This window comes from Pleurodeles waltl, chromosome 9 (genome assembly GCF_031143425.1).
Source record: "Pleurodeles waltl isolate 20211129_DDA chromosome 9, aPleWal1.hap1.20221129, whole genome shotgun sequence".
In the NCBI taxonomy this organism is placed as follows: Eukaryota; Metazoa; Chordata; class Amphibia; order Caudata; family Salamandridae; genus Pleurodeles; species Pleurodeles waltl.
The window spans coordinates 584,134,194-584,206,282 of NC_090448.1; positions in this window are offsets into that span (position 1 = coordinate 584,134,194).

Below are 72,089 nucleotides of genomic sequence, written 5' to 3' on the forward strand. Positions count from 1 at the left end.
GTAAGTAAAGTACCCGACCCCAGAGCCCAGGAAAGCAGGAGTAAAGTACAGCAAGTTTCCTCAGAACACACTACAAGTTGGGATGAAGAATTATACGAGATCCAAGCAAGACTGGAAGCAACCAATGATGGATTCCTGGACCTGAAGACCTGTGGAGAGAGGAGACCAAGTCCAGAAGTCGAAGAAGAGTCCAGGAAGAACAGAAGCCCCTGCCCACCTGGAAAAAGGTGCAAAAGTGGATTCTCCGGTTGGAAGAAAAGTACAGAAATGCACCAAAGAAGATAGCTGCGAGTTCCTGCTTGGTGCAAGAGATGTCCCAGGTTGAGTTGTTGGATGCAGGCTGTTTGCGTCGCTGGATTCCCCCAACAAGCCTTGCTTCACTCAAGTATGCTGTTTGCGTCAAAGAGGAGCTGCCTGGTCCCAGGAGGGACTTGGGGATCTCAATTCGGTCTGAGGAGATGGGGGAGGTGCTCTCAGCACTTCAGAGAGTCATCAGAAGCCCAGGCAGCGACCATCGGAGTCCCAGATCACAGGGACAAAGGAGTTGCAAAGTGAAATCATCTCAGCACTACACTGGAGGAGCTGCAGAAGAAGCAGTGCACAGGGGTACTGTCGCTGCACAGGGAGGCAAGCTCTTACCTCCACCAAATTTAAACAGCTGGACCTTTGGACAGTCTGGGTCACTTCGGTCCACCACCTGTGTTCCAGGGATCGCGCTCGTCGACAGGAGAGGAGTCCCGGAGTACCGATTGTCGTCGCAGAGATGTGCCTGCTGAAGCAGGGAAGTGACTCCGTAGCTCCACAGGAGATTCCTTTGGTTCTTCTGGTGAAGGGTGAAGACAGGCAGTCCTCATAGCATGCACACTTTGGAAACTGTTGCAATTGCTGTATGGAGCTGACGTTGCAGATCATAGGAGGCTTCCTGGATACTTTGTTGCAGTTACAGCGGTTCCTGGAGCAGTCAGTGGTTGATCCGATGGTCAGAAGCTGAAGCAGAGGATGCAGAGGAGTCCTGGAGGAATCTTGGAAACAGAATTTGAAGAAACACCCAGTGGAGAGAACTTAATAGCCCTGAAAAGGGAATTGGCTACCTACCCAGGTATGCACCTATCAGGAGGGGTCTCTGACATCACCTGCTGGCACTGGGTACTCAGAGGTCTCCAGAGGTTCCCCTCACCTTGGAATTTGAGATGGCTAACACCAGGGACACTCTGGAGGAGCTCTGGGCACCACCCCTGGGGTGGTGATGGACAGAGGAGTGGTCACTCCCCTTTCCTTTGCCCAGTTTCGTGCCAGAGCAGGGACTGTGGGTCCCTGAACTGGTGTAGACTGGATTATGCAAGGAGGGCACCGTTTGTGCCCTTTAAAGCATTTCCAGAGGCTCTGGGAGGGTACCCCTTCCATGCCTGTAACACCTATTTCAAATGGGAGAGGGTGTAACACACCTCTTCTAAAGGAAATGCATTGTTCTGCCTTCCTGTGATTGAGCTGCTCAATCCCCAGGAGGGCAGAAACCTGTCTGTGAGGTGGTAGCAGCTGGGGCTGCAGTGGAAATCTCAGCAAGCTGGTATGGCAGTACTGGGGGTACATGGTGGATCCCCCAGGGTGCATGGAATTAGCCCCCCCAATACCAGATTTTGATTGGGGGTTCAATTCCATAACCTTAGACACCTCACATGGCCATATACGAAGTTACGATTGTGAAGCTACATATATGTATTGACATATATGTAGTGACATATATGTAGTGCACGCTTATAATAGTGCCCCCGCAGTAACGTCCGGGGAATTGGCCCTGGAGAGTGTGGGGGCACCTTTGCTAGTGTAAGGGTGCCCTCACACACAATAACTTTGCACCTAGCCTTCAGTAAATGAAGGTTAGACATATAGGTGACTTATAAGTTACCTGGTGCAGTGAAAAATAGCTGTGAAATAGTGTGTGCACTGTTTCACTCAGGCTGCAGTGGCAGTCCTGATTAAAGGTTTGTATGAGCTCCTTATGGGTGGAAAATAAAATGCTGCAGCCCATAAGGATCTCCTGGAACCCCAATGCCCTGGATACCTAGGTACCATATACTAGGGACTTATAAGGGGGTCCAGTGTGCCAATCAGAATTGGAATATGGAGTCACTAAACTATAGTGACAAATTTGGTACACAGAGAGGGCATAAGCACTGGAGTTCTTGTTAGCAGAACTCCAGTGACACAGTCAAGCATACTGACAACACATATAGGCCACACACTATCAGCACTGGGGTCCTGACTAGCAGGATCCCAGAGAGACAGTAAAAACACACTGACAAACAGGTAGAAATTGGGGTAACATGCCAAGAAAGATGGTACTTTCCTACAATCATCTAGAATTTCTATTGCACATGACTCCTGATTTGAACTACTTGGTCTTATATAAATGTTATCAAGGTAGAATAAGATCTTATTTTGACGCTCAGTGACACACCCAGGATGTCAGGATAGACGATGTCATACATATTTATCTGAACATTTAGGGAGATTTTCACCCATAGGACTAATCATCCATCTTCCACTTGAATACCGGGATAGCAATCACAAAATATGTTTTATAGCCCAACTTGTACCGTGGTTCCATTAACCAAGTCTCCTGGAAAAGGCAGAACTGGAATTGATCAACATACACATGCCAATCAGTGTCAATTAGTTTGCTCCTTAGACCCGCCACATTCCATGAGATCACAGAAACAGTATTCCTAGCTGATGGGAACGCAGAGCTTGTTTCAGGTCCCTGGGATATTGCAAGATCATTGCTACTAGGTGTTAGCCGCTCTTTACTCCCTGGTCTAAAATTCTGTTGGTTGTTTTCACCTAGGATTTCATCTATTATTACACCTATATTCTGGCACTGGACTAATGGGTCCAATTGAGCCAGACATTCTAATGGCTCAAGGTCAGTATCTCTTCATTGCTGACAACCCAGTCCCTCTTTGGCTATTCTTCGCAACTAAGGGTTTGGGAGAAAAAGGGTTATACAATATAAATCTCATGGTGGGTTTAGGGAAAGCACTAGGTCTCAGCTCCATCGCAATGAGACCATCTATTATTCTCTTATTCCTAGCTGTCAGTGTGATAGCGTCGTATCTCTCATTGCCTCCCGACGATCTTTCTACTTTCACAATGTCTGCGCAAATAAATGATAGACATTGGTGCTTATGCCTGATCCAGTGGGTAAGTTTATTTTTAAGAGTCCTCATCTTCCCCACATGATTGATGCAATTTCAGCACATTTGTTAAATAGACTGCATATTCCTTGAGGTGCCTTGGGCTTCTCTCAGAGTATTGCATGCTTATACAGCTAGTTTCCCTCCTATCGTGGGGTATAATATGTGGTTTAGTTGGACACTCTCCTTCTCTCAGTAGTGGCCAAGGTTTAAAATGACCCTTCCAAGAGGTATTATGAACTTCCTTATGGGATGCAACTACCTGGAGTTCAATGCAACCACATGCCTGCTGTTGCAATCATTATCCCATTCTCTATTTCCATGTGATGTATAAGTAGCATTGCGCTGCTCAGAATTTTGATTGGACTGTGCAATCGGGCATGGGGGAATTGAGCGTCTGCCTGGTGAATGTGAAGGTCTGGGTGAATCTTCTATATATTCCTGTCTATTGATTCCCGTTCCCTCTAAATCCTTGGCATAATCCAGAAAGGTTTCTACTAGACACTTTAACTCCCTAACCTCTTGTGTTAAATTAACAATTAACTCATGTAAGTTTACTTTGTCCCTCATTTTCCATTTTGGGCAGTTGTCCTGGTCTTGAAGTAATAGTGCTGTTCCCTCCTTAATCAATTGTATTACAGGGCCATCTTGGGAGTAAGTGTCTATGCAATTTTTGTCAGGCACGTTGTTTGACTCATCCTCTGCCAAATCAACATATCTGTTTGAGCATATTATTTCACATCCTTGTGCTGCGCCCTTCTCTTCAATACTTTGGCTTCGACTTTGGGGCTGGCACGGGCCTGTGCAGTTTCATCATTATCTCTTTCTGTTATAGTATCGGGACTTTGGTGAATTGATTGCCGAACAGCATCCCCCCTCCCATTGGTGACTTTTGCCCTTTGCGGTTCTTTTTTGTATAGAAGGACGTGATCTTTTTGTCAGGTGCTTCCTGTGATTTGGACTTGGCACAGAGCAACGATTAAACCTCTTCTATTAGGTCATCTATGTCGGAAATAGTACAATTTTCCCCTGCATTCCTTGTTTTCTTGGGGATTTTCCCCTTACCCAGGGGAAGCTCAGCTGCCTTACATTTCCCCATAATCCTTTGTTTTAATCAGTTTGGACCTGAGCTACTCAACCCCTGATATTAGTGCCTTTTCTCATGAGGGAACCAACTTCTTATTTACTGATATTCCCCTGTTTGTCTTCCCCAAGGAAAGTAATTAACTCCACCAAATAGGGTTTTGCAGACAGTGTTACACAATTGGTTCACTGGACGGGTGATTAACTGCTTCCCCTGATGCATGTATGACCATAAATACCTTGTTTATAATAACAAAGTCCACAACAAACCAGAGGGGGGTTCAGAAGTAAGATTTGAAGAGGGGGGGCCCAGTCCAGGCTCCTCCGGGCTCTGACAGGTGTGGAAGGCCCACCCTTGTCCCAGGCTTAGCCTGGGCGTGGCCCGTGTGAGTCCCGCACTGCGGGGGAAGAGTATGCACCATAAGCGCAATGGAAGCACCTCCGCCCTCACGCAGGTGAGATAAATAATGCAGGCAGAGGAAAGCAGCAGGGCACCCTGGGACAGGTAGTCCCACCAGGGCAACAATCTCAGATAGGGAGGCAGGCACAGTGACCCTGGGACAGATGGTCCACCAGGGTAAGTGAATCGCTCCTCACAGTGTCCCTTAAACATCAAAAGTGTCCTGCACTGCGGGTGAAGAGTCTGTGCTATAAATGCAATGGAAGCACCTCCTCCCTCACGCAGGTGAGATAAATAATGCTGGCAGAGGAAAGCAGAAGGGCACCCTGGGACAGGTAGTCCCACCAGGGCAGCAATCTCAGTTGGGGAGGCAGGCACAGTGACCCTGGGACAGACGGACCCACCAGGGTGAGTGAGTCGTCCCTCACAGTGCCTCCCAAATTTCAAGAGCGCCCCGCGCTGCGGGGGAAGAGTCTCTGCTATAAGCGCAATGGAAGCACCTCCCTCACGCAGGTGAGATAAATAATGCATGCAGAGGATGGCAGCAGGGCACCCTGAGGCAGGTAGTCCCACTAGGGCAGCCATCTCAGGTAGGAAAGCAGGCACAGTGACCCTGTATGCATTGCACCGCTTGGTAAGTATGGCGCATCAATTTTTGCCTTGTTAGTGTGACGCCAATGTGGCCCAAGGAGGCACTAGTGGCACTTAAATATGCCCCCTCACGTCTTAATCATGCATATTTGTGACTTTGAAACCCTCCTCCCCCTAAAACCATAAGAACAATAGAAACAAGGGAGCCTAACCATGTGTAAATGTGGGATGTACTAAAGGATAGCTAGTGTGTGAGAGGTGGAGGCAAATAGCAGTAATAAGGCTATGGAAATCTTGTGTGGTGTATGGTCAGGGCATCATCTGGGGCAATAAGTCCCCACAATTGAAACAGTTGGAGGGCTCTAGTATGTGTGGGACATGAAAAAAGAGGAAGTCCATGGTATATTGCTACGGGGCCCCAAATGTAGCCAAAGCTTTTCCTAAAGTCTGTAAGAATGTCAGTCATTCATTCCATAGTAAATCTCTGCCAGAGACAGGCATGCCATTGTGAACGTGAGGACCATCAGGCTGCCAGAGCCATCTTGTCTGCCCCTAGACAGAGCCACGGAACAGAGCAATCTGCAGCTGTCTGGTGTTTAAGGGTAGCATCTTACAAGCCTATGAGGACAAACTCCAGTGTGCATAGAAGAGGGTATCCCAGAATTTCCTTCATCTGCACTAAAATCACTGTCCAGTAGGGCCGTATTTGGGAGCAGTCCCACCAGATGTGGTGGACACAGAAGACAGCAACTCCGAAGACGGAAGGGCCCTAGAACCACTAGTGTCCTGTATAGATGCCTGTTGTTATAGAAGAGGGGACTTAACCAGAGGACAGAGGCCCACGTCCTCTAAGTCAAAATAGTATACAAAACAGGTGAAGTCCCACTTTAAAAGTTATTGGTTTTATTATTATGCCAAACAAGGTAGTCCCAGTTATACAGTCAGTTACTGGTTAGAAAAACATGATGTACAGTCCAAGGTCCAAACATTTTGTAATAGCCAAGGAAAACGTAGAATCAGCCAACACGTGTTTCTCCCCCTCTGGCAATATATTTGCCGGGGCTTTCTCAAGGCTGGAAATAAACAAAAGTAACAAGTTGCAGTTCAAAATTGTGCCTATAGAGAGGATGAGATGTCATTAAGACATCATCAAGAGAGTGAGCTAGAATAAGGGTGCCCGTGCATAGGTCATTAAAAGTGTGCTCAGTCCAGATATAGAGTAGTTAGAACCAAATGTTGAATAAAAAGGAAGATATGTGGGTACTAAATGGTGACTGTGATCAAACCCTGTTATATGGAAAGTCCAAAAGAGTAAAGCAGCAATCAGTGGCATTACAAGTATGTTCTCAAACGTGAAATTATGGTGGAGAAATGAACGGTGGGAAGTGGATCGAAAAGAGTCCATAATTATCTCCTAGGATCCCAAGAAAAGAAAAGAAAAAAGGAAAATATAGGTTGTCAAATAGTGGTTATCCCCTAGGTGAACTTGTGCTCAGAATTGAAAGATATAAGTGCTCGGGTGCTAAACAAAGTAAAACAAATGCAAATAAACATACCGCACGCGAAAGAGCAGACATGTATTGGTTATAAACTAGAATAGTTCTTTTCTGTAAAGTAACAAACAATCTATCTATTGGAACATTCATGGTTTAACAAACATATGTTGTACATTTTATATTCAAATGCTAAAACAGCCTGATTTGTTCAAGAGTGTTAAAACACCAGTTACATAGATTGAGTTACACTTTTTAATATGGCATAAAATAGAAACACCGTATGATTTAGAATGCAGGAAGAGCATGACACTATTCAAAGTGAAAAAACTTGTCTATGGGTTTTGAACACCGGAGTAAAGGGAAAGAAGAGTGCTCCGAGTTGTTTCATTACATGTGGCTTATTAGCCAAAATAAATAGTATTAGGTAATTAGTGTCGATCAATAAGCTTATTAAGTAAGCAAAGACCACTTCTCATTATATATATATCGTATTTCCAATACGGCAGTACGGTGGTCTCAGTATTCAGGGTCTCCTGTTATCGGTAACAGAATTATAAATATCAAAAGGAACAAAGCGTTCGCTTTGAAGGGCTATTTACTCTGAGACCCTTACCTCAAGGTTGCAGAGTTAGGATGGCGTGCGAATACGGCCGAAGATCAGAGTAAGGCACGGGGAGCAGAGCGGACGCGTCCGCGTCTTGAGTCGCGTATTTTATAGCCCGTGTCAAAGGGAAATGAGTAAACAGAAAAAAGGGACTCCCATGTTACGCGCTGGGTAGCGCCATTTTGGAAGAAAAAGACATAGAAAATAAACAGTTTCAGTGAGTCAAGGAAGTACATAAATATATATATAAAGGGTTCCGTCTTGTCCGAAGCTAATAAGATGAGATCTAGTGGGTATGCATTATAAGGATGTAGCAGTAATCCGTAGTGGATAAGAAATTACATGCTCACTGCAGATTGAAAAGAACCATGGTGGTGATTCAAAAACTTACATTTACTTTTAAGCAAACTGAAAGCAGATTATTTTAAGAGGTCAAGGAGTAGGATTTTGCTATAGGGCTTAGAGAACAATATAATTACAGGTACATAAAAAGCGGGAAAACACAAGATTCAAAAAACTTTATGTTAACCAAAAATGCCATTCATAGTCTTTATTGAGTCCATTGTTAACAGTATCATATTTGATTATTAGACGGCTCTCTTCTTGACGTAGTCGCAATGGTGTGTTACCTCCTCTGGGGGAGGGGATAATGCGTCTTAAACCACAGAAGGTAAAAGTACATTGGTGTTGATGACACTTGTTAAAATGTTCTACCATCGGCGCCTGGATATCGGATTTGTGTATATTCCTGAAATGTTCCTGTATTCGAATTTTGAGGGGCCGTGTCGTACTTCCAATGTAGGTCAGGTTACAAGGGCACCAAATGGCATAAATGACAAAGGTACTGGAACAGTTGATGAAATCGGTGATCCGATGGGTACAATTGTTGATACTTATTGTTTTAGATTTGGATAGGCCTAGTTTGCAGATGGAGCATTTGCTGCAGGTATAGAACCCTGCAGGTTTGGGTGGAAGAAAGGTAGTGGAGATTTTACGTTGAAAGAAAGAAGGACACAGTTTATTACGTTGATTCGGTGCTCTCCTAAACCCTATTTGTGGGTAGCTAGAGATATATTGGTTGATCGAGGAATTATTCACCAGAAGGAACCAACATTTTTTGAGTGATTTGCGAATGTGCTTATGCCCATTATGGAAGGCCGTAATGAATCGAATGGTCGTGTTCTTGTCGTTTTGCTTTGGTGTGTTCAGCAGAGAGTTGCGATCTATGTTCCTCACTTCCTTCCGGATGGTATTAAGTGAAGCCTGGTTGTATCCCCTTGACACTAGTCTCGTAGTCATTTCTGAAGAAACTCTGTCGTAATCATTTAAGTTAGAGCAATTTAGTCTAGCACGTCGAAATTCCCCTTTAGGTATATTTCGGATGATGCTAGCCGAATGACAGCTAGTAGCATGAAGGATCGAATTGGCAGATGTCTTTTTGCGAAAGAACTTGGTCATAAGTTTGTTACCCTCAACATAAATCAATAGATCTAAGTCTTCAATGGAGGAATTGGAGATTTGATATGTTACTTCAATCTCCCAGGGATTGGGTGTTAAAGACTGAATGAATGTTTGGAGATGAGCCTCTGAGCCTTGCCAAATAAGCAAGATATCGTCTATGTACCTTCCCCAAAAGATGATATGTTTTATGAATTGATCGGAGCGGTCTGACCAGAGCCAATGGTTTTCAACAGCTCCCATCAGGATACAAGCATAAGGTGGAGCAAATTTTGCTCCCATCGCAGTTCCTTGGAGTTGTAGATAATAGTTACCATCAAAGAGAAAATAGTTGTTTTGCAAGCTGAATTTGAGAAAATCCAAGATCATTGCATTGCGTGTCAGATATTGAACTGATCTGGTAGACAAGCATTTGCTCACTGCTGTTAGCCCATCAGTGTGTTTAATAGAAGTATAAAGACTGACAACATCAATAGTCGCAAGGAAGAAATCAGATTGCCACTCAATATCTTGTAGCTTTTGTAGGATATCTTTGGTGTCGCGCACATATGATGACAGATTCGTCATAAAGGGTTGGAGCTCTTGGTCAATGAGGGATCCCAGTCTGGAACATATGGAGTTAACTCCAGAAATAATAGGTCTGCCCTTCGGAGGATGACCTGCTTTATGAATTTTAGGTAAAAGGTACAAGGTTGGAACAGTGGGGTATTGAAGAAAAAGGGCAGACTTCTCGGAACCGGAGAGAGTTTGGCAAGAGTGCCAATATTCCAATCGTTCTGACAATTTCTGTTGTATTTCTACTGTCGGGTTATATGAGAGTTTCCTGTAGCATGTCTTATCTTGGAGTTGACGATAGGCTTCAGTAAGATAGTCATCAGTGTTTAGGATGACAATATTGCCTCCTTTGTCTGCCTCCTTGATAATTATATTGTTATTAGACCTCAGCTGTTTTAGCGCCTTGGTGTGATCACCATGAGTGTTAGTGGGTAAGTATCTACGTTGATCACAATAGCGTTTATATTCATGATCTAGATCAAGAAGAACTGCCCTGGAAAACAAATCAATAGAATTGCCTGCTGGAAGCATGGGAGTAAATGTAGATTGTGGACGGAGATCAGAAGAAAAATATTGATTAGTATTAAGATTGAGTTCTTGAGCTATGGAGTGTAGAGTGGATTCTGGTTCAGTAGTATTAGAGAGGTTACACAGAACAGAAATATCGGACAGATCTTGGATTGTAATGTCCTGTGAGAGCCCTGTGGGAGGGGATGAGGTAAGAGGTGTAGGTATAGAGGCAAAAAAGGACTTGAGTTTCAAGTGTCGAGTAAATTTAAAAAGGTCAATTTTAGTTTGAGTGATGTCCCAGGTGTTGGTGGGACTGAAAGACAGACCGTGATTAAGGATTGATTGATCTGTGAGGGATAGTTCATGATTGGAAAGATTCACAATTAGGTTGTCTAAGTTTAGGGTTGAACCGTTTTGCTTCGAGCTCTGGTTTGTATGCCTGAAGTATTTGGTGTAACTGGAGTAATATCGGGTGGTTTGACTCTTGTGTCTTTTAGAGTTCCCAAGCGATGGCGTCTTGCCTCTTCTAAAAAATTAACTTGTGGTCTAGTCAGAGTACAGCTTGCAGAATCGTCTACTGATTCAACCTCTGATGAGGAAGGAGTTTCATGATTGGTTGGTGTATCTAGAGAGAGATTTGAGTCCTTGATGTTGTCGTATTTTCTGCTGAAGGTATATACTCTCCCATGTTGGTACCAACATGTGTCTTACCAACATGGGAGAGTATATACCTTCAGCAGAAAATACGACAACATCAAGGACTCAAATCTCTCTCTAGATACACCAACCAATCATGAAACTCCTTCCTCATCAGAGGTTGAATCAGTAGACGATTCTGCAAGCTGTACTCTGACTAGACCACAAGTTAATTTTTTAGAAGAGGCAAGACGCCATCGCTTGGGAACTCTAAAAGACACAAGAGTCAAACCACCCGATATTACTCCAGTTACACCAAATACTTCAGGCATACAAACCAGAGCTCGAAGCAAAACGGTTCAACCCTAAACTTAGACAACCTAATTGTGAATCTTTCCAATCATGAACTATCCCCCACAGATCAATCAATCCTTAATCACGGTCTGTCTTTCAGTCCCACCAACACCTGGGACATCACTCAAACTAAAATTGACCTTTTTAAATTTACTCGACACTTGAAACTCAAGTCCTTTTTTGCCTCTATACCTACACCTCTTACCTCATCCCCTCCCACAGGGCTCTCACAGGACATTACAATCCAAGATCTGTCCGATATTTCTGTTCTGTGTAACCTCTCTAATACTACTGAACCAGAATCCACTCTACACTCCATAGCTCAAGAACTCAATCTTAATACTAATCAATATTTTTCTTCTGATCTCCGTCCACAATCTACATTTACTCCCATGCTTCCAGCAGGCAATTCTATTGATTTGTTTTCCAGGGCAGTTCTTCTTGATCTAGATCATGAATATAAACGCTATTGTGATCAACGTAGATACTTACCCACTAACACTCATGGTGATCACACCAAGGCGCTAAAACAGCTGAGGTCTAATAACAATATAATTATCAAGGAGGCAGACAAAGGAGGCAATATTGTCATCCTAAACACTGATGACTATCTTACTGAAGCCTATCGTCAACTCCAAGATAAGACATGCTACAGGAAACTCTCATATAACCCGACAGTAGAAATACAACAGAAATTGTCAGAACGATTGGAATATTGGCACTCTTGCCAAACTCTCTCCGGTTCCGAGAAGTCTGCCCTTTTTCTTCAATACCCCACTGTTCCAACCTTGTACCTTTTACCTAAAATTCATAAAGCAGGTCATCCTCCGAAGGGCAGACCTATTATTTCTGGAGTTAACTCCATATGTTCCAGACTGGGATCCCTCATTGACCAAGAGCTCCAACCCTTTATGACGAATCTGTCATCATATGTGCGCGACACCAAAGATATCCTACAAAAGCTACAAGATATTGAGTGGCAATCTGATTTCTTCCTTGCGACTATTGATGTTGTCAGTCTTTATACTTCTATTAAACACACTGATGGGCTAACAGCAGTGAGCAAATGCTTGTCTACCAGATCAGTTCAATATCTGACACGCAATGCAATGATCTTGGATTTTCTCAAATTCAGCTTGCAAAACAACTATTTTCTCTTTGATGGTAACTATTATCTACAACTCCAAGGAACTGCGATGGGAGCAAAATTTGCTCCACCTTATGCTTGTATCCTGATGGGAGCTGTTGAAAACCATTGGCTCTGGTCAGACCGCTCCGATCAATTCATAAAACATATCATCTTTTGGGGAAGGTACATAGACGATATCTTGCTTATTTGGCAAGGCTCAGAGGCTCATCTCCAAACATTCATTCAGTCTTTAACACCCAATCCCTGGGAGATTGAAGTAACATATCAAATCTCCAATTCCTCCATTGAAGACTTAGATCTATTGATTTATGTTGAGGGTAACAAACTTATGACCAAGTTCTTTCGCAAAAAGACATCTGCCAATTCGATCCTTCATGCTACTAGCTGTCATTCGGCTAGCATCATCCGAAATATACCTAAAGGGGAATTTCGACGTGCTAGACTAAATTGCTCTAACTTAAATGATTACGACAGAGTTTCTTCAGAAATGACTACGAGACTAGTGTCAAGGGGATACAACCAGGCTTCACTTAATACCATCCGGAAGGAAGTGAGGAACATAGATCGCAACTCTCTGCTGAACACACCAAAGCAAAACGACAAGAACACGACCATTCGATTCATTACGGCCTTCCATAATGGGCATAAGCACATTCGCAAATCACTCAAAAAATGTTGGTTCCTTCTGGTGAATAATTCCTCGATCAACCAATATATCTCTAGCTACCCACAAATAGGGTTTAGGAGAGCACCGAATCAACGTAATAAACTGTGTCCTTCTTTCTTTCAACGTAAAATCTCCACTACCTTTCTTCCACCCAAACCTGCAGGGTTCTATACCTGCAGCAAATGCTCCATCTGCAAACTAGGCCTATCCAAATCTAAAACAATAAGTATCAACAATTGTACCCATCGGATCACCGATTTCATCAACTGTTCCAGTACCTTTGTCATTTATGCCATTTGGTGCCCTTGTAACCTGACCTACATTGGAAGTACGACACGGCCCCTCAAAATTCGAATACAGGAACATTTCAGGAATATACACAAATCCGATATCCAGGCGCCGATGGTAGAACATTTTAACAAGTGTCATCAACACCAATGTACTTTTACCTTCTGTGGTTTAAGACGCATTATCCCCTCCCCCAGAGGAGGTAACACACCATTGCGACTACGTCAAGAAGAGAGCCGTCTAATAATCAAATATGATACTGTTAACAATGGACTCAATAAAGACTATGAATGGCATTTTTGGTTAACATAAAGTTTTTTGAATCTTGTGTTTTCCCGCTTTTTATGTACCTGTAATTATATTGTTCTCTAAGCCCTATAGCAAAATCCTACTCCTTGACCTCTTAAAATAATCTGCTTTCAGTTTGCTTAAAAGTAAATGTAAGTTTTTGAATCACCACCATGGTTCTTTTCAATCTGCAGTGAGCATGTAATTTCTTATCCACTACGGATTACTGCTACATCCTTATAATGCATACCCACTAGATCTCATCTTATTAGCTTCGGACAAGACGGAACCCTTTATATATATATTTATGTACTTCCTTGACTCACTGAAACTGTTTATTTTCTATGTCTTTTTCTTCCAAAATGGCGCTACCCAGCGCGTAACATGGGAGTCCCTTTTTTCTGTTTACTCATTTCCCTTTGACACGGGCTATAAAATACGCGACTCAAGACGCGGACGCGTCCGCTCTGCTCCCCGTGCCTTACTCTGATCTTCGGCCGTATTCGCACGGCATCCTAACTCTGCAACCTTGAGGTAAGGGTCTCAGAGTAAATAGCCCTTCAAAGCGAACGCTTTGTTCCTTTTGATATTTATAATTCTGTTACCGATAACAGGAGACCCTGAATACTGAGACCACCGTACTGCCGTATTGGAAATACGATATATATATAATGAGAAGTGGTCTTTGCTTACTTAATAAGCTTATTGATCGACACTAATTACCTAATACTATTTATATTGGCTAATAAGCCACATGTAATGAAACAACTCGGAGCACTCTTCTTTCCCTTTACTCCGGTGTTCAAAACCCATAGACGAGTTTTTTCACTTTGAATAGTGTCATGCTCTTCCTGCATTCTAAATCATACGGTGTTTCTATTTTATGCCATATTAAAAAGTGTAACTCAATCTATGTAACTGGTGTTTTAACACTCTTGAACAAATCAGGCTGTTTTAGCATTTGAATATAAAATGTACAACATATGTTTGTTAAACCATGAATGTTCCAATAGATAGATTGTTTGTTACTTTACAGAAAAGAACTATTCTAGGTTATAACCAATACATGTCTGCTCTTTCGCGTGCGGTATGTTTATTTGCATTTGTTTTACTTTGTTTAGCACCCGAGCACTTATATCTTTCAATTCTGAGCACAAGTTCACCTAGGGGATAACCACTATTTGACAACCTATATTTTCCTTTTTTCTTTTCTTTTCTTGGGATCCTAGGAGATAATTATGGACTCTTTTCTATCCACTTCCCACCGTTCATTTCTCCACCATAATTTCACGTTTGAGAACATACTTGTAATGCCACTGATTGCTGCTTTACTCTTTTGGACTTTCCATATAACAGGGTTTGATCACAGTCACCATTTAGTACCCACATATCTTCCTTTTTATTCAACATTTGGTTCTAACTACTCTATATCTGGACTGAGCACACTTTTAATGACCTATGCACGGGCACCCTTATTCTAGCTCACTCTCTTGATGATGTCTTAATGACATCTCATCCTCTCTATAGGTACAATTTTGAACTGCAACTTGTTACTTTTGTTTATTTCCAGCCTTGAGAAAGCCCCGGCAAATGTATTGCCAGAGGGGGCGAAACACGTGTTGGCTGATTCTCCGTTTTCCTTGGCTATTACAAAATGTTTGGACCTTGGACTGTACAGCATGTTTTTCTAACCAGTAACTGACTGTATAACTGGGACTACCTTGTTTGGCATAATAATAAAACCAATAACTTTTAAAGTGGGACTTCACCTGTTTTGTATACTATTTTGACTTAGAGGACGTGGGCCTCTGTCCTCTGGTTAAGTCCCCTCTTCTATAACAACAGGCATCTATACAGGACACTAGTGGTTCTAGGGCCCTTCCGTCTTCGGAGTTGCTGTCTTCAACGTTCATGTTCCACTACTATTGTAGTGTGGTCAGTTTTACGTATATTTTGCGCTTTAGCTTCAGGCCTTAGGCCTCTGTGCACTTTGCCCTAAATATATTTTATTCATTTGCTAACAGCTTAGAGCCTCTGTGCACTTTGCTCTAAATGCTTTCTATTAGGCTTCGTACTGTTATTTTACAGAATAGCCAGTTCTACGGTGTTGTTTTTTATTCATATCACACTGTTTTGCCTACTTCAGCACTGGAGTTCTTCATAACATATTCACTCTGTGCTTTAGTCAAGGATACAGTCTGGTACATTGCTGATAGACGTGGTAGGAGTCTAGACTTGCCATTCCTGCGTAGGAACATTTTGTGATCACGATGACATGTTAGTTATAAAAATACTTCCTTGTCCCAATACATGCAAGAGGGAGATTCCGACCAGGGAACCACAACTAGACGCTGACTGCCTCATTGCAGATGCTGAACCAGATCACAGGCCTTTGCTCAGGTATGAGTGTGTCCGTCTCCCTAGTGATACAGAAAGGCAAGCTGAAAGCTTAACATGCTGTACTCTAAACAGAACAAGCAGAGGTAGAGTAGAAACGGTTAGGAATTATGATAGCTTTATTTCTATGTTTTACTCTCCTGGTTACTATATCAATCCTACTATGTTGTATTGTTCTGGTTATTGCGGCTCACGCCTTAATATCTAAAATACAGTCGTTTTATTAAAACATTATATAAAACTTATACTGTCTTTGTCATTTGTACATGAGACCATATTGTGAATGAGAGAGTTGGTTTGGATCTGAGTGACCACGACTTCCCTGAGAAGTTCCTAAGATGTCATGCGCTCGGCTGCCCAATCATTTCTTCCCCGTGGGAGAAATGAGGCACTGCTAGTTAGCCGGAGCAACAACCGGATTTAGGGTGACAGAGTTCCTTAAACGTGGGTCAGACTCAGTCCCCCACATCGTTATCGATCCTGCTGCCTAGAAATCCAGTAGTCTCATTTAGAATAATGAGAGCCCACGCGACATGGCGCCGCCAACGTTTGGTCTGGCTCTAATGTTTGGGTCCAACTGACTCTCTCGGTCTCGTATATATTTTGACTCCTCGGTTCCGTATGCGGAGACGTCCGTGGGGCTGAGGGTTTCCGCCACCACAGGTTGGGTACATCCTATTACTTAGTGGTTGGTTGTTCAAGCTTGAACTTTGAAAGGAAATACCCCGATATTGGTGTGCCTTCTCTGTCCTAGAGCTATTATTGTTATACTAATGGCGAATCCAGTTGTAGTAGATATACCGCTTAATATGCGATTTCCGCTCACGGGTCATCTGATAGCACATGGACTGACGGTCCAGGGGGGTCCGGTCACTTTTGTGGTGGACGCCCATGCAGCCTATAGATCAGAACTTTTTTATTCTTGGGTCGTATTTCCAGCAGCTGATGGGGGTACAAATACTTTTCACGAATATACTGTTGCGAATGTCCCTGGACAATACAGGGCTTATGCATACTTAGAAATACCTTTATCTTATCAAGAACACCATAATTGGCTTGATGGCGCCCTCCCACATTCAGTAACACCAGTACGGTTAGGTCCGTTGAGTAATGATGGTCCGACCTGGCCTTTATTGGCTACATATACACCATATCCTGGAGTGGCAAATGTGGCAGTGGCTGAGGTGCGTCGTTTATATGTGGAATTAACTGCAACGTACAGACGATTAGTTCAGTTTGTGATGCAGACATTAAATACTAATGCAGCGCGTGCTGCTCCAGCTCATCCACATGCGGTGGTGCCGGGAATAAATCCGGCCACTGTACACTCTGTAATGGGCAAGGTACCGGCTAAACGTGAGGAGACTCCATTTTGGCTGGCGCAAAAAATTAATACGCTGGAAGCAGTATTTCCCCATACGGGACCTCAGGATAAGCATAGAATTTTGACGATGTGTTTGCCGTATGGGATGGTTCCTACGGTGGATCTTTGTAATACTTGGGGCACGGTGTTTGCCGCACTCTATACTACAGCACACGGTACACCGACTTTGGCTAATTTGCCGGAGGTGCTTAAACAAATTCAGGATGAATATGGGGCTGCCCCTGCCTTAGATTTAGGCATGAAATTGATGGGTAATTTTGACGCGGTTTCTCCTATTATTTTGAGTAATTTCAAGGGGGAGGCTGTAGCACTAGCAGTGCGAATGCGTCTTCGGGACGTTCCGCAGATTAATCAGGAGCGGGAACTTCCGAGAATAATAGCTGAAACATATTCTAGTATTGGTCGTGATAGCCTAGGGGCTCGACCGCAGAAACCACAATTGCAGGGTAAAAATAATAAGGATAATTCTAAGCAACAGCAACCTGAGGGTGCGAAAAAGCGCTGGGATAAGAAACAGCAAACACCTAAGAAAGATGGTGGGCAGTCTCCGCAACCGGAGACCCCACAAAATAAGTATAATCTCAGGAATAGGGATACTTTGAAGACGCCTGATAGATATCAATATACTGATACGCGCCAATCTCGTTCCTTTCAGGACTCCTCGGAGAATAGAAGTGAGAGAGGTGGGCGGTCAGAGCGGAGGACGGAGTACGTGAAACCGAGACAGGATTCACAACGCTCAGCGGAGGTTTCTATTAAACAAGAAGAGAAACCGCTGCAACAAAAACAGCAGTTTAAAAAGAAGAAAGTGGCAGCAGTCTCAGTTAGACATGCCGCTCAAGAAGAGAGTTCTCTTGACGAACAAGACATGGGCGTTAGTGCTGTTAGACAGCGCGGCAGAGGTCACAATAGTTCGCCGGAGTCTTCTAGAGCATCTGGAGGCGAAAGCAACTGATGGCTTCATACAAGTCGAGACAGCGGATATGCGAGTCTCTGATCCTGATCAAGTATATCTTGTGACTCTACGATTAGAAGGGGACATTGACCGCGTTGTACACGCCATCTTTTGGGACCATATGGTGAAATCATATGATGTCCTGTTGGCCGAACAAGATTGGCCACCTGACTTTGTTCGCGACTGTCCAGTTGGGGAGGAGGTTATTGCGCCTTCCTTTTCACCACTTGTTCAGAGAGAACTAGCGGAGTCATATGGTAAATCATGGGCTCTAGCACAAGCCCCTGCCCTATATAGAAATAATGTGGGGTGGGATAAACAATCACCTTATCATGTCATTCCCATTAAAGGAGAACCTCAGCCACAGCCGCAATATCCTATTCAATTTTAAGCAAGGACATCGGTTCGGAAAATTCTTACACAATTGGAGTACCAAGGTGTGATTGAGCCTTGTGTCTCGCCGATGAATAATCCCTTATTTCCGGTTGCTAAACCGGACCATTCCTATAGGATAGTGGTGGATTAAAGACATTTGAATAGTCGTACACGCACATATGCAATACAGAATTCACATAGCGCTGCGCTTATGAATAATATAGTGCGTAAAAAATACAAAACAACTTTGGATATCTCGAATGGATTTTTCTGCCAGAATATAGCACCCGAAAGTCGGGACTATACCGGTTTCAGTGCGTTTGGCTCTCAGAAAAAGTTTTGTCGTTTACCTCAGGGGTATAAGAATAGCCCAGGACTGTTCTCGGCTCGTGTGACTGAACTTCTGCACGAGTTGGACCCTGAGGCGTTGTCATATGTTGATGACATTTATTTGACGGACGATGAGATTCTACAACATCTCAGTAGCGTATCGCGCATTCTTGCGGGTTTTGCTGATATTGGTTATAAGTTTAATTTTAAGAAATCGAAGATTGCCTTCCTCAGTGTTATTTTCCTGGGATATGAGTTATCGAGTGAGGGCAAGAGCCTGGCGCCACATTTTTTGGAGAAATGTGCTTTACTGCAGCCTCCTAATACGGTTCGGAAGCTCCAGTCTTTGTTGGGGTTTCTGAATTTTGGCAGAACTTACATTCCTGATTATGCTACACGTATAAAACCCTTATATGAACTGATTCGCCCGAATTTTTCAAGTAGATTTTGGACGATTGAGCATACACACATACTGCGAGAGCTGCAGAATGATCTCTTAGCAGTTAAACATTTACACACGCGGGACAATAAAACTCATTTGGTCATCAGGGTGATTCCTGGGGCTCTTGGATTTACGTATGTCACCTTCAATGAAGGGGAGACAGTCCCGATAGCATACAAGTCCCACTTGTATTCTGCTGCAGAACAACGTTTTGCACAGACTGAGAAAATTCTCACTGCAGTAGAGATGGCTGTGATCAAAGAAAGACCGCTAGCCCAGGGCCAATGCATTATTGTCGTTTCCCCAATTCCAGCCTTGGAGGCTGTTACGAAAGCGAGTGTTCCTAATTCGAAAGCTTTACACCCGCGGTGGATGCAATGGGCTACGTCTTTGACGGCCACTGATGTGGATTACATATTTGACCCTAAGCTGCAGACTCAAGAATTTCTTCAATATGAAATAGAGTACCCGGTTCCTGCTGGCACATTACCTATTGACCAATATGAAGTGGTCATGTATACCGATGGCTCTGCGCAACCGGCGGTTGGGACTAAACAACAGTATTCTGCTGCTTGTGCGGTGGTGAGCGGGACTATGGAGGGGGGAGTTTTCTGCCCCCGACATACTTATACTAAAAGTTTGGGAGATTGCACGGCGCAGCTGGCTGAGCTCAAAGCTCTTTTGTTAGCGTTGGAGCATGCAGAGCCGGCAATAGTGACCTTGCTAGTCTGTGACTCCTACTACTGTGTGCAATCCTTCAATGAATATCTGCATTATTGGAAAATGAATGTGTTCAGAGATTCTAAAGGCTACACCATTAAACATAAATTGTTGTGGGGTAAGGTTGCGGGTCTGAAAGAGACGCTTCCTAAAGTCCATGTTGTACATACACTTGGACACCAGCGCGTTGGAATACACGTTGCTGGGAATACTTTGGCTGATGAGGCTGCAAAGTCGGCAGTGGCTATCGCCACTGTAGCCGCGGTAACTCGTTCGAGTTCAAAACCAGACATAGAGATTTCGGCTGCCATAAAAGCTACGGCTGATGGCACGCCATTTCCTAAAGGATTCCCTTCTAAATATAGTTACTGCTTGAGTGGTGCACTAAATGCTGTTGTTAATATTCCAGGCGTTGGTGTACGTGAGTTACCGAATAAGATTGAGAGACCTCGATTAATTTCTGCAGCGCATGAAGGGGTGGCATCTGCGCATGCTGGTGTGGCTGCCACGATTTTGCTTTTACAGGCCCGTTATTGGTGGCCTGGTCTCTATAAGGAGACAAAGCAGTATGTCCTTTGTTGTGACGTCTGTCAACAAATTAAAGCATCGTCGGCTAGACGCCCGCAGCAGACTCCTCTTCTGATATCAAATAGACCATTACAGTGTGTGTACTTGGACCATTGTGGTCCACTGACACCAGATAGTGCATACAAATACATATTGGTTGCTGTAGATTCGTGCTCCAGATTTGTGTGGGTCTGGCCACAGCGCTCGGCTGACGCTCGGACTGTTATTAAAGATTTGCGTATCTTTGTCGATACATTTGCAGTTGCGACTTTTCATTCGGACCCGGGCCCTGCTTTTGCCTCTAAGGCATTCAGGGACACCATGGCTTCGTTGGGGGTCCAACTCCAATTCTCGTCTCCATTTCATACCGAGGGAAATTCTGTCGTGGAGCGTTTAAATCGTGATTTAAAGCAATCCTTAACAGCCAGGGTTATAGGTACGGGTCGTAGTTGGCTAGCCCACCTGTATGGAGTACAGAGAGCACTTAATAACTTGCCTAGAAGGTCACTGGGGGGTCGTACTTCATATGAGTGCCTGTTCGGAACACAAATGTATGTTCCTGATCTGGATGGTCCTGGTGTGGAGGCGGCAGATACGCCCTTTGACATAAATGATCGTGTCACTGTTTTGCAGGATTTACAACATTCCGTGAAGATAACTCTTCTGCAAGTGCTGCCTCCTCTGGAATTAAGGATGAGCCAGTAACACCTACTGGTTGGATACCCAGGATTGGGGATCTAGTGCGTGAAAAGGTCGCAGTAAAAAAAGAATTTGGTCCTTCTTATCGAGCACCTGTCCCGGTGTTAGGAGTGAGCGGCACGAGAACTGTGATTTTGCCGCCGCTGCAAGGGGCCAAAGGAAATCGTTTTGTTTCCATTGATAATGTCAAGTTACAACATGTGGCCGATTCTGCACAGCAGACCAAGAGGGACACCCAGTAGTTCCGGCATCCCTCTCACTACTGGGGAAGAAGTCCCGCTGCAGGTGATTTGCACCGACCCTGTTTCCTCTCCGAGCTTGGGGAGGGTGGAAGATGATCTTGCGATTGTTCCACAGTCAACGATTGATATCGATTCTTATGCTCAAGTTGCTGTACGTTCTACTGATGTTTCTGAACATGTGATTTATAGCGTACCTAGGAGAGAACCTCCATCAGCTTCCTTGTTCACTGTTGCACCTTTTGCAAGAACTGCCTCTGGCTGCTTCAACAACGCGGATGCGGCTGTATCCAGCTCTTCGTCTTCGCTGTCTTCAATCCGAGGTCCACGTAAGCTACTCAGTTGGCTTAAACGTACATATTTTGTTATTCCTTGGAACTATTTGTGGCTTTTTATGGCTGTAATGACTCTTTTTTTATGGTTGGGTTTTGTGGTTACTTTTTTTCTAGTAATACATGGTCATTTTCTTCCTGATCGATCAGGCATTGAGCACGTGGAGACTGTGTTGAGACCACATTTTTCGTCTCATATGGTTCGAAGAGACTTATCCAATGTGAACATTTCTGCAATACCAATTCCGGATGGGATTGTGTGGGATAAAGTAATGTTTGATATATATGGTCCCACTGAATTGATTCAAATACCGTATGTCCTTAAGTTATCAATGAATGATATTGTTATTCCAGGCATTGTTTCTGATGATTGGGATGTGAAGACAGTAGATGCTATGCTAAAAGATTTGCAATATTATTCTGTCTATGACGATGAAGATGCTTACCAATTTAAAGATAATCATGGTGATATGTTTTGCTACACCTATTATGGACACCACTTTATTCACAAAGCGAGTAGCCCTAAGTCCATCTTTAATTATGTACAATGGGAACATTGCTCGACTCCTCCACAAGGGAGTTCGAAAACGTATAATGATAAATTTGCATATTTTTCTGGGCATGATCAGCGAAACGCTAAGTCTTACTATTTTAAAGTGACACCGTATTCTAATAAGCAAATTTTGTTGACTGATACTAAATTACTGTATTCTAATTCGTTTGTATCTAAACTTTCGGTCGAAGGATATGAATACTGGTTGAAGACTGTTGACTTGAAAAGTGTTTGGGGTACGAAGAATAGGCAGATGCAAGGCAGAGATACATTATTTCGAGCATGCATTATCCCTTATCTGGGTCCAGAATGGTACGCTTAACGCTTCATCGTTACATCCGGGCGGGTGGTTATTGTGGCCTGTAGACACTAATCAGTGTCATCAACGTTTTGTTACCTCTTCTGGGGCGTTCAGGACTAGTAGGGCAGACCCTCGTTACATTTCACCAGAACATGCAGATATAATAACTACATACAGTGTGGGGAAACTTTGTCAACAATGGTTGAAGTACTCCACGCTGGGTGCAGTTAAGGCACACCTCAAGTTACTGTCTAATGGTACTGATTTACAAGATTTCTTGTCAGGTCCCAAGGTGCCCCGGAGAAAAAGGTTCTTATACGAAGTGTATAATGGGTTTTGGAAACTTTCCCAGCAGGAGGCTGCAGCCCGGTTAAGACAGATTGATCAAGAAAATCTGCTGCAGACTTTGTCTGTTGTTGATAATGGCATGCATACCCTTTCTGACCGTGTTTACACGATTGACAGCATTGTCTCTTCTGCTATTGACATTATAAAATCAGACATGTCTTCTTTATATCATGGGCAGAGTCAGACACGATCTATCATGCAGCAGGGTTGGACTCTTCAGACCTTGAAGGCGGGTCGCGTTCCATGGCAGCACATTCGTGCCAGTGAGATCTTTATCTCCTTTAATTTAACTCGTCAACAACAATTGATGGCTAAGAAGGAAGCGACGTATGTTATGTTAAATATTGAAAAGTTGGAGAAACTGCCTTTTACGGTGGCTGAGATTCCGTCAGCTGAGTGGTTGATTCATGGGGTTATTAATTTGCCTATCTCCACTCTGCAATTTACTTCTTGTTTGAAGCACATTCCGGTGGGTAGATATGAACTATTGGGTGACAGTTACATACACAAGGTGTGGGAGCTTCCTTTTCAGTACAGATGTGTTAATGGTTTGCGGGAAGTTTTTCTTAGCGGTAGCGAATGCGAAGCTTCTGTTAGCCATTCCATGGTTTGTAAACAGCTGTCCTTGCACGGAGCGTGTAATGCTTCGATTGCTAACTTAGCTTGTTATCTGAAGGGAGTTCCAGTCCTGGTAATTAAAAACACTTTCCAGGTGCTTTCTAACGGCAGTTACATTGTTCTTAACAGCGAACGCTGCTGTGGCATGCGTGCCGGAATAGTTTACGTCGTTGTCGTCAACAAGGCCGTTACGTGCTGCGGGAATGTGTTGTTTCCCCCTACTGAATTTAGGGAGGTAGCGGACATCTGGCCTCATATTGCTACTTCCAAGGTTGATTTCGACAAGTTGAGTCAGCTGAAAGCTTTATTGTTTCAAAAGCATGTGGCCCTTACATCTGCTAGCGAGACCTACGCACTCCAAGTGGCAAGGTCATCAGCGGAGATACAGTCCCTTTTGAATACTAACTTTCCGAGTCACTTCGGTGAACTTGTGGGACGTATATTTAATGCATCCAGCACTGCTGGTATTGCTCATTTTTTCAAAGCCGTTGGTGTTGGTTTCGTTCACACCTTCTCTTCCATATTCGGTTTGATACCTTCGGCTATACACTCTATTTTCGGAAGCATTTTTGGGGGTTTCCCAATTACTTTGGCTTTATTGGCTGGAGTTTTGCTATTGTTGCTATTTTTTCGCAATGGCTGCCCCGCCGCAACGAGATCCTGTGTTGCTGCTCCCGTCAGCGCAGCTGTGTCGTGAACGCATGATGCAGTGTTTTGGAGCAACACTCGTGGCTCATTTGGAGTGTGACTGGTCTTTGTCGTTCCGACCGGTTTTGGATTGTGTGCAACCCGTGTTTCGATGCCTTTGGTGCTCGTTTGAACATGCACTGGCTTTCTGTCTCTCACTGCAGCGCTCTCCAGTGGTTGATCTTGATCTGTTGATGTTCCCGATTAGGGCTCATTCCCAGACTTGTGCACTGCGGTTGCGTTTGCTTCGTGAAGCGGATTATGAGATTCCCTTCCTGGAGGAAGATGGTTTTGTCTCTTTCCATGGCACTACACGGGGTGCCGCCCTGAATGGTTTTGGGGCTTTGGAACACACCTGCTCCATGGTAATTTGTGGCGTGGATCTTCCGATATTGACATATCTCGAAGTGGAGGAGCTTCTACGTTCTATTGCTTCTGTTTGACAATTGGATTTTTTTTCTCTCTCCCGACTAAATTGACACTATATTGCAATTCGCTCTATCGTCACATGTTTCCTAAATTTATGACTTTGTTGTCTTCTCATCTTGTCGAAATGTTGGGTTTAAATTTAGGTCATGTTTTTTTTTATGTTGTTGGAACCACTTGCTACCGACAAGGGGAGGGTGTAGTGTGGTCAGTTTTACGTATATTTTGCGCTTCAGCTTCAGGCCTTAGGCCTCTGTGCACTTTGCCCTAAATATATTTTATTCATTTGCTAACAGCTTAGAGCCTCTGTGCACTTTGCTCTAAATGCTTTCTATTAGGCTTCGTACTGTTATTTTACAGAATAGCCAGTTCTATGGTGTTGTTTTTTATTCATATCACACTGTTTTGCCTACTTCAGCACTGGAGTTCTTCATAACATATTCACTCTGTGCTTTAGTCAAGGATACAGTCTGGTACATTGCCGATAGACGTGGTAGGAGTCTAGACTTGCCATTCCTGCGTAGGAACATTTTGTGATCACGATGACATGTTAGTTATAAAATCACTTCCTTGTCCCAATACATGCAAGAGGGAGATTCCGACCAGGGAACCACAACTAGACGCTGACTGCCTCGTTGCAGATGCTGAACCAGATCACAGGCCTTTGCTCAGGTATGAGTGTGTCCGTCTCCCTAGTGATACAGAAAGGCAAGCTGAAAGCTTAACATGATGTGCTCTAAATAGAACAAGCAGAGGTAGAGTAGAAACGGTTAGGAATTATGATAGCTTTATTTCTATGTTTTACTCTCCTGGTTACTATATCAATCCTACTATGTTGTATTGTTCTGGTTATTGCGGCTCACGCCTTAATATCTAAAATACAGTCGTTTTATTAAAACATTATATAAAACTTATACTGTCTTTGTCATTTGTATATGAGACCATATTGTGAATGAGAGAGTTGGTTTGGATCTGAGTGACCACGACTTCCCTGAGAAGTTCCTAAGATGTCATGCGCTCGGCTGCCCAATCATTTCTTCCCCGTGGGAGAAATGAGGCACTGCTAGTTAGCCAGAGCAACAACCGGATTTAGGGTGACAGAGTTCCTTACACGTGGGTCAGACTCAGTCCCCCACATCGTTATCGATCCTGCTGCCTAGAAATCCAGTAGTCTCATTTAGAATAATGAGAGCCCACGCGACACTATATCCTGTAAATAAGCCTTAAATCTCTGGAAAAGAATGTCCTCTAATATCAATAGACGCGAACAACGTGATCACAAATTACAACAAGTCTTCAATACCACAGGGGTGGGCACCTCCAACCTCTCTTCTCCTAACTTACTGTCGGCCAGAAGTACATTTCTGGCTTTGGAAAAATCATTGAAGAAGGAAACATCCAAGTGGTGGGAAATAACTTCACTGAAAAAATACTTAGAAAACGATCGTATACCACGAGGCCTTCGTATCCTGATTTTTCCACCCATGGACACCACATCTCAGGAACACCTACAGAAATGGGAAACCAACCTTAAAATGGCTTCAATTAATATGATTAACCAATTGATTGAAATCTCCAAGGAAGAGTATGACAAACATCGCAAGGAAGTTGATAACCTCACCCAAAGCATCGAAGAAGCCAATTGGGGAGAAATTACAACTAAAAAAAAAATTATGCAATTCTCAACAGTGTTATAGACCGATATGAAGAAGATATAATACAACGTAAGAATCGAAAATTTACCAACATGGGAGAGTATATACCTTCAGCAGAAAATACGACAACATCAAGGACTCAAATCTCTCTCTAGATACACCAACCAATCATGAAACTCCTTCCTCATCAGAGGTTGAATCAGTAGACGATTCTGCAAGCTGTACTCTGACTAGACCACAAGTTAATTTTTTAGAAGAGGCAAGACGCCATCGCTTGGGAACTCTAAAAGACACAAGAGTCAAACCACCCGATATTACTCCAGTTACACCAAATACTTCAGGCATACAAACCAGAGCTCGAAGCAAAACGGTTCAACCCTAAACTTAGACAACCTAATTGTGAATCTTTCCAATCATGAACTATCCCTCACAGATCAATCAATCCTTAATCACGGTCTGTCTTTCAGTCCCACCAACACCTGGGACATCACTCAAACTAAAATTGACCTTTTTAAATTTACTCGACACTTGAAACTCAAGTCCTTTTTTGCCTCTATACCTACACCTCTTACCTCATCCCCTCCCACAGGGCTCTCACAGGACATTACAATCCAAGATCTGTCCGATATTTCTGTTCTGTGTAACCTCTCTAATACTACTGAACCAGAATCCACTCTACACTCCATAGCTCAAGAACTCAATCTTAATACTAATCAATATTTTTCTTCTGATCTCCGTCCACAATCTACATTTACTCCCATGCTTCCAGCAGGCAATTCTATTGATTTGTTTTCCAGGGCAGTTCTTCTTGATCTAGATCATGAATATAAACGCTATTGTGATCAACGTAGATACTTACCCACTAACACTCATGGTGATCACACCAAGGCGCTAAAACAGCTGAGGTCTAATAACAATATAATTATCAAGGAGGCAGACAAAGGAGGCAATATTGTCATCCTAAACACTGATGACTATCTTACTGAAGCCTATCGTCAACTCCAAGATAAGACATGCTACAGGAAACTCTCATATAACCCGACAGTAGAAATACAACAGAAATTGTCAGAACGATTGGAATATTGGCACTCTTGCCAAACTCTCTCCGGTTCCGAGAAGTCTGCCCTTTTTCTTCAATACCCCACTGTTCCAACCTTGTACCTTTTACCTAAAATTCATAAAGCAGGTCATCCTCCGAAGGGCAGACCTATTATTTCTGGAGTTAACTCCATATGTTCCAGACTGGGATCCCTCATTGACCAAGAGCTCCAACCCTTTATGACGAATCTGTCATCATATGTGCGCGACACCAAAGATATCCTACAAAAGCTACAAGATATTGAGTGGCAATCTGATTTCTTCCTTGCGACTATTGATGTTGTCAGTCTTTATACTTCTATTAAACACACTGATGGGCTAACAGCAGTGAGCAAATGCTTGTCTACCAGATCAGTTCAATATCTGACACGCAATGCAATGATCTTGGATTTTCTCAAATTCAGCTTGCAAAACAAATATTTTCTCTTTGATGGTAACTATTATCTACAACCCCAAGGAACTGCGATGGGAGCAAAATTTGCTCCACCTTATGCTTGTATCCTGATGGGAGCTGTTGAAAACCATTGGCTCTGGTCAGACCGCTCCGATCAATTCATGAAACATATCATCTTTTGGGGAAGGTACATAGACGATATCTTGCTTATTTGGCAAGGCTCAGAGGCTCATCTCCAAACATTCATTCAGTCTTTAACACCCAATCCCTGGGAGATTGAAGTAACATATCAAATCTCCAATTCCTCCATTGAATACTTAGATCTATTGATTTATGTTGAGGGTAACAAACTTATGACCAAGTTCTTTCGCAAAAAGACATCTGCCAATTCGATCCTTCATGCTACTAGCTGTCATTCGGCTAGCATCATCCGAAATATACCTAAAGGGGAATTTCGACGTGCTAGACTAAATTGCTCTAACTTAAATGATTACGACAGAGTTTCTTCAGAAATGACTACGAGACTAGTGTCAAGGGGATACAACCAGGCTTCACTTAATACCATCCGGAAGGAAGTGAGGAACATAGATCGCAACTCTCTGCTGAACACACCAAAGCAAAACGACAAGAACACGACCATTCGATTCATTACGGCCTTCCATAATGGGCATAAGCACATTCGCAAATCACTCAAAAAATTTTGGTTCCTTCTGGTGAATAATTCCTCGAACAACCAATATATCTCTAGCTACCCACAAATAGGGTTTAGGAGAGCACCGAATCTACGTAATAAACTGTGTCCTTCTTTCTTTCAACGTAAAATCTCCACTACCTTTCTTCCACCCAAACCTGCAGGGTTCTATACCTGCAGCAAATGCTCCATCTGCAAACTAGGCCTATCCAAATCTAAAACAATAAGTATCAACAATTGTACCCATCGGATCACCGATTTCATCAACTGTTCCAGTACCTTTGTCATTTATGCCATTTGGTGCCCTTGTAACCTGACCTACATTGGAAGTACGACACGGCCCCTCAAAATTCGAATACAGGAACATTTCAGGAATATACACAAATCCGATATCCAGGCGCCGATGGTAGAACATTTTAACAAGTGTCATCAACACCAATGTACTTTTACCTTCTGTGGTTTAAGACGCATTATCCCCTCCCCCAGAGGAGGTAACACACCATTGCGACTACGTCAAGAAGAGAGCCGTCTAATAATCAAATATGAGACTGTTAACAATGGACTCAATAAAGACTATGAATGGCATTTTTGGTTAACATAAAGTTTTTTTAATCTTGTGTTTTCCCGCTTTTTATGTACCTGTAATTATATTGTTCTCTAAGCCCTATAGCAAAATCCTACTCCTTGACCTCTTAAAATAATCTGCTTTCAGTTTGCTTAAAAGTAAATGTAAGTTTTTGAATCACCACCATGGTTCTTTTCAATCTGCAGTGAGCATGTAATTTCTTATCCACTACGGATTACTGCTACATCCTTATAATGCATACCCACTAGATCTCATCTTATTAGCTTCGGACAAGACGGAACCCTTTATATATATATTTATGTACTTCCTTGACTCACTGAAACTGTTTATTTTCTATGTCTTTTTCTTCCAAAATGGCGCTACCCAGCGCGTAACATGGGAGTCCCTTTTTTCTGTTTACTCATTTCCCTTTGACACGGGCTATAAAATACGCGACTCAAGACGCGGACGCGTCCGCTCTGCTCCCCGTGCCTTACTCTGATCTTCAGCCGTATTCGCACGGCATCCTAACTCTGCAACCTTGAGGTAAGGGTCTCAGAGTAAATAGCCCTTCAAAGCGAACGCTTTGTTCCTTTTGATATTTATAATTCTGTTACCGATAACAGGAGACCCTGAATACTGAGACCACCGTACTGCCGTATTGGAAATACGATATATATATAATGAGAAGTGGTCTTTGCTTACTTAATAAGCTTATTGATCGACACTAATTACCTAATACTATTTATTTTGGCTAATAAGCCACATGTAATGAAACAACTCGGAGCACTCTTCTTTCCCTTTACTCCGGTGTTCAAAACCCATAGACGAGTTTTTTCACTTTGAATAGTGTCATGCTCTTCCTGCATTCTAAATCATACGGTGTTTCTATTTTATGCCATATTAAAAAGTGTAACTCAATCTATGTAACTGGTGTTTTAACACTCTTGAACAAATCAGGCTGTTTTAGCATTTGAATATAAAATGTACAACATATGTTTGTTAAACCATGAATGTTCCAATAGATAGATTGTTTGTTACTTTACAGAAAATAACTATTCTAGTTTATAACCAATACATGTCTGCTCTTTCACGTGCGGTATGTTTATTTGCATTTATTTGCATTTGTTTTACTTTGTTTAGCACCCGAGCACTTATATCTTTCAATTCTGAGCACAAGTTCACCTAGGGGATAACCACTATTTGACAACCTATATTTTCCTTTTTTCTTTTCTTTTCTTGGGATCCTAGGAGATTATTATGGACTCTTTTCGATCCACTTCCCACCGTTCATTTCTCCACCATAATTTCACGTTTGAGAACGTACTTGTAATGCCACTGATTGCTGCTTTACTCTTTTGGACTTTCCATATAACAGGGTTTGATCACAGTCACCATTTAGTACCCACATATCTTCCTTTTTATTCAACATTTGGTTCTAACTACTCTATATCTGGACTGAGCACACTTTTAATGACCTATGCACGGGCACCCTTATTCTAGCTCACTCTCTTGATGATGTCTTAATGACATCTCATCCTCTCTATAGGTACAATTTTGAACTGCAACTTGTTACTTTTGTTTATTTCCAGCCTTGAGAAAGCCCCGGCAAATATATTGCCAGAGGGGGCGAAACACGTGTTGGCTGATTCTCCGTTTTCCTTGGCTATTACAAAATGTTTGGACCTTGGACTGTACATCATGTTTTTCTAACCAGTAACTGACTGTATAACTGGGACTACCTTGTTTGGCATAATAATAAAACCAATAACTTTTAAAGTGGGACTTCACCTGTTTTGTATACCACCAGATGTGGTGAAAAGCTCCCCAGAGCTTGCATCCCCTCTAATATCTATAAGCAGCCTTTGCGAAAATGTACTGGTATTTAGATGGATATAGATATCAATCATACAGAATCATATAGGCACTCATTACAACCCTGGCGGTCGGTGTTAAAGCAGCGGTAATACCGCCAACAGGCCGGCAGAAAAAAAATGGAATCACGACCATGGCGGAAACCGCCAACATAGACAGCCACTTTAACACTCCGACCGCCACGGCGGTAGAAACAAAGACCGTGGCAGTAACCGCCAACAGACAGGTGGAACACAAAGTTCCACCCACTGTATTACAACACGCCTATCGGCCACCTTTTCCGGGGCGATACCAATGCCATCAAAAGCACGGTGGAAACAGGACTTGGAACGAAAACCACAACCCTTTCAACACTTTACGAACAACCAGGACGCCATGGAGCCCGAACTACAGGTCCTGCCCATGCTGGCCTACCTCCTCTTGTATCAGGAGCAGCAAAGACACTGGCGACGACCACGGTGAGTACTGCACCTAGCACAAAGGGGAGGGGGGGAGGGGGGAGGGAAAAGAGAGTGACACACACATGCAACACCCAACACCCCCACCCTCACCCACAACACCATACACACAAATACATGCAGCAACATTACATATACACCCAGTCACTCCCTGGAAGAACGCAAGGACAAAAGTGTAATCAATAAAAACCAGATAGGCCAAATAAAAAAAATCATTATATACAAATATGTACACCAACTACACAAGTCCGGATATTAATTAAATCATTGTCCCTGGATCAGTGTCCCAAAATGCTGTGATGCTATTAATTGTGTTTGACCAATGACTTTGTGTTTCACCACTGCGCATATTAGTTGCTCAATGTTTACCAGTAGCACATTATGGGGGTCATGGACCGCCAGGGCCAACGACCGCGGAAGCACCGCCAACAGGCTGGTGGTGCTTCTGGGGCCATTCTGACCACGGCGGTAAAGCCGCGGTCAGAAAAGGGAAACCGGCGGTTTCCCGCCGGTTTCCCGCTGCCCCAGGGAATCCTCCACGGCGGCGCTGCAAGCAGCGCCGCCATGGGGATTCCGACCCCCTTCCCGCCATCCTGTTTCTGGCGGTTTTCACCGTCAGAAACAGGATGGCGGGAACGGGAGTCGTGGGGCCCCTGGGGGCCCCTGCAGTGCCCAGGCCACTGGCATGGGCACTGCAGGGGCCCCCTAACAGGGCCCCATTAAGATTTTCAGTGTCTGCTTGGCAGACACTGAAAATCGCGACGGTTGCAACTGCACCCGTCGCACACCAGCAACTCCGCCGGCTTCATCATTGCTGGGGCTTTCCCGCTGGGCGGGCGGGCGGCCTTTTGGCGGTCGCCCGCCAGCCCAGCGGGAAAGTCAGAATGACCGCCGCGGTCTTTTGACCGCGGTACGGTCTTCTGGCGGTTCCCGCCAGGCGGGCGGCTTCCGCCGCCCCCTATATGTTTTGTCTGCCTATAGGCTTTGACATGCTGTATTCAGTTCAGCTGCCTATTGGCTTTGACATGATATTAGACATTACATTCTGTATTCAGTTCAGCTGCCTATTGGCTTTGACATGATATTAGACATTACATTTTGTATTCAGCTTAGCTGCCTATTGGCTTTGACATGATATTAGACATTACATTTTGTATTCAGCTCAGCTGCCTATTGGCTTTGACATGATATTAGACATTACATTTTGTATTTAGGTTAGCTGCCTATTGGCTTTAACGTGGAGTTAGACATTGCAGTTGAAACATCGCAGATGTCTGTATTCTTCCAAACTGTGTTTTTCCACAAGATGAACCATGCTGTTTTCTTCACACCAGACTAGACCTGATAAGACCTGATAAGAGAGAGTACATTTGGTGTTTTCCTTTCTGCTCAGGCTTGGGAAGAGGAGAAGTCTAGGAGATCTGGCCAGTCTCCAAAGGCTTGCGTAGTTTTCCCGAGTCTGAGAGGACTTTTGTAAGGATGACTCTGGGCTACAGTGAGTTAGATTCGAATCTGCTTGACTTCAGGCTGGAACTAGGCGCCAGTTGCCAGTCTCCCGTGTGGGTAGATAATCTCTTTCTCGCAGTTGACCGGAGTCATCAACTTGCAGACCCCAGAAAGATGAAGCTGAAGATAGGTCCTACTTGCTCATACGGTGATGAATTAAAATGTTTATGCTTTGCTAATATAATCATATAAAGGTATATATATATGCTGTGTACATTGCAACTGAGAAGTACTGTGATATATTTTGTTTTCTTGCTGCGACTACTTTGTGCTTGAAATCTATTAATTTGTCTCTCAAGAACTTGTGGGAGGGAAGAATTAACAACAATAAAGGTCTTATTTGAACTCAGAAGTGCATTCCAGAGAGGTTCTGTAAGCTCCGATAGGAGATAAGTAGGAAGGCAGAACAAATGCATGGGCGAAGACCACACAAGATACCTGACTCGGAACAGAGAGAACACTGCAGGGGCATCAGATGGAAAATAAACAGGAACCTCAGGGGGAGGGGGGGCACCTCAGCCGGATGAACGCACGACGCCACTGCTCCACGAGGGGGCTCCATGCCCACTGATTGGTCCTGGGGAGTGCAAAGCCACAGTGTCACGGGGTCCTTTCCTCGGATCTGCACATCTCTGAACAAAAGGCCCACCTCCCGGCGTCATCAATTCAGAAAGCTATTATAGCACAAAGTTATGATGAAGCTAGTCAGGGGGAAGGGAATTAGGGAAGGGAACAGCAGGGAGAGAGATCTGAAAAGTTACGGTTAGAAGAAATATGCATTTACTCACTTATCGACTCTTGACTAAATGGGTCTCCAAGATATCAAGTGGAGATCTCTTCTGAAATGAGGGCAAAGCCCCTTCTTTGAAACATGGAACAAAAGTAAAACACGACCTCAGAATCAAGAGATGGCAAGAACTTTGAACTATGATTATACACAGAATATCAATCTTGTAATATCTGTGTAGTTGCAACATAAACCTATGATCATGACTTAGAAAATCTCAAAGAATTAAATATGCTTTTCACATCTTAAGCTTTTCAAAGAACAATGAAAACTATGATTTGCTTATCTCCAGAAATATCTTCACATTCATAATCATAAATGCCAAAAGGTTTTACTCATTGAACTTAAAGCGCTTTACTTACTAATACCAGGAAGCGCTTTTACTCAAGTAACTTGAATCACTTAGATTGTTATGCCAAGAACCTTTTCCTCATGTGAATTGAAGCGCTTACATCTGTGAACTGAAGCGCATGAATCATCATGCCAAAAGCGCTTTTCATCTATGAACTGAAGCGCCTGAATTATCATGCCAAGAGCGCTTTACATCTAGGAACTGAAGCGCCTGAATTGTTGTGCCAAGAGCGCTTTACATCTAAGAACAGAAACACCTTGAATTACTGTGCACCAAAGCATGTTATATCTGTGAACTGAAACGCTTTGAATTACTGTGCCAAAAGAGAGCTTTACATCTGTGAACTGAAACGCCTTAAATTACTGTGCACCAAAGAGCGTTATATCTGTGAACTGAAACGCTTTGAATTACTGTGCCAAAAGAGCGCTCTACATCTGTGAACGGAAACACCTTGAATTACTGTGCACCAAAGCGCGTTATATCTGTGAACTGAAACACTTTGAATTACTGTGCCAAAAGAGCGCTTTACATCTGTGAACGGAAACACCTTGAATTACTGTGCACCAAAGCGCATTATATCTGTGAACTGAAACACTTTGAATTACTGTGCCAAAAGAGCGCTTTACATCTGTGAACTGAAACACCTTGAATCACTGTGTACAAAGTGTGTTATATCTGTGAACTTAAACTCTTTGAATTACTGTGCCAAAAAAAGCGCTTGACATCTGTGAACTGAAACACCTTGAATTACTGTGTACAAAGCGCGTTATATCTGTGAACTGAAACGCTTTGAAGTACTGTGCCAAAAGAGTGCTTTACCTCTTGGAAGTAAGAACTTCCTCGAAACTGGGATTCAGCAAGACCCTACCGCTACGAGTATGACCTACTCATTTTTTAATGCACCAGGGACTTTGATTAGACAACAATCTGCCATTCAGGAACTCTGCTCCAGAGAACCCCCATGAGGTCTGGCTGCATCGAAGTCTTTAAAATAGTGAGCAACATGCTTGGGTGTGGCTGGGTATTTATAGGCCTGCCACACCCCAAGATGGCGGCTGCCTCTAAAAACATGGGATTTGTAGTCCCTTCATAGAATAGCATTGATAAGTGCATCTTGTCCACTAATGCCCTGTACCTACAGCTCCATGAGTTTTGCCACAGGGCAGACAACGCTGATGGTCACCTTTTGGAACAAGAGGGGATGACAAGTGGTGCGCATAAAGCGCTGCAGAGTCACGCAGCGGAATCTCGGACGAGACCTGGACCACGCCTGGCCTTATTCCTGACATTACACCCCTCTCCCAGGCGCGGTCCAGGGCCTGGTTTATCAGGATGGAGGAGGTGAAATCGTCGCACCAAACATGGTGCATGGACATGTCTTGCAGGTTCCCAAGAGTCATTTTCCGGTCTGTATCCTTTCCAGGACACCAAGTACCAAAGGAAAGACCCCCTATATTTAGAGTCTAGAATAGATCGCACCTCATACTCCCAATGACCCTGAACTAATAAAGGAGCAGGTTGTGTGACACTTGAGGGCGAAGCTGGTTTAAGAGGCGAAGTGTGAAACACTGGATGAATTTTCAAAGACGATGGTAATTTTAGCTTATATGTTACTGGGTTTACTTGTTGTATTACTTCATAGGGCCCTATGAATTTTGAATGAAACACAGTTTTATTCTTGAATACAAAGTTTTTTGTGGATAACCAAACTCTATCTTTGATTGTATACTGAGGACCAGGCTGGTGCTTTTTGTCGTATTGCATTTAATATGTTTTCTTTGCTTGACAAAGATTTTTTTGTAATTGTACATGTATCTTGTTCATGTGTGTTAGCATGTCCTTGACTGCTGGAGTGGTTTGAGTAGATGTCGGTAACGTAACTGGTAAAATGTGCGGATGATGTCCATATAAACCATAGAAACAAGTTGAGTTTATTGAAGAGTGGTGAGAGTTATTATAAGCCAGTTCTGCAAGCCATAAAATATCCAGCCAGGTTGTAGGAGACTTTGTTGCATAACATCGTAAATATTGTTTCAGAGTTTGGTTTAGTCTCTCTGTGGATGATAACTAGTAGATAGAGGCAAATCAATTTGTAGAGCCCTGCACTCTTGTTGCCAAAAACGTGCAGAAAATTGTGTCCCTCTATCAGAGAGGATAATTCCTGGAAGTCCGTGAAGCCGAACTATATTTTTTAAGATGATAGTCGCTAAGGTGTCGGAAGTTGGGAGTCCTTTACAGGCAATTGAATGGGCATATTTGGTAAGACTGTCTATTACCACTAGAATGTTTGTAAATTGTTTTATTTTCAGAAGACCAGTAATAAAGTCCACAGAGATATGTTCCCATGGATGATTGGGAACGGGTAGAGGTATCAATAGACCTTTGGGCTTGCTATGTTCGCTTTTGCATCTTGCACATACTTCACATGATTGTAGCATTTGCTTAAGGTCATGAACGAATGTAGGCCACCAAAAATACCTTTTCATGAGTTCTATTGTTTTTTGAGGACCTGGGTGACCTGCCAGAGGATGCTTGTGTAACAAATGAAAAGCTGTCTCTCTTAACTCTTCAGTAGGCAGGAATACTCGAGATTCATGTAGATGTAAGCCTTGTTAAATAGACCTCTTGGTGTCCTGCTTTAACCACTCTTGCCACTTAGTGATGTGGAAATGATTACGATGAGATTGAAAAAAATTTGAAGGTCTTATAATAGGCATGGGTTTTTGTTCAGTAGGTATGATTGACGAATCTTGTCTAGATAATGCATCGGCCTTACGGTTATCTATTCCTGGTCTAAAAATCACTATGAAATCAAATTCTGCAAAGAAGAGCATCCATCTTAGTTGTCTGGGAGTTAGTATCCTGGCAGAACTCATAAACTGTAAATTTCTATGATCAGAATATACAGTTATGGTGTGTTTCGCTCCCAACAGATAATGTCTCCATTGTTTAAAGGCATTACAAATTGCTAGTAATTCTTTTTCTGATGCGCTGATGTAATTCTGTTCTGCTTCATTCAATTTTTGTGATGCATATGCTATGGGGTGCAATTGTCCAGTTTTGCGATGACATTGAGACAGGATGGCCCCAACGGCAATAACAGATGAATCAGCTTCCATGATGAATGGTTCTTCCACATTAGGGTGAGCTAGGATGGGAGCGGTAGTAAAAGCCTTTTTTAAATCTTGAAATGCTTTTTCTGTCTCTTGGGACCAGTTGAAGACAGACTTTTTTTTTAACAACTTGGTGATTGGGGCCACCTTTTGAGAGAAGTGATGGATGAAGCATCGATAAAAATGAGCAAAACCCAAAATCATTGAATATCACGCATTTTGGTGTGGGCCATTCGGATACAGCTTGAATTTTTCTTTCAGTCATCTGCATGCTGTCAGGTATTAGAATGACTCCTAGAAATTCAACTTCTTTGGTATGGAATTCACATTTACTTAGTTTACAAAACAAATTATATTTTTGTAGAGTTTTTAACACTTTTTTAAGATGTTCTTCATGTATATCTTCAGAGTTTGAATAAATCCAAATTTCATCAATGTAAACGATGACAAAGATGTTTAGATATTCTCTCAGAACAATGTTTAGGAAATATTGAAAGGCTGCTGGGGCATTACACAGACCAAACGGCATCACTAAATATTCAAAGAGGCCATAGAGTCTTAGTCGATATTTTTTTCTAACTGTGATCTTATTTATCGCTCTAAAGTAAATACAAGGTCTCAAATCTCCATTCGCTTTAGGTACGAAAAATAGTGGAGAAGCCGCTGGAGATCGTGATGCCCGGATTAGCTTGTTGGCTAAACATTGATCAAGGTATTCTGGTAGGACTTGATTTTATTTCTCTGATTGTGCATAGATCCTATAATTTGGTATATTGGCGCCAGGTACAAGATCGATCTGACAATCATACGGCCTGTGAGGTGGTAATGAGCTTGCTTTCTTTTCACTGAAAACATCGGTGTACTCAGAATACTGTGATGGGAAATCTATTTCCTTCTCAACTGTGTCCTTGGCAGCGGTGCTGGTTGCGGTGGTGTCCTGTTCAGCGGTGCTGGTGGCAGCGGTGTCCTTGGCAGCGGTGCTGGTGGCGGCAGTGTCCTTGGCAGCTGTGCTGGTGGCGGCGGTGTGCTTGCCAGCGGTGCTGGTGGTGGCGGTGTCCTTGGCAGCGGTGCTTATGGCGGTCTTGTCTGCCGTGCAGGTTTTCCCAGACTTGCCAGTTTTACTGTGCCCCTTCCCCACCATGGATGGTGGCGCAGCTGAATCCACACTCCCACCTGTACCCCCGGGAGCAGCTTTGGTTGAAGATTTTTTTCCTCCTGCCCGCCGGGCACTGGCCAACTTTTTGTGCTTTTGAGGTGGGGGACTGTCCGTGCTCTGGCTCCTTGGCACACTGGCTGCCCTGCTGCCTGGTGCACTCCAGAAGCCGGTTACTACTGCCACCACTGTTCCCGCAGATGTTGTGGCTGAGGCGCTGGGTTGGGACCTGGAGAGGCGGACCCTAGGAGTCTGAAGGGGTGGGGGAGGTAAGGGGAAGAGGTCAAGGTTGGACAGGAAAAGTTTTTTGGACACATTGGGACGGGTAGATGGAGGGGGTTTGGGAGTGGAGGAAGAGGTAGTGGTTGTAGTAGGTGTACGTTTGTTGACTTTGGGTGAAGGTGCATGGGCTGGAGGCTGTCATGAGGTGGATGGCTGTTGGGTGGGTGTGTGGCTGCGTTTGTGTACCTTGGGAGTTGGGCTCACAGACACACTGGTAAAGGATACAGGGGATGTGTGAATGGTAGTGGGGGTGGTGACTGCACGTGAGTGGGGTGTGGTGGTGGGTGTGCTGCTGATGGAGGTAGTGGCTGAGGATGTAGTGCATGCAGGTGTGAGTGGAGATGAGACAGGGAGGGAGGAGGGAGATGAGGAGGAGGGGGACACAGTGGAGGCAGTGGCTGTTGGTAAGTCTGCATGGGTATGATGCTTGCGTGAGTGCCTGTGGGATGTGTGGTGCTTATGTTTGCCTGAGCTTCCCTTGTTGGTTGAGGTGTGTTCATGCTGGTCTGATGGTGTGCTTGGGATAGGCTGAGGTACAGGGGTTTGGGTCTGGGTGGAGGAAATTGGAGGGGGGAGGCTAGAGACAGGGACAAGGCTGCCATCAGTGCTGAGGCCAGAGTCTGAAAAGCTCGCTGATGGGCTGCCTGACCAGAATGAATGCCCTCCAGGTATGCATTGGTCTGTTGCAACTGCCTCTCTGCACCCTGGATGGCATTCAAAATGGTAGACTGCCCAACAGTGTCAATGGCCTCCTCACTGAGAGCAGCAAGGGTGACAGGGGCAGGGGCTGAGGAGCCTGGGGCGAAGGAGATGCCCACCCTCCTGGGTGAACGGCCACGGGGCAAATGGTGAGGGGCTGCTGGGAGGGCATTGCTGGTAGAGGGGGTGGCGGCTGTACCTGTAGATGCGGGGAGAACAGAGGGGCCCACCACCGCAAGGGAGCTTCCATCAGAGGAGGAGTCCGTGTTGCTGGTCTCAGCTCCTGTCCCCGCCGTGGAGCTCCCCTCACCCTCCGTCCCACTGGTGGCTTCTGTCCGTTGTCTCGCCCTCCAGGGCCAGGTGGAATGCAGCTCTCTCCTGCTCGGGTGCCACTGCTCCTCCTCCTGATGATGCTAATACACACAAGCACAGGGAGACCACAAAAAGGGGGGGGGGAACAGAAGAAAGACATGTTGAGTGCATGCAATATCGCTTCCGTTGGTGGACATTACAGACACAGAAGCCCCTTGTACTACGCTGTGCACTTGGAGTTCCCTAATCAATCCCAGGGACATGGGTTACAAGGCTATGCCCGATTGCTTCACACATGTTGTCACAGGAGCCTGACTAGGTGTAGTTGGCTCTGTACACAGGTGTGGTGGGGTGCCACAGGACTTGCCTTAAGAAGGGACCCTGCCTACTAAACTTGCCCTGGCCAAGGGGAACCCACAGCCCACCTTCCCCACCCAGACACCTCTAATGAACGCTGAATCAGCTCAATGCGAGTGTACTCACCCACTTGTGGCTGCTGTGATGCCCTCAAGCGCCCATCCAACTCGGGGTACGCCACCGACAGGATCCGGAACATCAGGGGGGTCATGGTGCGATGGGAACCCCTCCCACGTTGGGAGGCCATCCCCAGCTGGGCCCCGCCGTCTTCTTGCTCCAGCAGCGAATGTCCTCCCTTCTTTTCTGGCAGTGGGTGCTCCGTCTGTGGTAGACCCCCAGGGTCCGGACTTCCTTGGCGATGGCACGCCAAATATCCTTCTTCTGGTGGGCGCTGACCTACTGGAATAGTACAGGGGAAAAGGAGAAGATATAAGCGTCTGCACCGTCACAGTCATTGGCCCGCATCCCTACCCTTGCCATGTCGCACATGCACTCACCGTCATTTCAAGCATGCCTCATTCTCCCCCCCATCTTTCATCCACACCACTCCAAACAGCCATTGCCCATACAGCATGCTCACAGTGTACTCACCTGTTTGTCTGGAGAACCGTAGAGTAGCGTGTACTGGGGGAGGACCCGATCCACTAGTTTCTCCAACTCCTCCATGCTGAAGGCAGGGGCCCTTTCCCCAGACACACGAGCCATTGTCTCTTCCAGACTGAGGTCACATTAGCACTTGCAGTGTAGGTCCTCTCCTGTCGAAGGTCAGGTATCAAGTGATTGAACAGAGAGAAAATGGCGGTCACGTCCGTGGTGGTGCATACCGTCACCGCCGGCGTACATCGTCATTGGCTCTTTGGACCCATAGGGTCCAATGTTAACCAATGCAGGTTTGCGCCGCGGTCTTCGACCGCCTACCGCGACGGTGTACAACGCCAGCGCAGTTACCTCAAATCCCCTTGTCCCACATTACAGGTCAGGCAGACACCATTTCAGGGGGCCACATGTCATTATTTTTTACTGCGTCACACATATGTAGGCCTTTCTTATACACTAATACAGCCATATGTCGATTTTAAAACATTTTCCTATAAAGTTGTGTTTACGTACCTCAGTGTTGGTTAACTCTTTGCTTGTTGTTCTCCTCCATAGAGCACGTCCGCAGGGGCAGGTGAGGAGATGGCAGCATCCTCCGGTGTATAGACCGCTGGAGGACCTGTCGACAATGGAGGAGCGACATGTGATCATCACCTACAGACTTGATCATGCCACAATCCAGGAACTGTGTGCCCGGTTGGAGCCAGACCTGATGTCAGCTATCCGCCATCCCACAGGAATAACCCCTCTAGTGCAGGTGCTGTCAGTACTCCATTTCCTAGCAAGTGGGTCTTTTCAAACAACAGTGGCCACAGCATCAAGGATGTCCCAGCCTATGTTTTCCAACGTGTTGTCCAGAGTGTTGTCTGCCCTGCTGAAACCCATGCAGAGCTACATCATTTTCCCTCAGGTAGAGGATTTGCCTACAGTGAAAGGTGACTTCTATGCCCTGGGACATATCCCCAACATGATAGGTGCCATTGATGGGACACATGTGGCCTTGGTACCCCCCGCAGGAGTGAACAGGTGTACAGAAACCGGAAGAGTTACCATTCTATGAATGTGCAAATGGTGTGTTTGGCCGACCAGTACATCTCCCATGTGAATGGCAAATTTCCTGGCTCAGTGCATGACGCTTACATTCTGAGGAATAGCAGCATCCCTTATGTGATGGGGCAACTCCAGAGGCACCGTGTGTGGCTATTAGGTGAGGACATGGACCCAATACAGTGTGACTAGGTGTCTGGGTCTGGGGATGTCCCTAAGAATTAGTGTGTGTCTAACAGTTGTCCCTCGATATTTGCAGGTGACTCTGGTTACCTCAACCTGTCATGGCTACTGACCCCAGTGAGGAATCCCAGGACAAGGGCAGAGGAACGCTACAATGAGGCACATGGGTTAACTAGGAGGATTATAGAGAGGACCTTCGGCCTCCTGAATGCCAAGTTCAGGTGCCTCCATATGACAGGTGGTTCCCTATTCTACTCACCAAAGAAGGTGTGCCAGATCATCATGGCCTGCTGTATGCTTCACAACTTGGCTTTGTGACGACAGGTGCATTTTCTGTAGGAGGATGGTCCAGATGGAGGTGTTGTGGCAGCTGTGGAGCCTGTGGACAGTGAAGACGAGGAAGCAGAAGAAGAGGACATAGACAACAGGAACACGGTGATCCAGCAATACTTCCAGTGAGACACAGGTAAGAAGACAACACTGCCTGCTACATCTGCTTAATTCTTCTAGCTCTCGTCTGTATGTCATTTTCATCCAGTGTATAGAGCATAAGTTGTCACTTTCCCTTTCGATTTCACATATGTGGGTCCCACTGTGTGACATCTGCTTTGTTTCCTCATGGACTAGAGCTGTGTGACATAGGTATGTTGACAATACAATGGATATATCATTTCTACTCAGTTATTGCAAATACACATTTGAAAGCACAGACTGACTCCAGATAGTTTTGTGATTTAAGGGTGTTTATTTTAGTGCAAAATAGTGGAGGGGGTTGTAAAATGGTTAGAGGTGATGGTGGAGGAATGTCCATGGCAGAGTCCAGTCTATTAGTCTCACAGGTGCATTGTCCAAAGAGGCATAGGAAGTGGAGCCGGGGCAGTTTAAGGATGGAAAGGGTGACAAAGTGGGACAGTAGAATGACAATCAGGTTGGTCTCATTTTTTGGAGGTGGTCTTGGCATTGTCCTCTGTCTTTGTCCTGGATCTCAGGGACCGTTTGCGGGGTGGTTCTCCATCTGCGGGGTGGGGTGATGTGGTGGTGGTCCTGTGGCGGTGCCTCCTGTCCACTAGCGCCAGCGGAGGTGGTGGGTAGTTTATCGTCCAGGCTAGTGTCAGGGGCAGCTTGTTGTACCACAGTGTCCCCCTGGTGTTGATGAGTTCCTTCAGCACCCCTACAATGGTGCCCAGGGTGGAATTGATGGATTTGAGTTCCTCCCTGAACCCCAAACACTGTTCCTCCTGCAGCTGCTGGGTCTCGGGAAACTTGGCCAGTACCGTTGCCATCATCTCCTGGGAATGGTGGTATGCTCCCATGATGTTGGAGAGGGCCTCGTGGAGAGTGGGTTCCCTGGGCCTGTCCTCCCCCTGTCGCACAGCAGCCCTCCCAGTTCCCCTGTTTCCCTGGGCCTCTGTCCCCTGAACCGTGTGCCCACTACCACTGCCCCCAGGTCCATGGTGTTGTTGGGGTGGTGGGTTAGCCTGGGTTTCCTGTAGTGGTGGACACACTGCTGCTTGACGTGTCCTGGGGACAGAGGTATGGGCCCGCTGGGGGGGTGCTGTGCTGGTGTTTCCAGAGGGAGGAAGCTCTGTGGTGGCCTGTGCCAGTGTGAGGGGAACCAACTGTCCCTAGGTCCCAGATGGGCCGGGCTGGTCATCTAGATCCAGTTGGACAGAGCTGCTGTCATCACTGTGGGCCTCTTCTGTGGGTGGAGTGGACATGTCTGAACCCTCCTGTCCGGTGACGTTGGGTATGGGTCCTGCAGGGGTGTAAAAGCATGATTATTGCATCTGTGTGTGCCATGGTGTGTAATGGGTGGGTGACCCTGTACCCCAGTGCTTGCATTCTTGTGTGGGACCTTGTGTGATAATGGTTTAGGGCGGTGTATGGGTATGTGCAGTGGACATGCTTTGGTGATGGGTGTCCATGCCTAGGTGTTACATACAGGGCTTGGGTTTGGGATGTGTGGTTTGTGATAGTGGGACATATGTGAGGAGTTGGAGTGATGGGGGTGAGGGCGAGGGTGGGGGTATGTGATAGCATGCAGGTGGGTGGGGGATGAAGTAGTGAAAGATTTGACTTACCAGAGTCCATTCCTCCAGCTACTCCTGCGAGGCCCTCAGGATGCAGTATAGCCAAGACCTGCTCCTCCCATGTTGTGAGTTCTGGGGGAGGAGGTGGGGGTCCGCCGCCAGTCCTCTGAACCGCAACCTGGTGTCTTGAGACCACGGAACGCACCTTCCCCCGTAGGTCGTTCCACCTCTTCCTGATGTCATCCCTAGTTCTTGGGTGCTGTCCCACTGGATTGACCCTGTCCACTATTCTTCGCCATAGCTCCATCTTCCTAGCTATGATGGTGTGCTGCACCTGTGATCTGAACAGCTGTGGCTCTACCTGGATGATTTCCTCCACCATGACCCTGAGCTCCTCCTCAGAGAACCTGGGGTGTCTTTGCGGTGCCATGAGGTGGGGTGGGTGATGTGTGGGGTGATATTTAGTGGTGTGTTGTGTGAGGTGCTTGGATGTAGTGTGAGTGATGGTGTTGAGTGCCTGTCAATGCTATTGTTCTTTCTAGTGGTGTCTCTCTCTGGCCTTCTGTCGCAATTGTGGTCGTAAGGGTTTGTGGGTGATGTGGGTGTGTGTTTTATATTGTATAGGATGTGTGGGAGTGGTGTGTGTATGTGTATCAGGTGTGCGTATTTGGAATTGTCCAATTTGGTAGTGTTTTGTAAATGTGTGTGTATTTTGAGCGCGGCGGTGTGTACCGCCAATGGAATACCGCGGTTGAAAGACCGCCACATCAATTCGTGGGTCGTGATGGTGTGGGGTTATTCCTGTTGGCGTGACGGTGGAGGTTTTGTTATCGCCAGTTTATCACTGACCTTTGGTGTGGCAGACTTGTGTGGGTGTCTGGATTTTGGCGGATTCCAAGCTGTGGGTCATAATGGCAGTGGCGGTATACCGCGGCCGCTGCGGTGTGTTGGCGGTCTTCTGCACGGCGATAAGCGGCTTTTACGACCAATGTTGTAATGACCCCCAATGTCTTTTTCCCAGAACAGTCATTTGTACTATGATTCTGAAATGTTTGACATAACGATTTGTGCAAGAGCACACTGAAGGTATTGTCAATTTTCCCAAGAGGTCCCCTTTGTTTTTTCTTGGGTGTTTTAGTTTTCCTGTGAATTTTCCAAAGCAATCGCTATCTTTTTCTTTGTCACAACTGTTGGGTCAATCTTGCCTTTGGGTTTGTTTTGGCACTCTCTTATACAATGACCCTTTTTCCCACAATACAGACACTGACCATTTTTTCGTTGCATGTCTTTCTCCTCTTTGGTCAGTGGTGGGCGAACAGTTCTGATATCCATCGGTTCTATCATAGAATCTGAAGACAATTGAAAGTGTCTGGATCTTTCCATTCGCCAATTTGTTTTTTTCCCATTTTTTCCGTGCTCCTTTTCTTTCAGAAAGTGTGTGATCTATCCGTAGGGTTAGATTAATTAAATCAGTGCAAGTTTCTGGTTGTGGTTCAGCTTGGGCCAATACATCTTTTAGTTCGTCTTTTAGGCCCTGATAAAATACTGCTGACCTCTTTTCCTGTGGCCAAGCAGTTTCCACCACTAACCGGTTGAAGAGGGACAAATATGTTATCAGGTCTTTATTTCCTTGACGTAATTCTTATAACTCTTTGTCTGCAGTCACAGTGATTGCGCGTCTGTCAAAAACCTTTACGAATTCTTCTACTAAGCGACGCCAGTTGTATAAAAGAGGACTGTCTAATCGGACTAATGACACTGCCCAAGTAGCTGCATTACCATTTAGATATGATATAAGGAATGCAATTCTATATTGTGCGTCTGGAAAAGCACTAGGCCGACATGTAAAATATAATTCCACCTGAGTCAGAAATTTTTTAACCTTATTGGGGTCCCCAGAAAACCTCTCTGGTGCAGCTAATGGAATCTGTGTCAGCACATTCACTGCTATGTTAGTAGATGCGGGAGGCGTAGGACGAGACTCAGATTCAGAACCATCTACCTTACTCTGTAACTGAGTTTCTTTATTCACTAAATCAGCTGTAACATTTTTAGAGTCTGTCAAATCCGTTTGCATCTGAGTTACTATCTGCATAAGGGTATCTAGGGTGGTCATTTTGCACAGCTCCCGTACAGACCAAGAGGAAAGTATAAAACTCGTGGGCTCACTATTCTCTCACGGGGTCCTTTCCTCGGGATCTGCACGTCGCTGAACAAAAGGCCCACCTCCCGGTGTCATCAACTCAGAAAGCTATTATAGCACAGAGTTATGATGAAGCCAGTCTGGGGAAGGGAATTAGGGAAGGGAACAGTAGGGAGAGAGATCTGAAAAGTAAATGTGCATTTACTCATTTATCGACTCTTGACTAAATGTGTCTCCAACATATGAAGTGGAGATCTCTTCTGAAATGAGGGCAAAGCCCCTTCTTTGAAGCATAGAACAAAAGTAAAACTTGACCTCAAAATCAAGAGATGGCAAGAACTTTGAACTATGATTATACACAGAATATCAATCTTGTAATATCTATTTATTTGCAACATAAACCTTTGATCATGACTTAGAAAATTTCAAAGGATTAAATATGCTTTTCACATCTTAAGCTTTTCAGAGAACAATGAACACTATGATTTGCTTATCTCCCGAAATATCTTCACATTCATAATCATAAATGCCAAAAGGTTTTACTCATTGAACTTAAAGCGCTTTACTTAATAATACCAGGAAGCGCTTTTACTCAAGTAACTTGAATCACTTGTTGTGCCAAGAACCTTTTCCTCCTGTGAACTGAAGCGCCTGAATCATCATACCAAAAGTGCTTTACATCTATGAACTGAAGTGCCTGAATTATCATGCCAAGAGCGCTTTACATCTAAGAACAGAAACACCTTGAATTACTGTGCACCAAAGCGCGTTATACAGTATATGTGAACTGAAACGCTTTGAATTACTGTGCCAAAAGAGCGCTTTACATCTGTGAACTGAAACACCTTGAATTACTGTGTACAAAGCAGGTTATATCTGTGAACTGAAACGCTTTGAATTACTGTGCCAAAAGAGCGCTTTACATCTGTGAACGGAAACTCCTTGAATTACTGTGCACCAAAGCGCGTTATATCTGTGAACTGAAACGCTTTGAATTACTGTGCCAAAAGCGCGCTTTACATCTGTAAACTGAAACACCTTGAATTACTGTGCCAAAAGAGCGCTTTACATCTGTGAACTGAAACACTTTGAATTACTGTGCCAAAAGAGCGCTGTACATCTGTGAACTGAAACACCTTGAATTACTGTGCACAAAAGCACGTTATATCTGTGAACTGAAATGCTTTGAATTACTGTGCCAAAAAAAGCGCTTTACATCTGTGAACTGAAACACCTTGAATTACTGTGTACAAAGCAGGTTATATCTGTGAACTGAAACGCTTTGAAGTACTGTGCCAAAAGAGCGCTTTACCTCTTGGAAGTAATAACTTCCTCCAAACTGGGATTCAGCAAGACCTTACCGCTACGAGTACGACCTACTCGTTTTTTAATGCACCAGGGGCTTTGATTAGACAACACTCTGCCATTCAGGAACTCTGCTCCAGAGAAACCCCCACGAGGTCTGGCTGCATCGAAGTCTTCAAAATAGTGAGCAACGTGCTTGGGTGTGGTTGGGTATTTATAGGCCTGCCACACCCCAAGATGACTGCTGCCTCTAAAAACATGGGAATTGTAGTCCCTTCATAGAATAGCATTGATTAGTGCATCTTGTCCTCCAATGCCCTGAAACTGCAGCTCTATGAGTTTTGCCACAGGGCAGACGACGCTGATGGTCACCTTTGGAACAAGAGGGGATGACAAGTGGTGCGCATAAAGCGCTGCAGAGTCACGCAGCGGAATAAAGATATGAATTACCAGAGCCCAGTCCTCCTGCTTCTCCTGCGAGGCCCTCAGGATGCAGTATTGCCAAGACTTGCTCTCCCATGTTGTTAGTTGTAGGGGAGGAGGTGGAGGTCCACCGCCAGTCCTCTGTACAGCAATCTGGTGTCTTGATACCACAGAACGCACCTTCCCCCGTAGGTCGTTCCACCTCTTCCTGATGTCATCCTGTGCTCTTGGATGCTGTCCCACTGCGTTGACCCTGGCGACGATTCTCCGCCATAGCTCCATCTTCCTTGCAATGGAGGTGTGCTGAACCTGTGATCCGAAAAGCTGTGGCTCTACCCAGATGATTTCCTCCACCATGACCCTGAGCTCCTCCTCTGAAAACCAGGGGTGTCTTTGAGGTGCCATGATGTGGTGTGGGTGATGTGTGAGGTGCTGTCTGTTGTGATGTGTGGGGGCATATGATGGTGTGTGTTGTTTGAGGTGCGTGGATGTTGTATGGATGATGGTGTTGTATGTCTGTGGATGCTGGTGTTGTGTTTGCTAAACTCTCTCTCTGGGCTTCTTCCAAAAAAGTCGTTGTAAGGGTTTATGGTAATGTGGGTGGGTGTTTTATAGTGGTGTGAGTATGTGGGTGTGGTGTGTGTATGTGTATCAGGTGTGTGTATTTTGAATTGTCCAATGTGGTTGTGTTTTGTAAATGTGTGTGTATTATGAGCGCGGCGGTGTGTACCGCCAATGGATTACCACGGTTGAAAGATCGCCGTGTTGATTCGTGGGTCATGATAGTGTGGGCGTATTCTTGTTAGCATGACGGTGTAGGTTTTGGTATCGCCAGTTTATCACTGACCTTTGGTGTGGCGGATTTTTGTGTTTGTCTGTATTGTGGCAGATTCCGAAATGTGGATCGTAATACCTGTAGCGTAATTCCGCCACTGCAATGGTATGTTGGCAGTCTTCAGCACGGTGGAAAGCGGGATTTACCTCCAGGGTTGTAATGAGGGCCATAGTCTGGCTTTCTGACTAGACATCTGTCCAGGGAATGTGCTAATTAATGAGCGTAAACAACGGCGACCGAAGCAGAAATATCTGAGCCCCAGAAGCTGACACGGGGCCAGGAGCGGCTCCACACGCGGTGAAGTCCGTGTGTGCAAAATGGCGCCTGGGAATCAACAAACAGACCCCCTGCCTTGAGGATACCGGGGACCCCCAGAGACGCCGATTCCGGACATTTGACAAAAGACCTTACCTAATGCTGTCTTTGAAGGTAACCTTGACCTTAACTCTGATACTGTTCTTTACTCCTCGGATTCTAAACCAGCCCTGATGAAGTCCGTGAGAGTACTGTTCTCATAGGACGAAACACGTGTTGGCTGTGGCTGTATGTGCTACATGGATACTGACTTCAATACTGTGTTTACTACATGAACATGGATGTCAAAGGACAATTCTGTGGTTACTATGATGAACTTTTTTGTTGAACAATAAATTGAGCTTGAAACTCTCCATGGTATTAATGCCATTATACATTACATATTGATATATTACTTACTTGGAATTATAGATTCATGGGTGCCCTGACAGCTGTGTTTTGTCATTGTGAGGGCCATAGTGTGCCTCCCTAAAACCCAGTGACCTATTGAATTTAAGAATATCACTCCAGTTCTTCTGCCATTGATCCAAAGTGACTGATTTCCGTAGAAATGGGTCCCAGAGAGGGCTATATTGAGGGGGAGTCGCACTCGCAGAGGTCAGAACTGAATGTAATGTGAAGCTACAGTCCCGGGATACTCCTTCGAATTTCTCTATGGGCAATAATTCCATTGTGGTTGCCTGCCACATCTCTGACTGCATCACCCAGTGTTTTAGTTGGTTATGATGAAAGAGCCCTTTGATTGGTAAGTTAAAGTCCCAACAATGCTCAAACATGAGGATCTGCCACTCATGAAAAAGGTCAGATATAATGAGACACCCGCCCTGCTTCCACATGTCAAAGGGTCCCGGATGCAAGGCAGTTGAGAAGGATTTATTATAATTTATAGGGGTATAGGGTGAGGGGAAAGTCATCAGTTTGTGTTGCCTGGTCACTCCTGAACTTTGTGTGTCATTGCTGTCGATGTGGTTAAATAGGTGTTGACTGAGAAAACTGGCTTAGGTTTCCACAAGATATCCCAGATCGTTTGACCGGAGATCGCCTTATACATAAGTAGCCAGTGCTTATCTGACCTGTCTGGGACCAATCCGCTATTGCTCACAATTGCGCAGCTTTGTAGTATAGTGGAAGATTCAGAAGGGCCAAGCCCCCTACTTTTTTAGGTTAGGTCAGCTATTTATGCAGTAACTGGACTCTATGGTTTTGCCAAATAAAAGCAGTGAACATGGATCAAAGGGTTGAAAAGAAGTCCCTTTTTACATATTTAGAAAGACCCTGCAAGAGATAAAAGAGCCTCTGTAAAACTATCATCTAGATAGCATTAATGCAGCTCAGCCAAGTTAGGTATAAAGGGGCCCAGTTTTTAAAGTCGTGTTTGAGTTGCCTCATGAGGGGGAAATTTGCTTACAGAGATCATGTATTTGGGGAGTGAGTTTTATTTCTAAGTAGGTGATTTATTTTTTGGCCCATTTGAATGGAATGGAGGAGGTCAGTTCCTCCAGGTCTCCTGTGGGAATAATAAGATTAAGCAAAAATGATTTATGAAGGTTCACTCTAAAGCCCACCACATGCTCAAAGGCACAGAGTTCAGCCTGTAGAGCCGACAGGGACTCACGAGGGGAGGTAAGTGTCACTAAAGCATCATCAGCAAATGGGGAAATTTAATGGATATCAGGCCCAAAAGGTAAGCCATGTATTAAGGGTGACTCCTCCATTCTTGCAGCTAGGGATTCTATGCTAAGAGCAAATAATGGGGAGTGGAGGGAGCATCGCTGTCTAGTGCTGCATTTTAGGGAAAAGTAGGCAGATGCGGTTCCATTTAGTAGCACTCAGGAGCGGGGGTGAGCATAATTGGCCCGGATCATCGATATAAATTTTGCTCCAAAACCAAAGTGATGCACGGTGTGGAAGATAAAGCTCCAATCCACCTGGTCAAATGCTTTGTCAGTGTCTAATGCCAGCACCACCACTGGAATTTGATTTTTGTTGGGTTTTTGGATCAAGTGGATCACTTATCTTCAATTGTCATGAGTTTGCTGTCCCTTGATGAATCCAAATTGATTCAGGTGGATCAAGTCAGGCATGATATCCTCCAACCGATTAGCAAGTATTTTAATGTACAGTTTTGCATCAAGATTAAGGAGCGCGATCGGTTGGTAAGATGTGCATTGGCTGGGATACTACCCCAGTTTATGAATTACAGAAATCAGGAATTCGCCTATCAAGGGGGGTCACCTCCAGAGTTTTGGCCATATGGTTAAACAGGGTTGTTAAATGTGGCACAAGCTCTGAGCTAAAGGACTTATAAAATTGGGCAGTATACCCATCCGGACCAGGGGCTTTGCACAATTTAAGGGAGTCTATTGTATCTTGAACCTCCTCCACAGTAAAAGGTCCCTTCAAGAATTCTTGTTGTGCAGGTGTAATTCTACGGAGGGTTCCTTCTGAAAAATAATGTAATTGTAGTGGTTCTATGGGGGAATCAACGATGTACAGTTTTGTAAAGGGAGCAAAATGCTCCTGCCTTACCATCTTAGGTGTGGAGCACCTCTCCATCTATCTTTTGGATAGGGCCTATGTATTACCTTACCTGCCTAGCCCAAAGCTGCCTAGCTAAAGGGATTCCTCCCTTGTTACTTTTTTCGAAGGTGGTATGCTTGATGTGCAGTAGGGTTATTTCAGCCCTTTTAGTGTATTTGGTGTTAAGCTTCCCCGAAGGGCTGTCACCTTACATTGAAGAGTCTTAGTTAGGTTGTCTTTGTGTGCTTGATCTCTCTGCTGAAGCTCTTTTCTAGCTTTCGTCTCTCATGGGCTTTCTGCTGGGTGAGGGTAGGCATAAGTGTGATGCATTTGTTCCTTATTGCTGCCTTAAAGGCATCCCAATTAGTGGAGAGATTAGATCTTGAGGGTCATTCAACTGGAAATATTCCCTAATGGATTTACAGATTTTATCTCTAAAGAGCTGGTCACGTGTTAGGGGTTTTGGGAAATACCACCTGCAAAAGGAGGATTTCTGGTTCTCCCAATCTAGAGTTAGCTCGACTGGGGCCTGGTCTGATAGTGTGATGCAATGTATGGTGGCAGCGGTGATGGCGTACTGCAGGGTCTGACTAATAGAGATATGTGTAGTATTGTGGCTGTTGCTAGAATGTTAGTTTACCTTGAAAAAACAAAAAACAAGAGGCTTTTGGCAAAACAGGAACAGTTGGTTTCATTAAATACTACAGCAGGGAGAACAGTTACAGTAACGGGGTCTGAGGATTGTCTCAAAGTACAATCGATCTGAGCAGTGTTTTATACATTTCTCCAGGCATCATAAAACAATTTCGCCATTCCTTTTTAGTTAAGGAATGTGGGTTGTTATCTTGGAGTCATATATAAGGTCCCTGATAACAAATGCAGATCCGCCTCCACCTTGCGTGGACACAACGAGGACCAGTGGGTACATATCCAGATGTCTAGCGTGAGGGGCACGTGATTGCTGTGTGTGTAATGTGAGTGCCGTATTCTGATTGGCTGCATCATCCTAACTCCATGTGGCATCTGACTTTATGTGTTTTGGGAATGCCTGCACTCCTCCGGCCATGTGTGTTTTATTGGGACAATCTCCTTGGACCTTTGTGGTGTCATTGCGCCTATCTGTGGGATATATCTGAGTTTCTTGTTCTCAAATTTGTCTGCCGGCTATGTGTCACCCCACCTGTGATCTGACAGTCAGTAACTTCAGGCAGAGGGCTCAGAGCCCGTCTGACCATTTATTTGTGAGTCAGGGTTCTTGGAGATTTCATGATGGGTGAATTTGTTAACAGTGATGCAATTTGGTTTTTATATGTGAACATATCTTTGTACACATCAACATTGATTTTTCAATAATAACATGATGTTGGGTGGAGAGCTACTCGAGGGTACTTTTAGGAACCTGAGGAGTCTCCACAGGCATGTAATTTCCTAGTGCACCTTCCTCTGCGTGGAGTTTGTAAGAGCCACTGGTATTGGACTGTCTAATTTCCAGAGGGCTGACCCCATTTTCGTTCCCAGCAGTTTGGATAGTTGACAGAGATAGGCCCTGGAAGTTTGCCGTGCTCTCTTGTTCAGTGAAGTTGTGCTATTTGTTTTGGTATTCTTAGGCTATACTGAAGGGGTAAGTCCAGAGGTATTTTACATGTTCTTTGCGGAGGCAACCCATCACAGGTTTTAGTTAGAGACATCTCATAAGAGTGGCTGGGGCGATATCTTGAAAAACATGCCAGTGGCACCTTGCAATGTAACCGTTTCATGTTTCTGGGCTAAAGCCAGGATCAGTTCCTTAATTTTAAAGGAGTACAACTTGACAAGCACATCTCTGGGGCGTCTCCCCTTATGAGGCAGAGGGGCTCCCAATCTGTGAACTCTCTCCATCTTCACTTCCGTGTGGCCATTCCCTAGGAGCTGTGAGTGCAGGCCCACCATGAAAGCTTCCAGACCTGGTCCTTCCACTTCCTTCTCTAGGTCTCAAATGTGAATGTTTTCTTGTCTAGAACGGTTCTCTAGATCTTCACATTTAAGTGGAGCTGATTGTAAATGTGTTTTTAGGGATTCTATTTCAGCCACCAGTACGGACACCTTCTGGTCTAGTTCCTGACACTTTGACTCGAGAATGAGTGTGTGTGTGCCCCCACCAAGTTAACATGAGCCTGAAGTGAGGTAAGTTTAGTAGTAATGTCTGCTCTGAGGGTGACCAACAGGGAGTTTAAGTGTCAGGCTTTACCTTTTTGGAGGAGTGAAATGGACACATCGTAGTTCCCTGCTTCACTGTGATCAAGCAGACCACTAAGATGGTCAAGCCTGACTCCACTGGGACGAAGGGACGAAGCTTGATCAAGCAGACTCCATCCTCCGTCCTCCAAGAAAGATCAGAAAGAATACAGAAAAAATGTTTAATTCACTGCTTCCATCAATAAGGAAAATGATCAGGTAAGCCTCTTTTCTGCTTAATCTCAAGCTGAAATGATGTTACCGAAGTAGAAGAGATTGCCGCTGAAATGTGATGTTCTTTTTGTATTGCAGGTCACAGAGAGGACGACAAACAAGTGCAGAGAGGAATTAGGGAACCAGACAAACCCAACACCAGAGATCGCACCTGTCACAATTAGGAGGAACAGAGAACGATGAGAGTTCGGGCAAAGGAGGAAACAGAAAGCACAGGACGCCGATATGAGCAGCAACAAGCTGACAGTACACCCACTCTTCCCCCAAGGTTCCTCTCAACAGACTTGAGTTTATCAGGATACCAACAATGAAAGAGGCAAAGAAGGCAAGGGTTGTGTACATGATAAGTAGGCTCCTAGGTGCGATCCTCAAGTCCATAACCTTTCCAGTGAATCAGATAAAACAGTCTGTGATGTATTTGTTTGAAATCAAAGATTACCTCTACTTCATATTCTGGTTTGTTATCTATTGTGACCACTGGAGGTTTCTTCGGAAGTATAGTTCCAGGGGCAACGGGTTTTAACAAAGACACATGAAAAACAGGGTGTACACGTATTTGTGAAAGGAAGTCCAGTTTCATGGTGACATCATTGATCTTCTTCATAATCAGATAAGGGCCTATGTACCGTGGTTGAAATTTTCATGGGCCCTTCAAATTGAGATAGTGCTTGGATAGCCATACTAGATCTCCAACTTGATATTCAGAGTTTGCTCTTTGCTGTTCATCTGCATTTTGTTTATATGTCAGCTTAGCCTGATCCAAGTTAGTTTGTGCTGTTTGTTGAATAACCTTCATGTGATCTACATAATTCTGAACTGCTGCAACATCAGTAGTACGGGTGGTGGAAGGCAACAGAAAATGGGGATGCAGACTATAATTACATTCAAATGGGGTGACCTTGGTAGACCTGTGTTGTGCATTATTTTAGGTAAACTCTGAGGCCCAAAGGAACATATTCCACTCTGCAGGATCACTCAGTACTTGGCATCTGATGTATTGCTGTAAACATTGATTTACCTCTTTCTGTCTGACCGTCTGTTTGTGGGTGCTAACCAGTGGACAGATGGATTTCTATCTGTAAGACCCCACACAAGGCTTTCCAAAGGACCCTGATCGGACACAATTAAGGAAGGTAGATCATTAATATGTACTATGGATTGTAAAAAGATGTCTGCGAGTGTTTTGGAAGTAGGTAAGCCTGATAATGACATAATAGGGGCCATTTTAGAAACCATGTCTACTGTGACCATGATTGGAGTATAACCATGGTCTGTTTTTGGAAGTTCTACTATAAAATCTAGGGAGATAGTATGCCCTGTGGGTGGAGGAGTGGGTAAAGCGTGTACTACGCCAGCAGGTGCTTGATGTGGGTTTTTATTCTGAGCTCAAATAGCATACCTTTGTACAAACTGTTTCGTATCAGTCACAAGTGTGGGCCACCAAAAACTACGCCTAACCAATTCTAGCGTCTCCTTTCTCCTGGATGTCTCGTGAGTATATGGTTATGACACCAGTAAAATGCCTGTAAGAATGTAGTAGGAAAAACAGACCATTCTGTACATAATGCATATTGTTTCTAACCCTGTTATCTTGTTTATGTGGGACCTCTTGTGCTTCTCTGTTTTGCTGTGCTGCAGCTACATCTGTCAAAAAGGATTTTTCAGATATCACAGCCCCTAAAGATCAGAGAGTATGATTGGAGAATGTTCGAACTCTTGTTCTTCTACCACATGTCCTAAACAAGACAATGCATCTGCTTTCCCATGCTATCTGCTGGCTTGACATTGTATTACAACATCATAGCAGTAAAGAATTGGGCCCAGCGTAACTGTCTCATAGATAGAGCCTTAGCAGACTTCAGGAGCTTGATTTTCAGTAATCAGTAATGACAGTGACAATAAGCAAGGTGCCCATCAAATAATGCCCCCATTCCTCAAAGGCCTTCTTGATGGATAGGACCTCTTTGTCGCTGACAGAATTTACTTCTGCTGGAGTACGTTTGTGAGAAACATAGGCTACTGGACGGAATTCTCCTGTCTCCCTGTTTCTCTGAGATAAGACCACCTAACGTCCACCTGAGACGCATCAGCCTCCACAATAAATGGTTGGGAAGTGTTGGGATCATGCAAAATAGAAGCATTCATAAAACTCCTTTTAAATACTTAGGCCCATATTCATACTTTTTTAGTGCTGCATTTGCATAGTTTTTTGACGCAAAATCGTCACAAACATACAAAATTCAATTGTATTTTGTAAGTTTGTACCGACTTTGCGTCAAAAAACGACGCACATGTGACTCTAAAAAAGTATAAATATGGTCCTTAGTGCGAAATGCCGGTTTCCACTCATCCCCCTCACTCACTCTCACTAGATGATGGGCCCCTATCAGATCCAATTTGGTAAAACCACGGGCATCCTTTACTTGATCTTTTAAATTGGAAATGAGAGGCAGAGACTACCAGTTCTTCACAGTGACATCATTGAGTGCTCTGTATTCTACACAGGCCTTTAACTCGGCCACTATTTTAGGTATGAAGAATAAAGAGGAAGAGGCTGGGGAAGGGGACAACCTGATAAATCCTATCTTTAACATTTCATCTAGATATTCTCTAAGATGTATGTTTTCTTTGTCTGTTAATGCATAGATTCTACTACATGGTATGTGGGCTCCAGGGATCAAATCCATTTGGCAATCATATGGGTGATGTAGTGGAAGGATGGCAGCCCTTTGTTTATCAAAATGCCTGCTAGGTCATGATTCGCAAATAAGATGTAACTTACATTGATTTATGAAGGTAGCCAATTTTGTGGGAACCACAGAAAAAACGCTAAGAAGGGGCCAATGGAATAACAGGTGGAGTGGTGACTTAAATTACAAGTGCACCTGTACCCTGACTAGATCTGGCTGCGCCATACTGTGCCAAATTACCATCTGAGGACTTTCCACCTTGGTTTAAACGAAACAGTAGGAGCTGTATTGGCTGCCCCTTGTAAGGACATTGACTCTCTGTACTAGCACCTGAGTCCCTTTTTGCAAATTGCTGTTCATGTGAGCTAGATCGGCCAGGATGATATCACGTCTCCGATGTAGTCGGGTAATCATTTTAAGTGGGATAGTCGTTCTGTCAACCTTTACCTTTTCGCAGGAGTGAAATGGGCATGTCGCAGTTTCCTGCTTTCCTGTGAATTATGCAGACCACTGAGATGGCCAAGCCTGACCCACCGGCACAAAGCTTGATCAAGCAGACTCCAGCCTCCCACCTGATGACATTGGGGTTGTTTATCTAGCTTCTAGGAAATAAATGACATACTTTTAGAGCTAAGAATTTCACAGATGTGGCTTTTATAACAATATGCCCCACTTCTGCATAGCTGATGTCCCTTCCTCTTTAGCTACTTGGGTGTTCCTTTTAGCTTAATTCGCTTATTCACTCTACCTATGGAACAGACCTCAACACTGTTAATTCACAAGACTCTTACAAGAAACATGTTTCAATATGTGTGAGTAAAGAGAAGAATCACTGAACACCTATCTAGATACTCTAGGCTCTGGATTCCAGGAGGCTGAATACTGTCTTAACAACTGACCTTTTGAAAATAGTGCCACAATAAAAAAATAGCAATATACCAATAATAGTTTAAAATCAAAGTTCATCTCTGGCAATATACCAGGGTTCAATAGTCCATCAAATGTAATACCATGCAATGTTTAAATCACAGTTCATCCGCTAATATCATCAATATTTATCAGTTCATCAAATTACATAATTATAATACATGTTGCTCATAATGAAACCAATATCTGTCAGCTCATCAGCTCTTATGTAAATATTCTTTCTTTTCCTGTTAGCTCAGAAAGAATACAGGGGAAATGGTTAAATTCACCAGTTTTTATCAATAAGGAAAACAATCAGATATGTCTCTTTTCTACTTAGTCTCAAGCTGAAATTATGTTACTCAGATAGAAGAGATTGCCGCTGAAATGTGCCATTCCTTATATTTTGCAGATCACAGAGAGGACAACAAACGAGTGCAGAGAGGAAGAAATTAGTTACTTACCTGTAACTGCAGTTATCCAGTATTGCTATCTTTCATAGAGTCACATGTTTGAATCTTCCCCATCGTTGAAGTGGGAGTCCCATGGTATCCTATAAAGCAGTATATAATAATAACCCTAGAGTCTAAAATGCAAATAAATAGGCCTGAACTTTGCTAGTCTATCCATGTCATTTTTGAAAATGGACAAAACATGAACTATAAACAATCAGGTGACAGCACCCTCTAGAACACTCCCAAGAGAAGCTCCCTTCCTCAGATTTTTAGCATTCGAGTGAATTATGTTACCTGAGTTAGTAAAAGGGAGCCTCTAAGGGGAGGAGAGTGGGTCGCATGTGAATCTATGAAAGATACCAATACTGTATAACTGCTGTTACAGTTAAGTAACTATTTTCTTATCCAGTATTGGATCTTTCATAGATTCACATGCTTGAATCAGAATAACAAGCAGTATAATAAAATTTAAGCAGATGGTGGGTATGAAAGAATTTTCTATTTCATATATCATCAGTTATACATAGCAGTTATAGTAACACAACACTGTATCCAAAGATGTTTAACTTGTAACAGTAATAATAATAATAATACAATTACAAGAACAATATATATAATTACCAGTAATAGAAATAAAATTCTTCATTACCATAGAGGCTCACCTTACTGGAACAGATGTCGTAGAACTTCTTGGCCCACAGCCGCATCTGTCTTATGCGTGGACTGAAGGAAGTAGTGCTTTGTGAAGGAGTGGGTACTCTTCCAAGTAGCAGCACAGCATATTTGTTCTAACGGAACTCCAGCAAACAGAGCAGCGGAGGTAGAAACTGCCCTTGTTGAATGTGCTCTAGGCCGCCTTTCTAGAGGTTTTCCTGCTGCAAAATGGCAGAACTGAATGGTAGTCTAAAGCCACCTTGCTATTGTTGTCTTTTTACTGCAGAACCCAGTCAACCAGGTCCGTAGGAGAGTAGCAATTGATCCGACTTGCGAAAAGTTTTAGTTTGTTAAGGATAGAACTTAAGACATCTCTTCACATCCAATCCGTGGAGGGAGTTTTATGTGGCGATGCTGGGTTAGGAAAATATGTTCAGAGAATAACTGGTTGATTGAAATGAAATTGAGAAGGAACTTTAGGAATTAATTTTTGATTTGTTTTGAGAATGACGAAATCCTCAGTAAAACGCAGAAAGGATTTTTGTGTAGCGAAAGCTTGGATTTCACTGACCCTTTTAGTGGAAGTGATTGGAAGGAGGAAAGCTATCTTCCATGTAAGGAACTTGAGGTCTGCCTTATGTATAGGTTCAAACGGGGATTTCATTAATTGTGACAGTACAATGTTAAAGTGCCACTTAGGAGGATGCAACATTCCTGGAAAAATGACCCTGAATAAACCTCTCATGAATTGCTTAATTAATCGTGATGAACAAAGGGAGGCCGTGTCTGAATAGCGTCTGTATTTGGAAATTGCTGCAAAATGCACTTTCACTGAGGGATGCACGAGCCCGGATTGCGCTAGCATTAACAGGTAAGATAATATTTGTTCTGGAGAGGCCTCATACGGGTTAAGTTATGTTGCTGACACCAACAACAGAACCGCTTCCATTGAAGTCGATATGTTTTGTTTGTGCTGTCTGCTCTCAATTTAGAAAGTATGTTTCTACATTCTGGGGTAGTCCTGAGATGCTGGAACTCATGGAATTCTGGAGCCATGCATGCAAGTCCAGTGACGTCAGATCTGAATGTAATATCTTCTCTTGACGCATTGACAGTAGCATTGGAATTGGAGGGAGATGTATCGGTGTGGTTTCCGACATCAGAAGAAACTCTGTGTACCAGTATTGCCTGGGCCATCTGGGAGTGATTAGTATTAGGTGACAGGACTCAGTCTTCATCTTGGCTATGACTTGGGAATTAATGGGATGGGGGAAAAGTGTACGCATAGATCCTGGACCATCGCATCGAAAGGGCAAGACCCTGGGGGGGGATACCGACATGTAAAATTGGCATTTGGTATTGCAGTTCGTTGCAAAAAGATCTAGAGTTGGCCTCCCCCATGTTGCAAATATTTTGTCCAGTTGGGATGATGCAGCTCCCATTCGTGAAAATCGCTGTTGGTCCTGCTGAGTGCATCCGCTAATGTGTTCCGCACTCCTGGAACATGTTCGGCCTTCAGGGAGATGTTGTGTTTTGTTAGCCAGCCCCATAGTACCTGAGCTTCCTGTGAGAGTGTTAAGGAGCTCGTGCCTCCCTGCTTGTTTATATAATACATGCTGGTTGTGTTGTCTGTCCGCACCAGCACTCGAGACCCTTGTATCCTCAGGAGGAATGTCTGTGACGTGAGGAAAATGGCTTCGAGTTCTAAGCTGTTGATATGCATCAGCTTTTGATGGCTTGACCATTCCCCTGGACCTGCAGATCTTGGAGATGACCTCCCCATCCTTCCACTGAAGCATCCGTCGTAATTATAAACTGTTGGACTAACGGTGTGTACGTGTGGCCTTGAGAAAGATGAGACTGGTATGCCCACCAGTCCAATGCCTTTATCATCTTTGGTGCAACAAGAATGCAATCCACGAACGATACTTGCGATTGGTTCCACTGAACTTGTAATTCTTCCTGCAACTGTCTCATTTTGAGACGTGCATTTAGTACTAGGTTGATTGTGGAAGATATTATACCTAGGAGCTATTTGTACAACCTCACTGAAATTAACTTTCTTTTTGATATTATTTTGGCCAAGGATGCTAGCTGATTTTGCCGTTCCTGTGTGAGGAAAGCCTTGTTCTGCTGCATGTCCAGGATAGCTCTGAGAAAGGTATTGTGAAAGATTTTCTCTCGTTGACTGTGAGACCTAGTTTTTGAAAAAGTGCAATGCAGTCTTTTGTTGCTGCTAGTGTTCCTTGTGGAGTTGACTCTTTTAGTAGCCAGTCGCCTAGGTATGGAAAGACCTGGTGACCTTGCTTCCTGAGAACGACTACTACTGGGACTAGACACTTGGGGAATATGCATGGACCGGATCTGAGCCCGAAGGGAAGGACTGGAAACTGATAGTGAGTACCAGCCACTGTGAATCGAAGATATTTGCGATGCTTGGGATGAATGAGGATATGAAAATAAGCATCCTCCAGGTCTAGAGATGTCATATACTCTCCATTGTTTAGGAGATTTAATATGTCTGAAGGAGTGATCATTCTGAAAGTTTGTTTGCGGAGGAACTTGTTGAGATGCCGGAGATCTAGAATAGGTCTCCATTCCCCCGTTTTCTTTCGCACAAGGAAAAAACAGGAATAGAATCCTTTCCCTCTTTGAGCCATTGAAACTTCTTCAATTGCTCCCTTGAGAAGCATCACTTTGGTCTCTTTTTTCAGAAAGTGAAGATGCGGGAATGCTTCACTTTTGGAGGACTGGCTGGAAGTTTTAATGTGAATTCTAAGGTGTGGCCATAAGCTACTATGTCTAATACCCATTGGTCTGAGGTGATAGTTTTCCAGTTGTAGTGATATTTGGATACATCTGCCCCTACTTGATGCTTGGAAGGTTGAGCAGCTGGTCCTTCAACTAGGTAATTTCTTACATCCTGTGTCTCTGGGTTGATGTGTAGTTCTGCGATGGGCTCCATGTTTAGAAAAAACAGCTGCAGTTGGTTGGCGGTACGATTGCAATGTTCTGTATTGTTGGTAAGGTTGAAACTGCCGGGAGCGGTAGTATGAACCTCTATAGGAGGAAAAACCACGTCACCTTGCCCCTCTGAAAGGCAGTCATCTATACTGCAAAGCACCTAGGGATTTAGCGGTGTTAGTGTCTGTCTTAATGGCAAGAAGGGCTTCGTCTATGTGCTTGCCAAAGAGCATATCCCCGTCGTATGCTATATCTAAAATCTTTGTTTGTACTTCAGGTCGAAATGAAGTGGCTTTGAGCCAACCCTGACACCTCAGAACAGCGGCGCCTGACAATTGTCTAAACCCTGTCAAGGCTATGTTTATGGCAGTGTCAATGATCTCAGAAGAGGCTGGTTCTCCTTCTTGGAAGATCTTTTGTGTGTGCTGCCTTTGCTCCTCCGGGATGAGGTCGATCATAGGTTTGATGTCGTACCACATCTGCCTATCATCACGTGCCAGGATAGCTAAAGCGTTAGCAGCTATCACTGTTACAGCTGACATGAGGCAAAATCTTTTGCCTATAGTGTCAAGGCATCGACCGTCTCTATCTGGTGGTACTGTCTGGGTTAGATGGTAGTTCGCCTTCTTCTCTAGTGTCATTCGATGGGACGTCACTGATGGTGGTGTTGTCGACGGTGCCGTCAGCGAAGTCTTAGGCATCTTGGAGGTTCTCGTAGCCGAAATTGGAACCTGCATGGAAGATGTTGTCATTGTCGCAAATAGTCACGCCGACGATACAGTGGTGAGGGTGGTCGTTGATAATGTTGCCGATGACGGTGATTTCGTCGCTGACGGAATGAAGACAGGAGATTTTTGTCTTTTTTGCTTTAGTGGCTTACAGAGGGTAGCTGGAGCAGATGAAGCTACCTCTGTAGAGGATTGCTTTTCTTTCTCTCGCTTTTTTTAATCCTTTCACTGGGGATTAATTTTGAGGGATTTTCTGCTCTCCTCAGAAGTTCCCTCTAGAGATCTAGCCATTTTATGAGACTTAGGCACAGAGTCACTATCCTCAGAAGATCCTTTTTGGGCTTTAGTTCTCTGTAGCTCTAGCAATAATCTGCCTTCTCTGTCTCTCAAAGTTTTTGGTGAGAAAGTTTGATAGATTTTGCATTCTTTTGCTCAATGAGTAGGGTGAAGGCAATAGATAACATTTTTATGTGGATCATTCACATGAATTCGCTTTTTCCCACAGGTCTTGCAGGGACAAAAGAGGCCTTTAGAATCAGACATAAATGGATTTAAATGAAAGTCCAAACTGTATCTGAAGTAATCTGTGTAAAGAACTGAGCAGAGCTCATGGAGACTCCCTTCACACTCGACATGCGGTGAAATTCTGAGGAAGGGAGCTTCTCTTGGGAGTGTTCTAGAGGGTGCTATCTCCTGATTGGTTATAGTTCAAGTCTGGTCCATTTTTAAAAATGACATGGATAGACTAGCAAATTCCAGGCCTATTTGCATTGTGGACACTATGGTTATTATTATATACTGCTTTATAGGATACAGTGGGACTCTCACTTCGACAACGGGGAAGATTCAAACATGTGAATCTATGAAAGATCTAAGACTGGATAACTAGGAAATCCAAAGAACCCGTTGCCAGAGGATGCACCTGTCGCAATTAGAAGGAATGGAGAGTGCTGAGCGCTCAGGACAAAGGAGGAACCAGGAACCAGAGGACGCTGACAGGAGCAGCAACAAGCACCAACACAGACACCAACATAAAGCACAGGTAAGTCCAGGGGAGCACACACGCACTGACAACGAGCGAGCATCCCAGAGCAGCATGTAGCCTTAAAGAATAGGAGCCCCACCCCTTAAAGGGACAGCACATCTGGGACACCGGGCAGGGGGTGGGACTGACAGTACATCCCCTCTCTAAAATCCCCCCCACAGGCTTGGGTTTATCAGGATACTCTTGATGAAACAAGCAAATAAGGCGAGGATCGTGTACATGACACGCAGGCTCCCAGGTGCGATCTTCAGGTCCATAACCTTTCTAGTGAACCAGATGTACTCATTTAGAATCCAAGATCACCTTCACTTTGAACTCTGGTTCATTATTCATTATGTCCACTAAAGGGTTCTTATGGAGTGTAGCACCAGGGGAATCCGGTTTTAACAAAGATACATGAAAAACAAGGTGTACACATATTTGTGGAGGCAAGTCCAGTTTTATGGTGACATTATTGATCCTTTTGATAATCAGATAAGGGCCTATGTACCGTGGTTGAAATTTTCGTGGGCCCTTCAAATTGAGATGGCATGTGGATAGCTATACTTGATCTCCAACCTGATATTCAGGCTTGCTCTTTGCTGTTCATCTGCATTCTGTTTATATGTCAGCTTAGCCTGATCCAAGTTAGTTTGTGTTGTTTGTTGGAAAACCTTTATGTGATCTACATAATCCTGAACTGCTGGGACCTCAGCAGTATGGGTGGAGGAAGCCAACAGAAAATGGGAATGCAGACCACAATTACATTAAAATGGGGTTACCTTGGTAGAACTGTGCTGTGCAGTATTGTAGGCAGACTGTGGACCAAAGGAACTTATTCCACACTGCAGGATCAGTATGTACTTGGCTCCTGGTGTATTGCTCTAAACATTCATTGACCCTTACTGTCTGACCGTTGGTTTGTGGGTGGTAACCAGTGGACAGATTAATTTCTATCTGTAATACCCCAGAAAAAGCTTTCTAAAATCCCGATTGGACACAATTATGGAAGGTAGAGCATACAAACATACTATGGAATGTAAAAAGATGTCTGTGAGTGTTTTGGAAGTAGACAAGCTTGATAATGGTATAAAATGGGCCATTTTTAGAAAACATGTCTACTGTTGTGGAAACTGGCTAAGAAATCCATTTTGTTATCCCCCAGGCCTGACCTCATCCTGTGATACTCAATGATGTACAGGCCTGAAAAACATATGCAGAAGGTTGAATGACCTTTAGTACATTAACCCTGACAGGCAGCTTGTAGTGCAACGCTTGACTAAAAGAGACAGCTCATGTGACATGCATTGCTTCATTTGCCCAGCAACAGACAGACATCGCGATGTCCACATAGGTCTGAGGAGAGGTTATGAGGAAGCTGAACTGGTGACGCCTTGGTAAGTCCCAACCGTCTGAGAAATGTGAAGGTCACGCTTGTGGTCATCTTGTATCAAGCTGCCACCATGAAATGTTATTCTACTGTGATTGGATAGATGCCTAATATTTGTGTAATACCATGCATCTCCTGATCAACATCACACCATGTACTTGATGAAGAAATGATCTTTCAGTTGTTCTGATTGGATGATGTATTTTCTCCCTTTTGTGGTTTTCATGCATAAAAGATTGTACTGGAGTTCCGCAATTCAGACTGCCTGGCCTTGGCCTTTCAAGCCACAGTCTCCGTACATGTATTATTAAATATTTCTGCTTGTACCTTAAGGCTGGCTGGTCTCTGGTTTGTTCCTGAGGGCAGATAGAAAAGGACGCTTCGACATCTTGGTGCAGAATGTGGTTTCTGGATTGACGATCTCCCCTGCCTGGCTCCCAGCTGTTTGGGAGGGCCCCTGGCTCTTGTGAGTTTACCTGCCATGCTCGGAGTGCCCTCCCTGGAAAGGGTGCCAGTGCTGTGGTGAGTCTCTGTCACTTCCTGGTCCCCTCTGGTTTTGCCTGTCTGCTTTGGCTGTGTCTCAATAAGTGGGGAGTGGAGGGATAAGGGGTGAAGTTGCTTTTGAGTTTTCCCATCTCCTTCTCCCTGGGCATTGTTTTTTGTTTCTAGCTCTTTTTCTGCTCTGCCTTCACTGGGATGGCGGTAGTGCCACTCCTGTTCAGGTGGCTACTCCTGCTTTTCCATCGGTGGTCGTGCGCCACACGTCGGATTCTGGGGTTGTATGCTACTTTCCCTCTTCACTTGCAATTCCTTACACCGTTCTTTCTGGGCTAATTCTGGTGTTTGTTTCCTCTGCTCCGAGGATGCAAGCAGGTGTCATGTTTTAATGAATGTGTGTAGCCGGTAGGGATGCAGTATGGTTTTCTGGACAGCTCGAGTGCTTGTCCAGGGTTGCAGCCTGAGGGGCTGTAACAGTGGAGCGGTCAGCCGGTGGGGCTGAGGCGTGTGTTTTCCGGGACGCCCAGTGGGGTGGTCTCTGGTCACAGCCAGAGGGGTTGTGACTGTGATGTACCCAGCCGGAGGGGCTGTGGGGAAACCTGGCAAGGGGGGCAGTAGTGGTCTGCCCCGGTACAGCAGGCAGGGAATGCGCTGCTTATTTGCCTGTCACCACCTCGGTTTGGTTCTTCTGTGAAACACTTTTCCGGACGCCTGGTGCCCGTGGGGCCTCCGGATTGTCCCCAGGGACTTTTTCGCCCTGGGTACAAGAGGTGAGTGGCGGAAGGGGTATTTAGATTGTTTTATAGTACCTGTGTTTTGCATGTTGCCATTTATCACATTGTAGCATTTGTTGTTTTCCATACTGTTCAGTTTTGAGCGTCTGTTCTATCGTGGTGAGGGCCTCATTTAACATTGCAAGGAAACTGACAGTATTGTTTCTGTGGCTTTGTGGACATGTGTTGTGCTTTACAATGCCGCCTACATTCTAGTAGCAGATGGGATGTCCCTTGAATGAGGGGCTGTCCTGTATGTGGAGGATAATATAAAAATACAAAATGCCTGAACTGAAGAATGGTTTACTCCACATGGTGTGGGGGCTGACAAGGGCAGGGAAGATTGTAGGATGAAACAATTAGAGATAATAGGGGCTTGCCAAGCTCTCTTCCTGTGGCGAGTGCACAGCCACGGGAACAAAACATTAATTTTGCTTGAGGACATTTGGAAAATACACTACAGCCTGAGGGCACCACAACAGGGACCAAACACTCTGAGCTGCCTCCAAGGCAGCAGGCAGAGACAGAACGTGAAAGCCGCACCCTGGCATGGCGTTTGATGGATGAGGAAGTGAAAAATAAAAGCAAAAAAGTAAGAGACCTTATGAAAGAATTAGACAGTTATCCCATAGCCAGGGTAAAGAGGAAGTGTCTAACTCCATCAGAAAACATGAACAGAAGTACAAACAGATATCAAATTAAATGTAAGGGTGTATTGGCAAGGGGCGTGAGGGATCACACAAATTACTAAGGGATATGTCCACGTATGCACATCACACACCCCATAACATCAAGATGTGGTAGGAGGTGCTCAGCAATACAAATACACAGCTGGAGATCACAAGACACAGTCTCTCGGTATATAAAAAAAAAAATGTACAGAGTTAAACAGAATAATAGCCATAGGAGGGCTACTTTGGAAGGATCTGGATACATTGCTTAGCATTATTGTACCAAGAGATTTGTGGGAGGATTGTAAGAAAGTGATACACTGGCCTGAAATATGTGACCACTACTGCAATTACTACAATATCATTTGGCACTAGACTAAGAATGGGAAAGGTTTGCAAGTAGACAAGGGTTAGTTGTAACATGCTTACACACTGTAGAACATTTAAGTTCAATTGTTAAGTTATCACACGTAATAAGACACAAGCTTCTGACTTTATTACTAGTTAGTGGCTTTAGGTTAAGATCCTCAGGAGGGCGTTTCACTGTACAGCTGTGGATAGTGTACAACAGTGGTTCCCAACTTGTGGTCGGTGGGCCCACTGGGGTCAGTGACACATTCCCAGGGGGTCCGCAGGCCTGGCTGGGAGGAAGTCACTTCTCCAGCTGGTGCCTCTACAGAAACATGTGTGTGTGTGTTTTTATATGTATTACTTCCTTTCTTCAACAGGTTTAAAAGCACTGCACAGCTCCTTGTACAGCAAAAATAAAAGCGTCAAGATAACTCTAGTGATTAATGTACCTGCTGGGGAGGAATGAGAGTTTTGGACACTGGCAGTTTTGACTGAAAGGTAGTGCAGATGGTTGATATGCCAGCTGCAAAGGATGTGTATCATGCAAAGAACAGCATTTTATGTGGATGGCGTAGTGGGTTACTGCTTTTGTCACAGAGATTCTTTAGATACTGTACAGTTCATAATCGTAATCTAGCACAGTGAGCTATGAACTGCAATTAAGGAGCTGCATGCCAACTGCATAGCACAAATTAGAAAGCTGTTTTTTCCCAGTCTTTCATTTTCCTTATGCTGCTCAAAAAAAAAAAAAAAAAGTTTGCCTGTGTAGAAATACATTTTTATTATTAAAGACAACGCTAACCACTGTGTTGTGTTCTGAATGCTGAGTTTGTGCTTCTCCAGACCAAGCACTCTTAGCAACATGCCTACCAGTGTGGATGCCATGTGAACCCTACACCTTGTACTCCTCTGTAAAGTGCTCCAACACCCTACACTGGTATGAGAGGTGCTATCATAAAATTAATTACATGTGACAAAGAGGATAGGGAGAGATGAGAGGCACTTATGGTTTACTTCCTTTCCCCACCACATATTTATGTTAGTATATGTTTGGTGTGTACTATTTATTGCAAATTACTGTTTTCATGTTTGAAATTTAAATTGTGCGAATTGCTTGGGGGTCCCCGACTTCCAGTAATGTTCCAATGGGGGTCCCCAGGTGTCAAAAGGTTGGGAACCACAGGTGTACAACAAATAAGAACTTTCTTATGTAGGGATTACATGTAAAAATATTTGACCCATGCAAAGGTTGCCAAAATTCTTACAGTGAACAAATTTAGTCTTGAGGGAACGGAGTATTCATTTGCAGCAGTTAACAATATGTTGTCAGGAGTGTGGAATTTTATAAAATGTCTACTTGTCCATGGGACAGTTTGTGTCATCAGTCTACTTGTCCTGTAAAAACACATGCATATTTTCTCCTGCTAAAATGACGTTTACAAATATTGTCTAGGAGTCCGATTTCCTGGTCTGCCTTGGTAAATGCTTGCTCATGAATAAAAGCTTTAAATCTGCACTAATGCAAGAACAGATACCATGGGTGCACTTTGTGATTTTCTTTAAGAATTCTGCCACAAACTGGTTATCACAGACCTTTTGTTATTTGAAATCTGTCTCTCTGTTTATCGACTGGCTTCATTGGTAGTGACACCATTCTGCTCTTCCATACGAAGCATATTGGCACAAAGTAGTTTTGTTCATGCCAGGAACTACTGTGGCAATGTGTGCTTTTAGGGGACGGGAAAAAGAAAAACATATTTTTGCTTTTGCCAATGCTTGTTTATTTTCATTTTGCCCATAACTTTGCTGAAAAGGTTACATAGATTTTTCCGTTATAAATATAAATTTTGGAAATACCACCATGCATCCGCACATTTTACTAAATGATGCTTCAAAGTAATGGCACCTAGAATTTCATGGTAGTTTAGCAAAATGTTTCTTTACTAGTTACATTGTTTGTGAAGATATTTTGAAAGCAAAGAATAGTAAATTTTGCTTTTGAGCTTCTGCAAATATTTGCATCTGATGAGAGAGCATTCTGGAAGAATTGTGCTGGGCATCTGTCTACGGTAATTCCATACCCCTGGTTGTGTATTTCTTCATAGCTCTATAGAGTACATACAAATAATTTAGTCATGTTCAATTATAGAAAAGATCTAGACATTAACAGAAGAGTTACTATGTGCTGAATTGTAAATAATATCAGGAAATAATGGATAGACAACATTAGGGTTCTTGTTGGGATGTAGAGTGACTTATTTCTGTGATAACAAACTTCTACTAAGGTGTTTTGATATTCAAAATAAACATATTCGTGCAGTACTAATAATGATATGTGACATGTTAGTGACAGTGATCGATTTCACTTAATAAGCGGCTAAAAGAAAATAACACAAGTGGATGTCTAAACGCCTGCAGTACATGTAGTATGTTGAAGTCATGTGAGCGCAACTAAAGTATGAAAGGTGCAATAAATAAATATAAATGCAACACATTTGTCACAAATGTATTTTATTTTATAGCAGTAACGGCAATACTGCTTATATTGTATCAGGACAGTAGATCTCTTGTAAATAATAATGGATTCTTTTATGGATCCACCTAATTAATGTGCATTGCACTTTGTACAATGTCTCTAGCTATAGCAATATGTTTTGAACAAACAAAGTGAATGTGATGTTTTAGGGTAAAACATTCTGGTTACACATATCTTCTAAGATACACAGGGTGAATTCTGCACTCATAGTTCACGAAAAAATATGAATATGGCAGGAAATGTATTTATTGATAAAAAAAAAAGAAAAAGGAGAATAGCACTATCTGGGTGCAGTTATGCAATGTTACAGGTTATGTCTCCTGCGCACAGATAAAAGAAGAGTGCGTGTTTTTTTATCCCACATGTATCCACTGACTGGATGGTATCGATCCAATGTTTTTACTGTAATTTTATCTGTGGCATTAACTGATAAGCTCTGGGCACAAATTTACCATTTATCTGTGAGGTTCCTGCATTAGTTGTGGCAGTTAAGATTATCTTCCCCATTTCTGAAAACCACAGACTCTGGGCATGGCTCCAATGGCTCCAAGGGATTGTTGCAATATGTTGCCATTACGGACAAAGTAGAGGTGTGGTGCACACGATGAAGGGACAGTGTGCTGGATTTAGCATGATTCGCTGAAGTATGGAATAAAGAATAAATGTACAGCTGAATGTTGATGCGTAATAAGTATTTGGATACTGTTAATTTTAAAGTTTATATGATTTTCTTATACACCCTGGATGCAGGGATGTATGTATCTACGTATATATATGTGCATATAATTGGAAGCAGAAGGAGTATTTTTCTATCCGTGTTTTTTCCTAGGTTTCAGAACATGGACGAGAAGATGTGTTTTCTGTATCCGTCTGTCTATGTTCCGTTTTATGTTTTCATAATTAATGGGAGTCTTCCGGGGTACATCTTAATGTGCACAGTGACATGGATTGCCTTCATGTGTTGGTAGATTGCAACTATATATTTTCCATACTGGTATTGAGTATTGAACATACCTATATTAGGATAGAGTTATTACTACCTTAAGATGTGCTATGTAGTAATGCAATACAGCTATTAGTAATATACTTCTGATGATGAGGGTGCCAAATATAAATTTCATCCTGTTTGTGTTTTTGCACTATGAAAGAGTTTAACGAAAAGACAACTACAGATTGAGGTCACACAGTAAAGACTGGTGTGTGTCCCATGCCTATATTTTATCTGAAAGGAGCATCTGCATTTTACAACATCACACTTGTACGAGAAAGGGGAAGTGACTTCTGATGGTGGTGATGCCTGCAAGGTCCCAACCCCTCTAGCATTGATGTAAATATTTTGTGTGTTGAAGGAGAATAATAGGATACAATGGTGTGTTCCAAAAATACTGGCTGTATACAGGTGTAACATGTGTTTTCTCCTGACCTTTGGATTACCATTTGTTTGGTGAAATAGTTTGTGTGAATATTCTACTGTTACTGAGTGTCATTGTTATTTATTTTTTGAGTGCTGATTTCTGTTTAAGAGTGTACTAATATATGTGATTATAAGGGCTATCCAATAAGATCTATTTGTTCATACTTATTAAATGCCTCAGTGATGGGACTTTAGATACAGGGACAGTAACAAAATATTAATATAATGTTATCAGTAGATCTACAAAGTCACTTCCGAATGTATGTCCTGTGTTACACTTACACTATAAGAGAAGGACTTGCTGCATTGATTATACACTTGACTATACAATGATGGTTGGCTATTACTATTAACATGTGTTTTCCAAATTTATTACTGCATATTATTTTTGAAAGTATAATTAGAGAAGTTTATGTTGCAAGTGTGAGGCAGGGACGAGAGGGAGATAAGTTTTAGTTCTGTGTACAGATGTATGTCATGTTTCAATATACCTTTCTTCTTTCAGAAGCATGTGGTTACACAGAGTAGAGAGCCTTTCTCCCAACGTACCTCGATTGGGTTTTCCTTTCCTGATTTAAATAATTAAAATAAGGTTAAAAAAAAAAAGCTAGTAAGGAAATATTTTTTTTTTTAATGCATATTACCCCTAGCTCCACTTTAGCCTCACCTAGATGAGTTACAGGTTTCCGATGTAGCACATGTATGGTTTGCTGTGATTGTGCCTTTGATATGTGAATATTACTCTCCTGCCTACATTAGTAGAATGGAATGGTGCTACTAACAGTGATGTTGTATGTTACATGTGTTATGATGATCCAGTTTTTGATATGAGTAACAGCTGACAGGTGGTATAATAGACTGTGTGATTAGGTGTGCGCAAAGAGGAGGGGGTGAAATAATGTATTTAATTTAGTTACCCCATAAACCAGTCAGATATGTCCCTTTATACGATTTTGTGCATCTGCTGAGTGGATCTAGATTGATGCACTACCACTTGCTTCATTGGTCAAGAGAGGCACCCTTGACAAAGTTGCCAAACTGAGCACCGACTGAAATACTGTTTGACTGGCCTATGAACATGTCTGGTGCTGAGAAGTTATTATCTGATAAGACATTTTGACAGCAGTTTGCATTGCCTTCAGCATTAGGAGCTGCAGGCCCTTCCTAGCTAGACAACACTACCTGGACATGATCTCCAACAGGGAGATTGGGCTTGGGTCACCTGTAAAGTAGAAGGACTGACCT